The sequence below is a fragment of the Garra rufa genome, chromosome 4, assembly GCF_049309525.1.
Source record: "Garra rufa chromosome 4, GarRuf1.0, whole genome shotgun sequence".
Classification (NCBI taxonomy): domain Eukaryota; kingdom Metazoa; phylum Chordata; class Actinopteri; order Cypriniformes; family Cyprinidae; genus Garra; species Garra rufa.
Window position 1 is genome coordinate 29706458 of NC_133364.1, and position 54412 is coordinate 29760869.

Genomic DNA, 54412 nt, shown 5'->3' on the forward strand with positions numbered 1-54412 from the left:
TGAATACTTCACTGCCATGTGTGTATAATATGTAATCATGTAATCAATAAAAAAGTAACTGTAATCCGATTATGAACATTTTAAAAAGTTATATACTCTAATTACAAGTATTTAATTTTTGGAATCTGATTACATAATCCAGATTACATGTAATCAGTTACTAAGGGGTGCAAAATTTCCAGGGTAAATTTCCTGAAACTTTCCAAATATCCATGGAAGATCCCCAAAAAATTGGGATTTTATTTTTAAGTAAACACATAGCAATGCTGTCACACATCTCTTACGCCACCACCAAAGCTTTGCCAAAAAATTTTCACCAAGCACTGGTTATATTTATATGTTATGTGTTTGAAAGCAAGAATTATGGTAGCATGTCCTATTCTGGTAACCATTCATCAATAGAAAGCTTCAGCTTTCAGATGATGTATAAATCTCAATTTAAAAAAAAAATATCCTCATGAGTGGTTTGTGGTCCAGGGTCACATATGTCAATATAGTTTTAGTTATAATATTAAATTAGATACATTTAAATAATCCAAAGTAATGTTTTGAGTATAGGACTTATATTTTACATTATACATGAAGTGGCAACTAAACACAGTACCAAAATTGTTTATTATACAAAAGTAAGAAAACATGTCTCCTCAACCAATTGAATTTGTAGACATTTTATGGACTGATTTTATTTAAAAATAATCCAACAAATGAAACCATAATCCCCCTTCTAAATAAATTAAGGAAATTCACAATTGGCATTATCACCTATTTAGTTAAACACTGCATTTTTTAACTTAAATCTATTGCGTATATATCTAAGTTCTTGAAGAAAAAAAACTGAAACAACAGCGAAGACAAAAGAGCAACAGGAAATGTCTGTGATGTCAGCACAACTACTCTGCGATGACTGGTAATGCAGTGTTAAATGGGTCAGAGCTGTAAGACAGGAGCACACGGGATAAACACACACGCACTTAAAATAGACTCTCAGTCATATGTAGGAATTGATGTCAGCAGAGGGTCAAACTCAGCGTCTGTTCCACACACACTTTCATCAATAATATCTGTAGCCTAAATGATAGATCATGGTGCTGGCAACAGCAAGATCATGGGTTCAACTTTCAGGAAATGTAAGTCAATTTGAATAGTCAAAAGCATCAATGTCAAATATAAATGTACTTAGTTTAACAGATGAACAGAAGAGGGATAAGAGGAAAGGAAACTTATGATTGTTTTGTCCATGAAATATATATATATATTTTTTTTTGTAAATTTCCCCCAAAAAAGGATTATGATCATTTGCAATGCGAAAGTCTAAAAAGGACAGAAAAGCACAATAAAAGCATTGTTAATATTTCAAGAGGCGATAGCTTTATCTGATGGACAGTTCAATATTTAATTACGCACTAAAAATCATGTCCTTTGCAGCGCTCAAACACAATCATGTTCAATACGATTTACACTTGGGTTCAATAAAACAAAACAAAAAATGATGGCTTAAGATATTTCATGCTAAGTCTTACTTCAGAAAACCTATTGTTATTATCTAATCTATTAGTTATCTTATTACATTCGCTAGCTCAAGCAGTAGAGAATGACAATGCCAAAATCATGGGTTCAATTCTGGATGAACTGTATAAAAAAGGAATGTTCTTTTCAGCTCGTAGATGTTCCAGTCCAGCAAATACAGCTCTTATGTAGTTAAATGGGAAAGGAACAACATCTCTAAACTGATCAAGATATAGTACAAGACACATCACAATAATATGTATCAAATCTGTAATAAAATCTGGTTATAATTAGAGGTTGACCAATAGTGGATTTAACCAGTATCAATAAGTAGGTTGGATACAACCTGGAAACACTCGGCAATCGGTTATCAGTGCTGATTAATCTGTAAAACCAATCAATCGGTTGACCTCTAGTAATAATGGTATCATAAAAATCTTTGATCACAAAAACTGTGATCTAGTCCAGCTAATGTCCTGCATGTTCAAAAGAAAAACTCTGAATTTTATGACAGGACTTCCATTCATAACACTGCCTCTATCTAAAGAGCGTTTGGATCTTTTAACTAGGATAAGACTACAGCGTTATAATTTCTAGCATTAAAATTTCTTCTATTCACATATATGTGCTACATCTCAAATGAAACACATCAGAGCTCACAGAAATGACTATAACTGCTTTGCCTGATGCTTCAGCAGCTTCATTCCGTAATCCCTTTCCTGCTTCATATTTTATATTCTCGCCCCATTCATTTTCCTCTAGCTTGTGTCTGCTGTCTTACTCGCTCTGCAGAGCTCATGTGGGTTCTCCTGTGTGTGGGAGTCTGCTGACAGTGGCACGCTTAGGGTTATATAACAGTTGATTGTGAATGTGTCGTTCACTAATGACCTTCAGTTGCTGTTCACATGTCATTTCAATGTTTACTGTAGCTGTGATGGACACAATAATCAGATCCCCCCACACACTCATGTTTTAATTGTTTTTCCTGTCAGGGAAGAGACTCTCTTATTGACTTCTATTGTTTTTATACTGAGCTAATTATGTTGTCTATACACCTAACCCTTACTGAAACATTTGCATTTAACATTTTATCCATTTGACAGATGTATTTTTTTTAAATCCAGAACAATATAGGATATCCAGGGTAAATTTTCTCAGTTTGTGCCTTCCACTTATGCCTTCAAGCTTCAAAAAAAAAAAAAAGACCACAACGAATGAAACAGCCATGGACTACAATCTTCTAAAGCCACACAAAAGTCATTATTCACTGAAAATGACAGTCTAAGCTCTCTTCAGGCATTCATCAGAGAAGTGATCTCCTGTTTGTGAATGAATCATTCAGTCAGATATTTTTGCTGAATCAGTTGATCCAGTTCAGAAAACATATATTTTCAGAATCAATTTCAGATTTTTTTTCAAAAACTGATTGACTGACTTAGTTTGTAGAGGTTCACTAGAGGATTATCAGTGAATAACAGTTTTAATTTGGCTTGTTTCTCACAACAAAGACTCCAGAAGACTCGAAATTTAGAGTCATATGGATGACTTTTATGATATTTTTATTCTGCTTTGACTTAGCAATATGGTAAGCTTCGTTTTTGGCTGAACCATTATTTTATTAAAGACATTATTTAGTTCCATTATGAAGCGTTTTTTTCTCATAAGTACTGCAGCGAGAACATTTTGTCCCTACAATGTAGGTGTTTTAAGTTTATTCTGTCGCATAAAAAGATTGCAAACACTTGCTTATAACAACAACCATACACAAGTACCTAAAAGATCCACACACTCAGGGTGATGAAATAAATAAATAAATAAATGAAACTCTACATGGCACAGTCCGATAGGTCTAACTCAATCTGACATAATGACACTATTATCACATGGTGCAGCTGATTGGTTCTTTTTTGTATCAGCAACCAATGAGCTTGCTGCTCAACATTCAAATACTTGGCTTCAGAAACCCTCCAACTTCCCCAGCTCCACCTGTATAGATCGGCTACGGAATGATTTGTCTATGCTATACATGTGTGTTATATGTGCAGCAGCAGTATTTCTTACATGCTCATAGCAGCATGTTGTGGATGTATTGGCAATAGTAAGTCTCGGTACTTGCTCTGCCGCAGCAGTTTAGCAAAAATAAAACTGAATATAATAATTTTCATATACAGTTGAGGTCAAACGTTTATACACCTTGCAGAATCTGCAAAATCTTAATTATTTTACCAAAATAACAGGGATCATATAGTTTTTTTTTTTTTTCATTTATAAAAATGACGCTGTTCAAAAGTGTACATACACTTGATTCTTAATACTGTGTACTTAGAATGACTGCATGATTTTGAGATCCATCTTTTCACACTGAGGACAACTGAGGGACTCATATGCAACTAGAGGTCGACCGATATTGGTTTTTACCGATATCGATAGCTAGGTTGGACCACATTGGCCGATACCGATTAATTAGCCGATAGTTTTTTAAATTAATTATTAATTATATATTGATCAATAAAGTTCATTAATGTTAACAAAATAACACTCTAAGAAGGAACAACACTTCTATTCTACAGCTTTCATCAGTCTTAGTTGATGTTACAAATGGGCTCATTGTAAAGGGGTGGGAATCTTTACATTTTAACAATATGTAAAATTGCAGTTTCTATGCTTTTTGTTTATATTTGGAATCTCTGTATGTTAGTACTGCCTTCTTAAAATTAAGATTCAATTTAATTACGATTTTCAATATCAGCTAAATATAACCATGCATCACATTCTCAGTTTTCAATATTACTTCACATGGCTACATTTTTATATACATTTTATATAATTTATTTTGTGCAAAATGTATTTATGTTTATTATATAAGCAGGCTACTTTTAAAACAATTACTTATTTAAAATAAGTGTTTTTAAGTATTGGAAAGTTAACAGACAATAGTTATTGTTTTTTCTTTTTTCTTTGATTATTACTGATGAGATTATAGACAGTGGCTGCTTTAACAGGCTGCATTCAAACGAATGCACAGATCTATTTCGATATACCAGATGGTTTGTCCTGCTCTGAAAACATAACTGACTGTGTGTAAATCAGTTTTGTATAAAAGTATTCGAAAATGCAAGTGCATTTAACCGGATCCAATCGAGCTTTTTAGGACGAACAAACACAAAGAGCAAGTGAAAGTCTGTCAGTGCACGAGTTTAGTGCATCTAATAGTACTGCATTACAAACGGCAGAAATGAAGGCATATGTAAAGTAAACAACTGTGGGTGGAAGCACACACTGTCAAGCAATGCGCACGTGTCTCAAATTCTGTGCAATGAAGCCCGCCGCGTCTCTGGCGCGTACATGTGCCATATGCGGGGAAAAACACAAGCTCATTGAAGAGAGGATTGCGATGCATCGGAGAATCGATTTTTCACCCGCCCTTGAAACCGGGCAAAAGTGCAGCGCTGCGTTGCGCGGACAACTTGCAGGTATCACTATCAAACACACAGGATGCGTCGTGTAGTTCAAGCAGAAACGGGCAAATGTTTACTTCAAGAATGATCAAAAAAGCGGCAAAGATTCGTTTAAACAACAGATCAAACGTAAAGAGAAAGTGCGATCTATATTGTTGTAGCTATTTAAGAAAATGTGTTATCTGTTTTACATTTATGTTTAAATATTATTTGTTTGTGTTTTGTTTCAGTTTAATCTGTTAATTAAGAAAGAAGTTTGTGTAATTTGTAAATGTCATAAAGGACTTTGTATGAATTGGACGGCAATACGCCAGGAGAATTGGAGAGGGTCAGACACAATTTTTGACCACTTCCGGAAAAACAATCGGCATGGATTTTTGCCGATGACCGATAGTTCCGCCAATAAACTATCGGTGCCGATTAATCGGCAAAACCAATACATTGGTCGACCTCTATATGCAACTATTACAGAAGGTTTAAAGGTGCCATAGAATGCATTGATACACTATTTTAAACTGTTCTCTGCTATCTACATAGAAGGTATATGGCATAGGAAAGGGTAAAAAATTCTGTTATTACCATATTTGGAAGGTTCATGAATAATAATGATGAGCTCTGCTCTGATTGGCTGTTTCACAGAGCTCACACATGGAGGAAAATATATATTTAATCACAGAGCCCGAGCCGCTATTAATATGCGGGTCATTGAAACTGCCGTTTTGAATGCACGATCATTTTACTTTCACTTTTGATTTGCGATTGCCGAGCTCTGTGTAATGTTATACTACAGCGGCAGTACTTACCACATATTTTACAAGTTAAGATGCTTGTTATTACTTCTCAGGATCTGTAAAGAATCGTCTGCGCAGTCTTCCTCTGTTTATGTGGTAAGTGAAATATTATGTACTGCAATGTAACAGACTACCACTAGCAAGAAGCTAACCGCGTCCCTTTAGTGTCTCGCCTTATTTTATTAAAATGCTTTATTTGTTTTCCTTGCCTTTCTGAGTACAGACACCAACCCATCCCTGCACTTAACATTTCCTGCACAACCACCCCCCCCCCCAACCCCTCCACTACCAAAAAAAACAACACAATAATATTCTTATATATTTAAGTAGTATTAATATCTTTTATACAGATAATGTATAAGTATAGAGGGTATCCAGGGCTCGCAAAATCGCTAGCCCGACGTCCCGGGGCTGTTGTGTTTTCCAGTCGGGCTACCAAAATGTTTCACCGGCCGCCCAATGGGCTATCTTAAAATAAAGAGCTTTTTCAGGTCCTTAATAACTCCTCAATTTAGTTGTATCAAATTTAAGGGTATAAGAAAGTTATCAATATGTTAAATAGGATAAGAAAAGTCTTAATTATACTTTTAAGAGGTCTTACAGTTACAGACGAGAATCGGGATAGGGCTGGATTAAACTTCAAAAAGTCACAACGCGGCACGGATTGTCTTTATATGAATGTATCTGAAGGGAACCGACTGTCCTCAGAAACGTGTAGGTGGTATTTTCATTTCATGCCTGATAAACTTCGTTAATGCTGCTTTGTGTACAGCTGTTTCTAGGGAAACCCTTATATTTCAGCGCTCCTAAAGCGCCCCCTCGTGCCAGAGGATGTATTTGCATTTCTAATCAGTTATTTTAATGGATTTTTCAACTGTTTATGGTCAAATTATTGCAAATATTGACCCATGTTTTTAAGCAGCAACCACATAGAGTTGTAAATGAAAAAGAAGTTCATGTGCCTTCTAAAAATCTAAACAATTAAGACTTTATGTTTTAAATAAATATAATAAATCACATACTTGATTTATCCCTTTTAATGGTATAAAGGCTGAAATACCATACGATTTTTTTTAAATCTGCATCTGAACTGTAAATCATGTCATTTTATGGCTTAATATCCTACATTGTCCAACCCCACTCATACTGTGTTCATTTCACTTGTGCATCTCTTAAAAGGGTCATAAATTGCCTTAGATTGATATATAAAAAATCTGCAGATACTCTGTAAATAGTGAAATAAAATTCCTTTCTTGATATTTGTGCATTGAAAATATTTTTGATTGACATTTAGACTTCTATCTGATTTCCTGTTTTTATTTTTTTTATTTTTTTATTTTTTTACATTAATTTTTGGTCTACCAAAATCTGAAGAGTAGGCTACCTGCCCGAAGGGCTACCAGATTTTTTGAAATTTTGCGAGCCCTGGTATCTTTAAAACTAATTACAACAACACTCTTGATAAAATCAAAATAGAAATTTCTTATAATATATTTTACCTAGCTGACAAGGATTACTCGGTTGCTTTGTGTCAAACTCAAATGCAGTTACAACGCGGGTTTTTGACCAGCGAATGTGTGCAATTTGTCCATCATTAAAACGACGACATCACATTATGTCAACATCACACCGGTGTGGTGATGCATTATATGAACCTTTATAGACATATAAGTGTTTATTTCATAAACACAACGTTTCACGTATTCAAACAACAAGATATTTTACCGTTACAAGACGAAGACGTTCATCTGCTTCTGCTCTATGACTCTGACTGATGTGCTGTAAGTTGTAACCTAAATTCGCGGCGCTCAGGGGGCGGAGTAGTGAAGTTTGACTGACAGTTTGAGCGGTTCTAAGAGATGTGCTTTTTAATGCCTTTAATTGGATAATATTTGTTAAAAAGACAAACAGACATAAAGGTTTACCAATAGCATTGATTCATAAAAAAAAAAAATCCCCACAAAAAAGGGCACTTCCGAGTGTGATTACAAAAAGGGCATGTGCTCTGCACAGGTTGAGCCCTACTCCTAACACACATTTCAGTTCAAACAGCTTGTAAAAGTGCATGTGGCACCGGATGACCCCTTTAAGAACCAGGAGTTTAAACATTTAAATAGAATGAAAATGTGTACATTTTTCTTATTTTACCCAAATATAATTTTTTTTTTTTCATTTACTGATCTTTAGTAGCTACAGAAGATACTTTTATGTTTCCCAGAAGAAAAAATAAGTTAAATTTACCCTGATCGTAAAATTCTAAAAGAACAAACCAGAATGTTTAAGCATAACTAAGCCATGGATATAAATTGAAAAGAATAGCACACAGTCTTCGTCAAAACTCTTTAACCATGGCTTTAAACATGTCTAATTCAATACGAATGCAGAGTCAATTGATAAAAGGATGTTTCTATAAAATATTTTACCTCTGGAACTGATTTTCAGGGACAGGTATTTTTCTTTGCATGAAAATCTTATCAACTCATGGCAAAAGCTAATTAATTAATTGAATTAAATTCTGAACAATTCTTTGTTACAAAGAGACAGCCCTAGAATAAAATGTTTTGAAATAGATCAAAACTAGCCTTAAGGAATTCAGTCTGGTGGAATTGCGAAATTGTGTCAAAATGTTATTTTGTTGTGAAATTTTGCCACAAGCCCTTGTGTATTTTTTTTAGAACAATGGTCATTATAGTAAAGGCTCCATAGATCATACAAATTAAATAAAACTGTGGAATTATGCTGCTATTAAATTTCTGACTCACATTATTGCTGCACACTGTCATTTGGGTCAGGTACTAAAAAGGATGATGACATACCGCAGTAAATTGTTGACATGGTATACAACATGCTGAACCCAGTCTTACTACTGTATAAATGAAACTCTGTGCATATACATAAACGGCATCCCAACTTTTGTTCAGCTTTACTCCATGTATCATACATAGAAAACAAGCACAGGCATCCTTCCAGTACTCACGTAGGAAGTGTTTCTCCAGTAAGGCAATTTCCAAATGACCCTTGACCTCATTGAGACGTTCTGATTCGCTCCTCAGGTCTTGCATGACAGACAAAGTCCCCAAACCAGCCTAGAAAAAAACACAGAGGGTTACTGACAGATATAAACCTGAAACAAACCACACATAAACTAGTCTCTCCAAGCTGTGACTTACAGAATACCAGTCTTCTCTATGGTGTCTTCCTCCTGTTTTAGATGGATAAGCCTCAAACTGAAGGCCAGTCTCAATGACAAACGTACACTGTAATATTCTGACTCACTGATAACACGACATGAACCTGCTCTGACTCCATCCCACCCTCACACACACAGGCTGAAAGAACGCAAGATCTGCAGAAAGACGAGCCGCAGTGAGAGAGAGAGACAGAGAAAGTAGGTGAGTGAGAGATTAGGAGAGAGGGCGGCACTGCAGAGAGAGACAGCCGAAAAGCAGAGGTGTCTCTTTAAGAGGCCAATGCGACTGACAGTGCAGGCATGCTCTCCTCTCACACACACGTTTGGTGTCACTGCATTAAACCTCTAATGGTAAAATGCTTGCGTCTTGCAATTTGCAACAGGATTATATCCAAGCTGATGGGACATATACATGAACACGTAAGCAACAGTGGGGGAAATAGAAAATAATCAAATGTGATTGAAAATTAGAGATGCACAGGTAAGAGAAAAATAGAGTGAAATTCAGGGAATGGAAAGGAAACATTCTAGCAACATCATGGGTCATTATTTTACCAAAATAAGAGGGATTATACAAAAAGATCGTTTTTTTTTTTAGTTCTTAGATTATTATTTAGTACTGACCTGAATAACACATTTCACATTAAATACGCTTACATATTGTAACAATGGGAGTCTGAGGACTGAGGTGTGGATCCAAATGCAAGCTTTATTGTACAGATCATTGTCAGAACAGGCAGGGCCAAACACCAGCAAACAGGAACAAACAATGCAATGCAAAAGCGTAATCCAATAAGGCAGGCGAGGGTCAAAAACCAAGAGGGCAGTCCAAAGTAGCAAAAGAAACAAAACAATGAAACTATCAAGAACTATGGCTATGACTGAGAAACTAAACAGAACTATGGCTAAGGCAAGGGAAAACAACAAGGCAAGGAAACAAGGAAAACGCTTGGTAGAGTCCGCGAGAGCAAAACAATACTTCGCAACCTCCTGTTTGGCATGGCCCTGTTTATATGGCTGCCAAACAGAAAGTAACCAGCAAAGCAGCATAGGGTGCAGTAACAGTCGTAGAGAGGCAAGGGCTCCCTCTGCTGGCCTGGCTTAACACATATAGTCCATAATATAAAATAATAGTTGATTACAAAATATAAAGATCAGGGTAAATTTAACCTATTTTGTCTTCTGGGAAACATATAAGTGTCTTCTGTAGCTTCTGGAGGGCAGTACTAAATAATAAAAAAAGATAATTTAGCAAAATAAGAAAAATGTATACATCTTTATTCTGTTCAAAAGTTTACACCCCTGGCTCTAATGCGTCATTTTTCCTTCTGAAGCATCAATGAGCATTTGAACCTTCTGTAATAGTTGCATATCAGTCCCTCGGTTATCCTCAATGTAAAAAGATGGATCTCAAAGTCATACAGTCATTGTTGAAAAAGATTCAAATAGACAAAATGCTGAAAAACTAAATAATTTGTGGGACCTGAAGGATTTTTATGAAGAACATCAGGCAGTTTAACTGTTCGGGACAAACAAGAGACTATATAAATGTAAACTTTTGACTTCAACTGTATATGTATTTTATTGATCTTCTGTGGAAAGCGTAGGGCCATAAAAAGTTTGTCCAATCATATCCCTCGATTCGAGGGCTAAGATAGTCTGCCCTACCTGCCTGTCAATGTATGTATTTGCATACATCCTCGCACCCTGTCCACGCAGACATGATACATCATCAACTTCTTTACGCGGTTGCTATTATAGTAATATTACACACTTTATATTGTAATTTTTTTCTCAATGGTGAAAGAGGCATGAGGTAATCTGAAAGTGTTGATTCAAGCCTCCACCAATTCCATCTCTCATTGTGTCGCTAATTAGCAGTTATGATCCCAACCTGTTTTCCCTTGTCTTGTGTTTGCGGACTCTTATTTTGAATTGTTTTCTTCTTTCTCTCTTCCTGTGTTTAGTTCCTGTTCCCTTGCATTTGTCACCTTGTTTATTCCCATGATAACCCCTCATTTGTTGTCATGCTTGTTTATAACTCCTCCCCCTTGTTAACCTTGTTGGCCCACTTATATAAGCCTATTTACCCAGTCACTCTTTGTGAAGTCTTGTATTTCTGTTGCACGTTTCCTTGTTTCCCTGTTGTTGAATTTCTGCCCTTATCTTGGATTTCTTGTTCCTGTCTTGCCCCTTGCCCCTCACATCTGTATGTTTGTTCGGACTGATTGTGCTCTAACCTGATAATCCCACCCACTTTGAAGCGGTACTAAACTGCAGTGGAAAAGCAAACTAAGCCAGTAAATCGAGCCAAGCCGAGACGAGTCGTGCTGAACCTAGTCGTACCACACTGTGGAAAAGAACCGTAATGTTACCCATGATTCAATACTAAGCAGAATATTGCAGAATTCTGAATCATATTGGAATATTGATGTAGATGTTATTGTAGTCAATAACATCTCAAAGTGCCATACTCCAGTTTACCACTACATCATGTCTACTGATTCACATACAATTTAATAAGAACAATAGGTTCTTGATTTCCATCCCTACTAGCTACTGTAATCTGCATCTTGCACCTCTGCGACATGAAACAAAGTGTCCTAAAACACAAGATGTCAGAAGGGTCATCAGTAGAGCATGAAAGAGGCAGTTTCCAGCAGAGAGACTGTAGGCAACTAATTCTTATAAACGGGATATTCAGAGTCAATCAAACCCCTGCTTGTGTGAAAACTGATCTCATTACCCCCTGCCTTCAGGGACTCATTAGTGCATGAATCAAAAAGTAAAATGTGCTGTGATGACAGTCTAAACTACATGGATATACAAGTACTTCTCTGAAATACACTATCGGACAAGAGTTATGCTGACTCCATGTGTCTATGTTTGTGTGTGTGCAGCAAAGCTATTTGGATCAGCATGTGAGCGATGACTCACTCCTCACTGCTGTCTAAACGTCACGGCACCACTGGTGATTCTGTTAGCAGGCTGTTGCATTCAACACTTAAGCTGCCTGTGATGCAGGAAATTACCAATGCAAACACATGCAAACCGAGTGGCAAGACTGGTTAGCCTTTCAACGTGTGCAGAAAGTGAGTTTGCATGCTTTCTGAAAGCCATCACAGAGGTGTATAGATTTTTAGCTCGTCAAAATGTTTTATTGCCAAAAAAACAATTATGTTGGAAGGAGCTCAAGGTCTGTGGAAACCATTTTCAAAATACCACAAATCATATTGAATTAGACAGAGCTTTTTAAAATCTGAGCCTTATGGACAAGGCAAAGCTTTTTAGGTATCATACTGTAGGTGTACTTGCAACAAAGCAGCAGAAAAACAAGAAAACTAGATCGGAAACTATAGGTGTCTTTATATAGCCTAGTTAAAGAATTGCTCCACTTCCAAAATAAAAAAAAAATTCTGAGAATTTACTCACCCCCATGTCATGCCACGATATTCATGTTTTTCTTTCTTCAGACGCAAAGAAATTAAGGACTTCATTACAGGATTTTTCTCCATATAGTGGACTTCAGTGGTGCTCAACGGATCGAAGGTTAAAAATGCAGCTTCAAAGGACTCTACAAGATCCCAGCCGAGGAATAAGGGTCTTATCTAGGGAAACAATCATTTTTTTTGTACAATTCATATACTTTTTAACCTAAAATGCTCATCTTGTTTAGCTCAGCGATGCACACTCTGTTCACTCTGGGTTAATACAGTTAGGGTATGTCGAAAAACGCCTCGGGTTTCGTATGAAACCCTAGTTCCTCGGGGGAACGAGACGCTGCGTCAATACGCTTTGGGAACACCTCCAGCGTGACCACGCTCTGAACCATGTGTCTAATCAGTCCAATAGGAAAGTGCGTTGTGACGTCATGGACGGGGTGACATCATGAACCAGGAAACTATAAAGCATGTGCGGTGAATGCAGCCGGCAGCTTCTGCCACCAGGAGCGCTGCAGGGATGCCGAAATTGTGGAAGGCAATGCAGCATCTCGTTCCCTCGAGGAACTAGGGTTTCATACGAAACCCGAGGCGTTCCCCTTCGGGAACGTCGAGCTGCGTCAATGCGCTTTGGGAACGAAATACCCACGCCACCAGAATTTCAAAGACCTGCTATATGTGAAGCAGGAAAGGGGCATGTATGCCCAAGAAATGGCTGCCGAGAGGCAGAAAAAGAGGGGTGAAAGTAGCCCAAAAGGTGCTGCTAGTTAGGCAGAGTAGAGAAGGGCCTTAGCCCAAGGGCGAAAGTAGCCCAGAGTAATTACTGGTGATAAAGCAGGATAGAAAAGAGCCTGAGCTCACTGATAAATAAGGGCGAAAGTAGCCCAGAGTAGTTACTGCTGATAAAGCAGAATAGGAAGGGGCCTCAGCCCACTGGAAATAAAGGCGAAAGTAGCCCAGAGTAGTTGCTGCTGATAAAGCGGGATAGAAAAGAGCCTCAGCTCACTAAAAAATAAGGGCAAAGTAGCCCAGAGAGATAAACTCTTACACAGAGAAGAGAGGGGCAAGCGCCCCACGTTAGAGAGTCCTACTGGTAGTAAGAGCATCAGAATGTAAGGCCTGGGAGCCTGGAGTATAAGGGAGGTCTAATTCATAAAACCTCACAAATGTAAGTGGCGTGGACCATCCCGCAGCGTTACATAAATCCTGCAGAGAGACACCTGCCAGGAAAGCCTTCGTCGTCACAACCTTGCGGGTAGAGTGAGCCTTGGCTTCCAAGGGAGAGGGAAGACCAGAGGACTTGTAAGAAAGAGAACTGGCATCTGAAATCCACCAACTTAGGGTTTGTTTAGAAGCTGGAAGACTTCTATTGCCCAATGGCTCGGACGGTCTCTTTGGTGACACGCAGAGCGAGGTCAGCTGTTCGACGAAGCTCACTAACACTGACTGCTGCCCCGTCCTCGCCCTCATCCAGCTCCTTCAGCAGGTCGGCCTGATATGCTTGGAGCACCACCATAGTATGTAGACAGGCTCCGGCCTGACCTGCTGCCGAGTACCCTTTCCCCAGCAAAGATGATGCAGTTCTAAGTGCTTTGCTGGGGAGTGCCGGGGCCTTTAGGGACGATGCCGAGCTAGGGGACAGATAGCTGGAAAGCGCCTGTTCCACATGTGGCATCGCCCCATAACCGTGTTCACGTGCCCCTGCCACGTTGCAATATGTGGCAGCAGTGGAGGAATGAACACGGGCCGAGAATGGTTTAGCCCACGATCTCGATACCTCGGTATGGAGATCGGGGAAAAACGGTAGGCCCCGGCATGGAGGTAAAGACTTGGAGAGCAGAAATCTTTCATCTAATTTTGATCTTTTAGAACTCTGCTCTGCGGTCACAACGTCCGGCCAGTCGATGTTCAGTTTGGCAACGGCACGTGTGACCACCTCCAATAACTCCTCGTACTCGACAGGCTGGGAGGGCGTGGGACCAGCCTCCTCGACCATTTCCGTGTCCTCCTCCTCAGAGGAAGATAAACGGAGGGTCGAGCGCTCCTCCTGGGGGGAAGAAGCCGCGGTGCGGGCTTCCACACCAGAGAGGGGCAGGGATCTGGCAGAGGAGGATGGAGAAAGGGGCTCGCCCGTCTCCAAACTCGATACCAGATCCATCTGCGATCCCCACGAATGCCTCAGCAGAAGCAGGACCTGATCAGCGGGGAACGCTGGCGAGGGCTCCTTCCTAAAAAAGAGCCCTCCGGGAGCGAAGCGTGCAAACAATGCACACACTCAGCCTCCTCAAAGGCTGACTGGGCGTGCCTCGCCCCCAAGCAAGAAACGCAAAGCAAGTGTGTGTCCTCAGCCTTGATGTATCTTTGGCATGGAGGTACACATCGTTTGAATTGCTTGCGGTCGCCCATTTTTGCTTTTCCTATCTACTCAGTACTCAAATAAAATTAGAGCAAACTGAAAAACAGCACTGAGGGACAAACACATTCACATAGAGCGCGACTGAAAGACAGAAGAGTTCACATGCGCATTGCAGACCTAGACAAGACAAGCATTTGTGGTTAGAAAGTGTATAAAAAATATTTTTGTCTATAATCGTTTCACTAGATAAGACCATTGGCTGGGATCGTTTAGAGCCCTTTGAAGCAACATTGAAACTGCATTTTAAACCTTCAATCTGTTGAGCACCACTGAAGTCCACTATTTGGAGAAAAATCCTGGAATGTTTTCCTTAAAAAAAAAATTTCTTTGCAAGTGAAAAATGAAAGCCGTGAATATCTTGGATGACACGGGGGTTATTGACATTTTTATTCTGAAAGTGGAGTAATCCTTTAAGGCTGCTCTGTGCCTCCTCAAAATTCAATGTAAAGGCACAATGCTGCATAAACCCACCCACCTCAGCCCTTTATCAAAGTATACAGTTCTTGCAGTGTAAATGCATTTTTGCCACCTCTGAGCAGCATTAAACAGCCTGTAGAAAGACATCTAAATGCTACTTCAGATGCACTTCTGACATATATTTAGGCAACGTTTACACTAGTGCATTTTTGTTTTAAAAACTCATAACTTTTGCTATGGTTATGCCTCTCGGTTACACTACTCCGGCGTTTTCAACCTTTATAAACAAGGAATTAAAAAAATTATAATAATTTTTTAGTGTAAACGGACCAAAACGAATACTTTTGAAAATGGTGGTGTGGCCAACATTTGCTCTGTGTATCCTTGATGACCATTGTAAACAATAGCCTACATGCCCAGTGTGTATGAATGGTGATGTGACGTGTTTTTGGCTGGGTAGTGTGGATGGAATATTTTTCTGAAACGCAGTGAAAATGCCAGTGCAGACGTCGATCATTTTTGTTTTAAAACAAAAATGCTCTAGTGTAAACAGGGCCTTAGATGAGGAATAAAGAATAAAGTTAACCACATATTTTATTAAAATTTTGGAATATTGCATTCCAATTCTGAATGGAAACACCAGAACGTGAATACATTTTCCAAAAAGTGTATAAAAAAACTGAAAAAAATTTAGTATGAGAACGTACAAAAACTACAATGGAAAAAAAAACCCAGAATTGTGTCTTATTCACAAGTAGTTTTTGTCATATTCTCATTCTTCATATCAATTAAATTCACGTAAAGGAATATGGAAACATAGGGTGTGTTCACACTTGTGATGTTTGGTTCGATTAAAAGAAACTCTGGTGCGATTGCGCTGTTAGTGTGATTCACTTGAGTAAGTGTGAACACTGCCACCCGAACCCTGGTGCGCACCAAACAAGTGGACCGAGACCGCTAAAAAGATGGGTCTTGGTTCGCTTCCAAATTAACTCTGGTGCAGTTCGAATGAAATATGAACGCGGACCAAATACTAGAAGTATTAGAATATACTTCTTATAGAAGTATTAGAATAAACCAAAACTATGCGGCATGATTTCACGAAGGCAACATGCGGTGTATCGAAAACAAAATAAACCGAGGGCAAACATGGAGCAGCAAGGAGGTAAAGTGCCTCTTTATGAGTTTGTAGGTGGTGAAAATAAAATCATATACACGCAACAATGAGCGCACTTAGTCCAGCAGACGGCATTAGGTGTATTTGACTTAAACTGACGCTGAGAAAGTGAACGGGTACTTTAAGTCGAACACACCTTTTTCTTTTGTTTGGACTGTTCGGTGAGTTCCATCATGGAATATACATCACTTAACCTGACCAATCAGGTGAACGTGAACGTATCACAATGCCTTTAGGTTCAATATCTTTAGGTTCTCTGTCAAAAATGCCAGTGTGAACACTAAGCAGACCAGGACCAAATGTATTATTTTCCTTTTAGGTCCGGACCAAATGAACCAAACAAACCGAACTACAAGTGTGAACACACCCATAGTTTAGAGTGTTAAGAGTGTAGTGTAGTAGAGTTGTAGAGAGTTGTAGTAGAGTAGTAGTGAGCTGTAATAGTTGCCTATATGGTTGCTAAGACAATCTGGGTTATCCGTAGTTATTGTGTTGCTAGGGTTTTCTGGATAGTACCTAGGTGGTGTTCTAGGTGGATCCCAAGTCAAAAGAAGCCATCCTAAAACCTCTATGATATTCTGGTGCCTAGATATGGCTAGTTCCTCCTTCAGTGAAAGTGATTTTTTTACATGACTATCAAATGAAAATTGTTCAGTCAATTATAAATGGAAAAAGCAAACAATAACAAACAGTACTAACAACAAAAAGTGTCTTTCAAATGCAGAAAATGTTCTTTATAGTCGAAAAAGTAGGGCTGCACGATAGATCGTTTCAGCATCGTCATCGCGATGTACACGTGCGCGATAGTCACATCGTGGCAGTCACGATGCAGGGCAAAACAAAATTATGTGTGTCTGATTTAAAAATGTACTTTCTATATTTCTAAACTTTCTATTCACGGATCTATATTTGTCTAAAATAAAGTAATTAACTCATGTTTAAAGGTTCTTTAAAAACTACAATGCACACGTTGCTTCACCTACTTCATGCATGCAGTTTCTGTGTGCGCATGGCGAAATGAGCGCGGGACGGGAGAAAAGCGCCGAAATGGAAGATCTGGTCGCAAAAAGAAACGCAACGTTGGTCATATGGAAGTATTTTGGATACAAAAAGGATGCTGCTGACCAAAAACAGGTGCTTTGTCAGGAGTGCCTGGCAGTTGTTGCCACAACTCGCGGAAACACTACGAATTTAAGGGACCGTTCACTGTACTTTTACATTTTTTATTCTTTGAAAATGCTTACAAAATTACCCCAATTATTCTTGAATTATTATTTGATTTTTAAGCAGTTCAAAACAACCTGATGAACATAAATGAATTTGTACACATCGCAATATATATCGCAAGAAAAAAAAATTAGGGTTGTTCCGATTCCGATACTAGTATCGGAAATGCCGCCGATACCACAAAAAAATCTAGCATCGGAATCGGCGAGTACTTGAACCCACATACCGATCCGATACCATTTTCTTAAGATTCACGCTAGCAAATCGGAAGCCAGTTCTTCTTCGCGGCTCAGTATGCAAACACAGGGAATAGTGCTGTGTTGCCACAAGCAACCACTGTTTAGAGCAGCGAAGAAGAAATACAAACGTGCTAGCAGTTTGTCCGCTGTTTGGCATTTTCTCAGACTGGACCAACCAGCCAGTAAAACGGCGGCATGTCTCATATTTAGGGCTTTATGATTTCCGCGATGCGGAAAACACGGACGGAATCGTGGAATCCAGTCAAAATGGAATTTACAGTTTAACGCGGAACGTCACGGAATTTGTCAAAGTTTGATGCATTAATCAAAGGTAGTTCATTACACTTAAATCAAATCGTGATTATGGACTAATATTAAGCCGAAAACCGACTGTTTAAATATAAATTATGCGTGGCTCTGTGTTAATGAATGGTACAGGCGCATGGATTTGTTTACTCCTTGTGCTGAAGCGCGCGGGGCACTTGCGGTAATATTAAAGGGCTCCAGTCCAGACTGTGACCATTCTTTCTGCCAGTGTTACTAATTTTAGTGAGCGGTCACACTGGCGTGATCACCGTGTTGTTCAACTCATAAGCACTGCCATTTCTGTCTCAGATAAGAAACATAAAACGGCACGCGAAACGAAAGTGAAACTAACACGATACGTTTGAGCTGCTCAGCGCTGACCGTTTATCAGCTTGGACTGCAACGCAAACAAACTTGCACGAACCCCAAACAGCTTTATTCGGGAGCCAATGTTGATTTTGCAACACTTACTGCTGCGAGATCCAGTGAGGAGCATTTGAAAATGCCGCACAATGAATAAGGTTGCTGCAAGATCTAGTGAGAATCTTTCAAATTCTGGCCAAAATTCTCTGTTATAAACAGGATGTACGTCAGAAAACCAGATTAGTAATACTAACTATAATAAAAAACTATTACTGTCAAATGTATGTCATATATTAAAAATACTCACTGTATAGTTCACTGTATATATCACTGTATGTTTGTTTTATTAAAGGATAAGTCTGAAGCACACCATAAAATAATTTATTAGTATTATCTACAGCTGTATATACAATTACACACCCAGGTATCGGATTAGTACTCGGTATCGGCCGATACCCCGAGCCAAGGTATTGGAATCGGTATCGGGAAGGAAAAAAGGGTATCGGAACATCTCTAAAAAAAATATATTGCAATGTAATTTTTTCCCAATATCGTGCAGCCCTACGAAAAAGGTTCTTTGGATTTTTAAAATGTTTTTCAAAATGATTCTTTTTGGAACTGTTCACTAAAAGGTTCTTCGGGGAACCAAAACTGATTATTCTATGGCATCACTGCAAAAACACCCTTTTGGAAACTATATTTTTAAGAGTGTACTTTTATAAGAGTGTTAATGCTAACCTATAATCTGATTGAATTGTCTATAACAAAGCTTTTAAAATGTAAATAAATCCTTTTTTTTAAGTAATGTTACATTACAACGTAAAAGAAAACAAGAGCCAGTCAACATTTAGAAGTAGTTTCTAAACTAGCAGATCAGGAACATCATTTAATAGAAAGCAAAGATATAATAAATATAAAATTTACAGTTCACCGTGAGTGGCTGGGTGACTCCCACAATTCCATGCCACTCCCTTAACCCAGACCTTAAATCAGTGAGTGCACTTGGGATTTTTAGGATTAAAACTCATGACCATATGTGCTGGTTTCATAGGATTTCAGCTTGAGAGGATAACAAGACGTGACTCTTGCCTCATAACATCCATGGCTGCTTAAGTCTGATGTCCACACTGTTTTTCCACTGCCAACAGTAAATAAAGCTGATACGCTACTGTTGTTACTAGCAGCACAATTTATAGTAGCTTGATGCTGTTGATTCACTAGGTACAGCAATAGACAACATTAACAACAGTAAAATAATAAGACTTGTCAAGTTGCTATTACTAATTTGTTGTGTGACATGTGGTGTCTATAAATGGGAAAAATAAATAAATAAATAAATAAATAAATATATATAATATATACGTTCAAAGGTTTGAGGTCTTTGGTGTTCTCCTAATACTACTCATTTCATATTGCTCATGGCTAATATCCATGCTGAGAGAAGAATGAGAAAAGAAAGTGATTATTTCATTCCAGACTATAGGGAGACATCTGTGTATAATGTATACATAAGCATCTGCATCCTAAGGCAGTATCTTATACTGAAAGTATTGTAACTGACTGTTTAAAAAAACTCTTTATGGGCAGAAATGATCTTGTTTGAGTTCTTTTTAAAGATTTACTTTAGGCATTTTTGCCTTTTTAAAAAATTAGAATAGGACAGACTCGGGATGCTCAAAGTGCAACGCTGGTTTATATAAAACATAATAGGTAAAGTTGTTTATTTGCAAATAAGGTGAACTATATTCTGCATATATTACTTTGAATTCTTCATTTTGTTTTGTTTTTTTCTACTGTGCTCACAGCGGAGATTAGCATCATGATTAACATTGATTATACTTGCATGATTTTTAAATTTTAGCTGATTTTTAAAACCATGGCAGACCACAGACATGGACAGTTTTTGACATTCTAATCCTCCACTAGATGTTTCGGCCAGACCACAAGATCACAAACTTGCTGCCGACCGTAGCAACCACTTCACTGTGGCAAATCCACAGACATGAGATCTCACAGAAACTTGGATGATCAAATGTGACTTCAGAAGAAAAACAAATGTGGAATTTGATTGACGTCGTCAGCTGGCTCTCCTGGTGCGCGTTCTGTTTTGCAAAAACTTTTGTGACGTTTCAGCTGCCAGGTTTCAGCTAAAAAAGAACACAACATCCTGAGATGAAGCATTGCTCGCTCTCATTGGTAATTGCGTTTATCTCATCAGAGACAGCCTGATTACGAATCAGTATATCAAACAAAATATCAAACTTCTTTTTTTTTTTTTTCGGATATACAGTTGAGTTCAAAAGTGCATGTTATTGTTTATTTAGTTCTGACTTGAATAAGATATTTCACATAAAAGATGTTTACATATAGTCCACAAGAGAAAATAATATTATGTGTGTTATAATTTATAAAAATGACCCCATTCAAAAGTTTACATCCACTTCATTCTTAATACCGTTTTCCTACCTGAATGAGCCACAGCTGTGTGTGTTTTTTTTGGTTTAGTGATAGTTGTTCATGAGTCCCTTGTTTGTCAGTTAAACGGTTAAACCGCTATTTGTCAGAAAAAATCCTTCAGGTCTCTCAAATTCTTCGCTTTTCCCAGCGTTTTTGTGTATTTGAACCCTTTCCAACAATGACTATGATTTTGAGATGCATCTTTTCACACTAAGGACAACTGAGGGACTCATATGCAACTATTACAGAAGGTTCAAACGCTCACTGATGCTTTAGAAGAAAAATTAACTTATTTCCAGCAGGTAAATTTAACTTATGTCTTCTGTAGCCTCTGAAGTGCAGTGCTAAATGTATATTTAGGCAAAATACGAAAAATGTACACATCTCCATTCTGTTCAAAAGTTTTCACCCTCCAGCTCTTAATGTATAGTTTTTCCTTCTAGAGCATCAGTGGGTATTTGAACCTTCTGTAATAGTTGCATATGAGTCCCTTAATTGTCCTCAGTGTGAAAAGATGGATCTCAAAATCATTCAGTCATTGTTGGAAAGGGTTCAAACACACAAAAATGCTGGGAAAATCAAAGAATTCGTGGGACCTGAATGATTTTTCTGAAGAACAGCAGGCAGTTTAACTGTCCAAGACAAACAAGAGACTAATGAACAACTAGTCTATCACTAAACCAAAAACACAGCTGTGGAACATTCAGGAAAGAACACAGTATTATGAATCAAGGGGATGTAAACTTTTGATAAATTCATCCATTTTTATAAATTCAACTATTATTTTCTCTTGTGGACTTTATGTAAACATCTTTTATGTGAAATATCGTATTCAGGTCAGTACTACACAAACAATAACATGCATTTTGTATGATCCCTCTTATTTAGGTAAAAGTTTGGATTCTCATTTTGCAGATTCTGAAAGGGGGATGTAAACTTTTGATCTCAACTGTAGGATAGGCTCTGACTAAGTCAGCAGTAGTAAAATAATCGTAATGAAAAAACTTTTTGGACAAAAATTTGGTTAACACAATTGGGCCATGGATTGGACCACCTTACCAAAGACATAGCGACACCCTGCCGACCTCCCATAATACCTACAACAGTGCATGAGATATACAGTGCATGATTTTTGCATGGATCAGCACCACTTTTCTTATATGCAAATATCTAGTTTTGCTGCTCCTAGTTAAGCCAGTAGGCCTTTCTGTGTGAAGTTTGCATGTTCTCCTCATGTTGGTGTGGGTTTTCTCTGGGTGCTCTGGTTTCTCCCACAATCTAAAGACATTGCAAATTGCTGGTGTGAATGTGCGTGTTAGCCCTGCGATGGACCAGCCATCCATCCAGGGTGTTTCCCTGGCAATTGCCCAAGATTCTGGGATAGGCTCCAGCATACCCGAGACCCTACTTAGGATAAGCAGTTTGGAGATTAGATGGATAGACAAAGGTTTTCCTATCTACAATTTGGAACAGCCAGCAATGCCTCAAACTACTGCTTGAGTGGGCAGCTCATTAGGTTTTGGAACAGAGCCATGGTTTAGGGATGAGCATTAGACACGCTACCGTACAGCATGACGCCCTACAGCATCCAAGAGAAACCCACAGACCTGTCACTCGACATCTCAGTTTACATTTCCAAAAAAACACACACTCATGTTGCAGATGGAAGCAGAGGAAGTTGGCTTTTCTGTGAGACACTTATGCAACACCATGACTAATCTGAGGCTCCATCTTTGAGGGGAAAGCCTCAAAATAAACAGAACACCGAATTACAGAGATAGGACTACAAACCTCTCAAAAAAACATTTCTAACATGATTATAGCAAATAATTCTTCCATAAACCATCTGTGAAATGAAAAGGTACCAGACTAAAGCTATAGCGTCTGGTGTTAACAGGATGGTAAAGTGCATTAAAGCATCATTTGGCTGCAAGGGCTGAGGCCTTCCTGTATTTCTCAGGAACATCAGCACAGTTTAACAAGGCGAATGAGATAATGTCGAGACAGAACATTAAACAAGCTCTTTCTGCTTTGCTACATTATGGAAGATAAGGAGGTAGTTGACAAAAAGGTCAGACTCTAAAAGAGACTGATTTATAGGAACTGGATCTACGTTCTAAGGGGCCGTTTGCACAGAATACATTTTTGCATTCCAATGTGCCATTATTCCATTCGTTTTTCTACGCAAACATGTGCTTTAATGTGTGCTCATGTCTGTCTTATGTTTTTTTTTACACTGAGTGAAAAGTTTTTGAACAATAAGTTTTTAATGTTTTTTAAGGAATTCTCTAAGAATTATAGAAATAAATACTTTTATTTAGCAAGGATGTTTTAAATTGACCAAAGTGATGATAAAGTTACATGCTGTCTTCCTGTACTTCCTATTCATCAAAGATACCTAAAAAAGTCTACTCAGCTGTATTTAACATAATAAATGTTTTTGAGCAGCACATCAGAACATTAGAATGATTTCTTTGAAATCACAGGAATAAATTACATTTCAAAATATATTCACAAAGAAAACAATTATTTTAAATGGTAAAACTGTTTTACTCTTTTTGATGTACTTTGGATCAAATAAATGCAGGCTGGGTGAGCAGAAGAGACTTCTTTAAAAAAACAATACAAATCTTACAGTTCAAAAACTTTTGACTGATTGTGTATGTCTTCCACATGACACAGCATTAAAAAAGGGCATCTCAAACCTTCCATTATATTTCTCCATTTCACTGCTCCTGTTTTGCATTATTCATCACAAAAATGCATTCTGTGCGAATGGTCCCTAAAGCTGTTCGCACACTGGAATAGAAGCGCTATCATGCCGTGCCACACTGTAACTAAGACAAATGGTCTTGCACACCAGTCGCCAGTCCAAAATAGTGAATCTAATCACCTGAACAGGAAAAAGTTCACTTAAAAAAGTGGCACTGATGCATTGAAATTTTAATGTTTGAAAATAGAAATGAAAGGGCAAACTATTATAATTATAACTATTTATATGCAGTATATAGACTTTGTTCCACACAAAGTAAAACCTTTTTTGTGAAAAATGCTTTCTCAAGTCATTAGGCCCTATCATTTTTGGGGCAGGCATGGCCTAATGGTTAGATGGTTACATCCCCGGACTTTCATGTTGGTTTCTCCCATTCTCCCCCGCAGTTCAGTGTGTGTTTGGTTCCTCCTTCATTGTCTCCACCTGGATGTGTAATCAGTCTGTGTATTTAAGGTGTGTGTCTTCCCCTGTACTCTGGTCGGTCTTTGATGTTATATGGATGTCTTACCCTGCTGTTCCTGTGTCTGCTTGTATTCTGTTGGATTTATTAAATATTCGTCTTTTACTACGTCGTTGTTCGTGTGTTCCTGCCTACATCGTGACAGAAAGACCGACCAAAACAGATATTTTGTTGACGTGTTTACCTCCGTTTTGTTTGCCGTTCGTTTTTCCCAGTCTTTTTGTTTCCGTTGTGTGTCTTTTATGGATCCCCTACTACGTCCAGAATTCATCCTCCTTCGGCTGAAGCAGGGGGAATTGCCGCTCGAGGGCTACACGTTAATGTTCCAGCTAGTAGCTAACACCACCAGCTACTCGGACGACGCGCTCTGCGCGTTCTATGACGCGAGTCTAAACGTGTCATGCAGAGCGCCGTCGTCCGAGGACGGCCCTCGAGCCGATTTTGCCTCGTTTGTGGAGTGGACACTGGCGAGAAACCGATCCTCGTTTCCCGCCTGTTCCAAGGAGAATCTCGCCAGTGTCACTCCAGACCCAGAGCCCAGCCAGCCACCCCGACCGACGGATTATGAGCCCATCGTAGACGGAAAGCCCGAGCCCGGAGCGACAGCAGTGTGGAGCGCCGATGGGGTCATATCATCCGACCAGGTGCGAGAGCCGGCCACTACATCTGCGACGGTGGAGTGCTGCGTCGAGCAAGAAGGGGCGGTAGAGAGCCCCGCCCACTGCACCATCACTGAGGGTGAGCTGGAACAAGATTTTGGGGATGTAATTGACTGTGTCATGGAAATACCTATCTGCCTGGACTTCCCACCCACCCTCCCTCTTCTGCCTAGTCCTGAATCTCCGCTGGTTCCGCCCAGCCTTCCTGAATCCCCGTTGTCGACTGTCCCCTTGCTCACCCTCAGTCCACCATCTGTGCGGTGGGTTCGCCGCGGGTCTGCCAGTCTCCATCGGTGTCATGGCTGGAGGATCCCTCACCATCGCCTCCAGCCTCAGAGTCCTGGACTCCGCCTCGGCCCTCCGACCCTGCGGCTCCACCCCGGCTCTCTGCTCCCTCGTCTCCGCCGTCGCCCGTCGATCCACCAGCTCCACCGGGCACCATCGTCCCTCCGGCTCCGCCCTGGTCAGTCGTCGCCCCACCTTCGCCTCTGGACTCTACTCCTCCGGCTGTGCCTCGTCGCGCCGTCCCACCGGCTCTGTGGACCTCCTCCCTCCCGCGGGCACAGCCTCGGTCCTCTGTCGCTCCGGCTCCGCCGCGGATCTCCGGATCTCCATCTCCGCCTTGGTCGCCAGAGCCTTGGGTTCCACCTTGGCCCTCCGGATCCGCGGTGTCACCCAAGATCATCGGCTTTCCGTCTCCGCCTCGGGCTCTCCCACCACCTGCTCCGCCTCCGTCGGTCGGCCCCTTGGAGTCGTCAGCCCTTCCTCTACCATGGCTCCTCCCTCCATCGGCTCCACCGTGGGAATACATCTTGGCTGCGTTCTGGGTCCCACCTGGCTCCTCCTGCTCCAGCCCATTCCTGTCACATCCTTGGCTCCTCCCTCCGTCACCACCCTGGACTCCATCTTGTGCCCTCCTCCCGGGAGTCCGTCCTCCGCCGAAACCCCCTCCTAAGACTGTTTGTTGTTTCCTGTTTGTCGGCGTGAGGACACGCCTTCCGGGAGGGGGAGGTAATGTCACATCCCCGGACTTTCATGTTGGTTTCTCCCATTCTCCCCCGCAGTTCAGTGTGTGTTTGGTTCCTCCTTCATTGTCTCCACCTGGATGTGTAATCAGTCTGTGTAATTAAGGTGTGTGTTTTCCCCTGTACTCTGGTCGGTCTTTGATGTTATATGGATGTCTTACCCTGCTGTTCCTGTGTCTGCTTGTATTCTGTTGGATTTATTAAATATTCGTCTTTTACTACGTCGTTGTTCGTGTGTTCCTGCCTACATCGTGACAGTAACCTGAAAGGTGTGGGTTCGAGTTTTAGGTCCGACAGGAATTGTGAGTGGGGGGAGTGAATAACCAGCGCTCTCTTCCACCCTCAATACCATGACTGAGGTGAGACCCTTGAGCGAGGCACCAAACCCCCAAGCAATATGGCTGCCCACTGCTCCGGGTCTGTGTTCATGGTGTGTGTGTTTACTACTGTGTGTGTGTAGTTTGATGGGTTAAATGCAGAGCACAAATTCCGAGTATGGGTCATCATACTTGGCCACACATCACATCCTTTCATTTTCCTTTCCTTAAATACATGGCGCAATGCAATGCCAGGTGTGACGCAAGTGTTTTTTCCTAGTTTCAACCTGACGCAGTTATCACTTTCACGTCCAGCACCACGTTGTTTACATAGCAAATTCACTTGTGCCCACGAGGTGTGTTCAGCCGCATTGTTGGCCCGTTGCTTTTTTGAGACAACTGAAAATGACTGTGCCTTTTAATATGCGCCTATAGGCAGGTGCACAATGCGCATACAATCTGCTTATTACACAGACAGGGACACGCAGCAACACACAAACATGCCAAATTTTAAAAGTAAAAGGATTGCAATCTAAAGGATTATTACTGTTTACATCAAGAAGCATTAAGTATTTGCAAATTACGCCATGTAAATGGCGAATCCACCATGGTGCAAGCACAACTCACTTTTAAAGGGAATAGGAGATGAGACTCTAATTAGTTTATTGCATGTTACACCCAAAACACACCCATGACTCATTAGGAGAATAGGTACAACCCTTTTGGACCATGTGACTGGTACAGCAAACGTTTTTTTTTTTTTTCATTGTTAAACTAGCAAACGTGGATTCGAACACCCTATGTGTACCTGTGCCATGCGCTTCAGACCATGTGCTCAAAATAGGGCTCATTATCAATCACATTTTATTTATACAGCGAATTTAACAATACGAGTTGTGTCAAAGTAACTTTACAGTATTAAACAGGACAATAGTGTCAAATTATGTCATTATGTGCATTAATAATGATTTGGGACAAATATAATTTTATTTTAATGGGAAACTATGTGAGTAGCATTGTTTTTGAACAGCGTCCTGAGATGTACTGTAATTGGGTGCCTTGGACAGGCGCTAAGTGGCAAATTTTAAAGATGTGGCACACCATTACACCTCTTGTCCGGTGTGTAACAGCTTTAACACAACATTCTAACTGCCATGGAAATTATTTTAAACACTCTACATAGGCCACAACACCATGCACTACACAAACAGCACTGTGGAGAGACTTAACTCACAAACAATTTCAAAAGAGTTTAAAGGAACACTCCACTTTTTTTGGAAATAGGCTCATTCTCCAACTCCCCCCGAGTTAAAAAGTTGAGTTTTACCGTTTTGAAATCCATTCACCCGTTCTCCTGTTCTGGAGATATCACTTTTAGCATAGCTTAGCACAGATCATTGAATCCTATGAGACCAATAGCATCACGTTCAAAAATGACCAACGAGTAAAGCTGTGATTTTCTTGGCCAATAAGATTAGGTACTACACTCCCATTCCGGCGTAATAGTCGAGGAAGTTTGCTGCCATAATATGGTGGAAGCAGGCGAAGTAATATCACGCAGTGCCTGAAATTAGTTCCCAGCTAGGTTAGCATTTGGTTAACATGTGCTGCGTGATATTACTGAACCTGCTTCAGCCATATTACAGCAGCAAACTTCCTTGACTCTTACGCCGGAATGGAAGTGTAGTTCCTAATCTTATCAGCCTAGAAATTGCAACTTTACATTTTCCACTGCTATTAGTACATAATATAACTACAGAAGAGTCAAGTTTTAAATAGGACAAATATTGAAACTTGTTGGTCATTTTTGAAAGCGATGCTATTGGTCTAATAGGATTCAATGATCTATGCTAAGCTATGCTAAAAGTGATATTGCCAGAACAGGAGAATGGCTGAATGGATTTCAAAATGCAAAACTCAACTTATTAACTCGGGGGGAGTTGGAGAATGAGCCTATTTCCAAAAAAAAGTTGAGTGTTCCTTTAATGTCAGCATGTTTCTATGCTAACATTTCAATCAAATTTTAAACACATATTGTGTAAAATATTGATTTTTTTAAATATATCAAACTGTTTTGTTGGACCTTCTCAGTGCTAAATAAAACATATCCACAATCTATATTTCCTTGACTCATCCATATAGATTTGTTTTTCTTCACTAAGCTTGACGTGATGCATTCAGAGACTGCCTTATCTCAAAATGATACAGTTTGCAACATCAGCCCTCAAGGTTTTCCTTTGAACATTTGTTGTATAGAATGTTAGGTAACAGTGTACTGTGACGTTTGACCAGTGCTGGCGTAGCAAAGGGCCACACTGGGCCTAAAATAAGACACCAAGCCTGAATCCAAGTCACTGTTACTTTATGCTGCAGTATAATGTTGCTGGAAGCCAATTTATGATACCAAAATGTTGTCTAGGTTTGGAAACTGACTTTTTATAACAAATGTATTACATAAATAACTGTACTACACTAACATATAAAAGCTCTAAAATGAGTTATACACTACCAGTCAAAATCTTTTGAGCAGTAAGATTTTTAATGTTTTTTAGTCTCTTCTGCTCACCAAGCCTGCATTTATTTAATCCAAAGTACAGCAAAATTACAGTAAAATTTGGAAATGTTTTTATTATTTAAAATAACTGTTTTCTATTTGAATATCTTTTAAAATGTAATTTATTCCTGATTTCAAAGCTGAATTTTTACCCTCATTACTCCAGTCACATGATTCTTCAGAAATCATTCTAATATTCTATTTTGCTGCTGAAAAACATTTATTATTATGTTGAAAACAGCCGAGTAACTTTGGTTCAGGTTTCTTTGATGAATAGAAAGTTCTGAAGAACTGCATTTATCTGAAATACAAATCTTTTGTAACATTATGAATGTCTTTATCAACACTTTATCAATTTAAAGCATCCTTACTAAATAATATTTCTTTAAATAATATTCAAAAACCACCAATCTTTTAAATGATATAGTGTACAATGTTACAAAAGCTTTTTATTTCAGATAAATTCTGATCTTTGGATCTTTCTATTCATCAAAGACTCCTGAAACTCAACTGTTTTAAATAGTGATGATGATGATGATAATAATAATAATATATGTTTCTTGAACAGCAAATCAGCATATTAGAATGATTTCTGAAGGATTATTTGATACTGAAGACTGTAATAATGATGTTGAAAATTTTGCTTTGATTGGATTAAATAAGTTACATTTTAAAATATATTCATATAGAAAACTGTTATTTTAAATAGTAAAAATACTTCAAAATTTTACATAATAAATGCAGGCTTGGTGAGCAGAAGAGACGTCTTTAAAAAAACATAAAAAATCTTACTGTTCAAAAACTTTTGACTGGTAGTGTACTTCATTCTTACTCAACAGAGAGTTGTCAAATGAAATGAGAGCGTCTAATTACTTACAGGGTCTCTTTGCTCGTCATTGTCTCGTACTGAAGGTCGAGGTCTCAGCAGCATGTCATCATTACATTCAGTGTCTGATCCTGTGGGAGACTCAGGTAAATCCAGGAAGTCATCTCGCTTTGGACCGCGGAATCTTATTTTGTCCAGCCGCTTTAGCATGTTCAACACAGCTGCTTTAGGCTTTACCTTAACATTGCGTATGGCAGCCCTGCAGGATAAACAAAGTATAAAAAAGTGTTAAGGATAAAAGAAACAACTTGTTACATTTTCAAGATGACACAGGTGTTACAATGCAAACCTAATGGAGAAATCTCACTTACACATAATGAAGAAGCAAAATGGCTTCATTACAGTAAGCCAATAGTACTGACAGACCGATATATATCATCCTGTCTATTTAATTAGCCAATTTTTGGCTCATTTGAGATTATTGGCATTGGCTGATGCTGATGTTGACTTGGTCGGCTGACAAAAGTGTTAGTAAATACTGTATACGTGCTTCAGCAGTTTTGTTTTCAGTAAATCATTAAATATATCAATCAATTAAATAATGCATGGAAGTAATGGGAGAACATAAAATATGAAACAGAACCAGGATTAAGAACCACTGATGTATAATAATAATAATACAAAATAATGCACTTTAAAAAACATGCTTGCTCTATATTGTTTCCTAGTAATCAATTAAATTAAATACATCAATAAAATAAATGTATATGTGATGTGTGCATTATAATTATAAACATTATAATGTCATGCAAACATATAGAGATGTCTATTTAAATCCACTACTAAATACATACTTATTATTATTATTCATCAGCAATGTTTATTTACTTAATACTAATAAGCTGATTTACATAATTACCAATCTGGAGCTGGTCCAATAAATATGTGCACACTAATGGATGACAGAAAGCCACTAAATGTATTTTAATTTCATTAAATAACACAACTCTTGATTAAATGTGAACCCCTTCTCTGGAATATGTTATTACGTTATGGTTTACCCAGAAGTCAGCTATCTGACGCACGGTCATATCCTCAGGACTTTCGCAAAAACATGTGAACGAATATTCTCAGTAGTCTCTAGGGTTGACCTTTTAAAACCAAAAGGAATTCATTCGCTCGTCTGTCCTGAAGATCATATCGCCAAAAGAACATTTTAGATTGTAACAGGTTGTAAAAGGATTTCAGGTGCTTTTTCTGCCTCGAGCAAGAATCACTGACCAGAGTTGGAGATCCCAATGGAAACAGAGTGCCATGTGTGGATTTCCTACAGAACTTGGGCATGTTGCTACCTATTTGAAAGCGCTTCAATAACCATCATGATGTAATCGTTTCAGCTATTGCACATGCTGAAGATTTTACAAAACAAAAGTTGAAATATGTGAAACCAAATGTTAACAGCCCAGCAAATCCATGTGAATCCAGATGAATTGCTTGTTATTTTACTCATTTATAAGTCACTTTGGGAAAAAAAACTGTTTGCTAAATGAATATATCTATGGCACTATCATCTTCTGTAGAGCTGCTCTTTATTAAACTGAATTGAATCAGCACTGAACTAGTTCAAACTGAATAACGACATTTGCTGCCTGCTTTCAAACTGTTGAACCGGTTTACAGCAGAATCTGAAATGTCTCCATAGCTGAGTTTCCATTTGTCTGTGAAGCTGCTTTGACACAATCTGTATTGTATAAGGTGCTATAGAAATAAACATGACTTGACTAAATGTATATAAATTCACATTTTCAATGAAAGCACTGAAACAAGAACATGAGGCTCAGAATTTTAACACTTAGTTTAATGCCAATGCGAACAGGTAAGTACAAAAAGGTATTATGTAGAGAAAATAATGGCATATTCTGTAAATGCAGAAAACAAAACAACAGGTTCACGAGGTTCAATTGTAACCGTCTCTCACTGAGATTACATTATAGAACAGGGACTGCCTTGAGAGCTCTCAGTGCTTATTATTATGAAATTATATTTGGCTATTATTGTGATTCTGCATGCTGTGAGAGCAGCAGAAGTCTCTAGTCAAGTACACAAGGCGGAACTAAATGTGTCCACCCACGTAACCCACCGATATCTATACTGCCCACATCTCTACATGAAAATCCACCGCCAAGGCCCTCTGATTCACTTCTAACTGAACACCATTGAGAGCTCTGGAGGAACGCCATGACTTACAACAGCAAACAACGACGAGGACTCTGTGTGAGAGAAATGAAATTCAGTTCATTGAAGATCAAATCTGTGCCACATAACACAAAAACACAAAATGCACATTTTTTTAATCTGTGCGTGAGTCATACTGAGAGTTCAACACTACAGGTGCTGCCTACATACACTCTCTCAGTGCAGGAAAATACTGGGTTTATACTGATAAAAAAAAAAGGGTTGCTTGAGAAAACAGCCTAATCTGAAACTAATGGATATGAAAATGACTGAATCAATCAGTGAACAAATGGATAAATGAATCAAGGACCAATTACTTAAATAAAAATGTGAATAAAGGCTCAATACATCAATGAAACACCAGATCAATGAATCGTTGGGTCAGTGATTCTACTGATTTGAATGATTTAGTTGATTTCCTAAGACAGATGAATCAGTGACTAATACGTCAATGAATGAATGGATGAATTTATCACAAGATTAAATCAATGACTCAGTTGATTCCAATGGTTCCGTTGATTTCACAATGAATAGGGCAATGAATTAATAATTTCACGGATTAATTAATCAAACAACAGATCAATGGATCACTTTAACAATTCTTACTATAGCCTACCATTAATGCTTATTAGCATGCCTATTAATAACATATTGGCTGTTTATAAGTACTTATAAAGCATTTATTTTACACGACCATATTCTACATCCCTAATTCTACCCAATACCTAAACCTAACAACTACCTTACTATTATTTAGCAACAAATTAAGAGTTTATTGATGCAAAAGACATAGTTAATGGTTTATTAATAGCGAGCATTGAACATTAAAGGAACACTCCACTTTTTTTGGAAATAGTCTCATTCTCCAACTACCACCGAGTTAATAAGTTGATTTTTACCGTTTTGAAATCCATTCAGCCGTTCTCCTGTTCTGGCGATATCACTTTTAGCATAGCTTAGCATAGATCATTGAATCCTATTAGACCAATAGCATCGCGTTCAAAAATGACCAACGAGTTTCCATATTTGTTGTATTTAAAACTTGACTCTTCTGTAGTTATATCGTGTACTAAGACCGGTGGAAATGCAAAGCTGCGAGTTTCTAGGCTGATAAGATTAGGAACTACACTTCCATTCCGGCGTAATAATCAAGGAAGTTTGCTGCCGTAATATGGCCGAAGCAGGCGGAGTATTATCAGAAATGAGTTCCCAGCTAGTTTAGCATTTGCACATGTGCTGCGTGGTATTACTGCTCCTGCTTCGGCCATATTACGGCAGCAAACTTCCTGGGAGTGTAGTTCCTAATCTTATCAGCCTAGAAAATTAGAGCTTTGCATTTCCACCGGTCTTAGTACATGATATAACTACAGAAGAGTCAAGTTTTAAATAGGACAAATATTGAAACTCGTTGGTCATTTTTGAACGTGATGCTTTTGGTCTAATAGGATTCAATGATCTATGCTAAGCTATGCTAAAAGTGATATCGCCAGAACAGGAGAACGGCTGAATGGATTTCGAAACGGTAAAACTCAACTTATTAACTCAGGGGGAGTTGGAGAATGAGCCTATTTCCAAAAAAAGTGGAGTGTTCCTTTAAAATAAAGTGTGACCAATGATGACCTTATTTTAATATTTGATTTTGAGGTCAATGAATTTGTCGATCAATTAATCAAAAGAATAACTATTCAGTCAACAGATTCAATTTATTTCAATGATTTAGATCATTTCAGAATGAATAAATGAATCAGTGACTCAATAGGTAAATTAATCATTGAATACATACAGTGCCTTGCAAAATTATTCATACATTTTGTTATGTTGCTGCCTTATGTTAAACTACTTTAAATTACTTTTTTTCCCCACATCAATCTACACTCCCTACTCCATAATGGCAAAGCAAAAAATAGGTTTTTAACATTTGTGCAAATTTATTAAAAATAAAAAAACTGAAAAGATCCCGTTGCATAAGTATTCACACCCTTTTCTAGGACACTCGAAATGTAGCTCAGGAGCATTCATATTGCTTCTAGATGTTACTACACTTCGAGTGGAGTTAAACTGTGGCAAATTCATTTGAATGAGTATGATTTAGAAAGGCACACACCTCTTAGAAAAGGTCTAACAGCTGAAAATTAAGGCAATGATCTATGGAAGAGTTCAGAAAAAAAATCGTCTGCATTGAAGGTTCACAGAAGCATTATCCATAATGGAAGACGATTGGAACAACTAGGACTCTAGAAAATGTCTGCCAGCCCCCATCCAAGCTGACAGAGCTTGAGAGGAGAAAAGGTGAGGCAAAGAATGGCAGATAATTGCCAAATGCAGATGTGCAAAGCTTGTCACATCATACCCAAAAAGATTTGAGGCAGTAAAGGTGCTTCGATATAAGGGTATGAATACTTATGCAATGTACTTATTTCAGTGTTTTATTTTTAATAAATTTGTAAAATTTGCAAATCTGTTTTTTTGCTTTGTCATTATTATGGTGTATGGAGTGTAAATTGATGTGGGGAAAAACAAATTTAAAACAGTTTAACATAATGCTGCAACAAAACAAACTGTGAAAAAAATGAAGAGGTATGAATACTTTTGCAAGGCACTGTAGATCCAATAACCAGCAGATCAATGAAACATATCAATCAATCGATGGATTAATTATTCAACTGTTATTAATAACTACATTTTACAATGATAAATCAATCACTGACTCAGTAGATCAATGAGTCAATAGGTCCACAATAAATGAGTCCATTGATCACAGTGATTCAATCGATAATGACTTGACGGAGCAATGAATAGATGGATCAGTTCAGATCGAGTGAACGAGTCAATGAATCTTTAGATAAAAAACCAATGAATAACTTCGTTTCACAATCACACGACGATGCGCAAAATCAGTAACACATATGCATGTGTTCTCTAGGCCGTCTGCGTATTGTGTGGATACAATGTATTCAGTCCTGTGTTCTACAGAATGATACATTTTGTTCCAATGATCAATGTGTCTGAATGACAGAATAACGGTCACCTTCCAGGAACGCATTTAAATGTCACATTAAACAAAGCGATGACACATTCGATTATGACGTACAGATACTTAGCTATTTAAAACAGCGAGTCTTAGTGCGACACTCTCAGCTTAATTTTAAAGATCGTTGCTCCGAATAGAAACGCTTTCGTCTATGAATTATGACAGTTCTCCTGTAGACACATACTGTAAATCGCCTGTTGCCCTCTTGAATGTTATTAAAGGACACATGGTAAAGATCCGCTTACCCAGCTCGCAAATCGTAGCAAAGTTTCATGAACCCTGCTGATAGTCTGTGATAGATCCTTCAGTAACACCTGCTGGAAAACTGCTGTAAATATACACCAGATCCCTGAGCAGCGGCACGCTCTCCCCTTCTGCTGTTTAAAAGAGCTGTGCGATGTCCCCAGAGTCTTGATTATGTCTGAGTTAATGTCAATCCCCCAAGAGAACACGGATCTGCGTGTCTTGTTGATGTCACCGAACTCATACACACAGCAGCAGACTGGCAGATCTCCTGAACGCGTCCGCTGATCTCTTAAAGGGGCCGCAGCACTGTCTACTAAAAAGTTTGGATGCAAAACATACGATGTTTCTCGGGTGTATGATAAATAACACTATTTGTTTGTTCGTTTGTTTGATAACTATAGTCATTTTGCTTATTATTATTATTTAGCTTATTTTATTTAATGTTTTTGTAAAGAAGCCTCTTCTGCTCACCAAGCGTCTTAAGTACAGCTAAACAGTACAATTTTGAAATATTTTTACTAATTAAAATAACTATATTCTATTTGAATATATTTTAAAATGTATTTTATCCCTGTAATTTACTCCAGTCTTCAGTGTCACACGGTGCTTCAGAAATCTTTCTAATATTCTGATTTGCTGTCTAAAAAAAACATTTATTTTTAATATTATTATTGTATAATCAGTTGAGTGGATTTTTTTTTTTCAGGATTATTTGATGAATGGAAAATTCAGAAGAACAGCATTTATCTGAAATAGAAATCTTCTGTAACATTAGAACTGTCTTTATAATCACTTTTGATCAATTTAAAGAATCCTTGCTAAATATAAGTATTAATAATATTTAATTAATTATATACACCCTCCCCCCCAAACAAAAAGAAATTAATAAATAAATACCGACTCTAAGCTTTTAATAAGTATAGTGTATAATGTTACAAAAGCTTTTTATTTCAGATAAATGCTGATCTTTGTATCTTTCTATTGATCAAAGTATCCTAAAAATGATTTAATTTAATTGAATTAAATTATTAATGTAATTATTTTAATATAAATTTCTTGAACAGCAAATCAGCATATTAGAATGACTTGTAAAGGATTATGCTGAAAATTTAGATTTGATCACAGGAATAAATTACATTTTAAAATATATCCAAATAAACAGCAGTTATTTTAAATAGTAAAAATATTGCACAATATTACGGTTTCTTCTGTATTTTGGATTTTAAAAAAATGCAGGCTTGGAAAGCAGAAGAGAATTCTTTAAAAAAAAAAACATTAAAATCTACCTGTTCAAAAACTCTTGACTGGTAGTGAGTGAATATGTATAAAATATGTTGTGTTATTGGTGAATAATTCAAAGGTTCACTATTTTTTTTTTTTTTTTTTTGCCTAATAACATAATTTTACACCAATAAATACATTTTACTGTACAAAATATATTTATATTTGAAATGAAGACTCAAGTCATATCAGTTGATTGATAAAAGCTGTCATTTTAGTTTTTATGTTATGTAACACCTCTTTTTTGGACACTTTCACTGAATCGTGGCTTATTGCAAAACAACAACAAGCAGCAACAATGACAACAATAATTAATTCTCCTAATTAAAATGTTCTTAGAAATCACATTTAATATTTAGTATGTCTAATTAAATAGATCAAATCATGGAAGTTATATTAGATATATTTTTAACCATTTCAAATAAAACATTATGTGCTAAACTAAAGGTATATTTATTCTGCCTTTAAAAATAATGGGAGTTTAGGCAAAGCACCATTGGTACTGCTGTAAAATCACAATAAATTAAATCAGTGGAAAAGGTTTATGTCACTTTTAGATTCTTTCTGTCATTTTATTCATTGTTCTACTAATATTTGTTGCATCAATAGCTGTAGAAAGCAATTTCTAAATAAAAAAAAATACATAAGTATAAACAGAAAAAAACGTGTATATGTCAAAGCCTCTTATGTTGTACTTACATTTTTCAAATAAGACTCTGTGACCATAAGCAGAACTTTCAAACGCTTTTCCCAGATCAGGTTTGTGACCTTTGACTGCTACACTTAGTAAATAATCACCTTTTAAAGAATATTCACATATTCTGATAAGATTACATTGTATGCAAAGCAAACGAAATCACTCAATTTTGGTTAGTTAGTATGTTAAAGAAAAGCGATGTTTTATAAAAAGTTACCAACTCAACAACAAGAACTCATTAAAAGTCTTTATTTATTAAACACACTTGCCGCAAGGTGGCGCCAGATATTAACAGAGATGTTTATTGGGGAGCGTTCTTGTCATGTTAATCACATAATTTGTTTGATGCGTTGCTTCATGACTGTCTTTTAATTTGTATCTCATATTTCATTCTTTTGAAACCCTGAATTACGCAAGATCCAACAAGCCTTGTTAAAATATTTTTAATTGAGCTACTTGGTTTCTTTACGCAATAAATCATTCATATGCCATTCATTTTCTTACCACACTTCGCTAAACCTTTAAACTTTAACTCTTTAAACAGAATTTTTCAGCTGTTACAAGAGACAGTGAAAAAGTTAACATTTAGAGTTCATTCAAAAGAGTAAATTGGAGTTCACTTAAATATAAAGTGTCTGAATACCTGACTAGTAGTACTTAACATTTGAAGACCAGATTCAGACCATTCCCCTATTATACAGGGTGAAAAAGATACCACACTAAGTAGTGGTTGTGGTAATTATGACCTTTAGTACATTGTAAGTAGTCTGTGGTCTTGCAAGAGACCATAAGACCAAGATCCAGAGCAAGACTGCAGTTGTTGAGACCATGTTTATATGGTTCAGAGATGCCTCAAAACCAAGCCCACAAGATTAAGCATTTGGAAAGGGAGAAAGAAATACTCCTGAGAAAAAATAAGACACCAACTAAAAGACCTATAAATCTACAGGACATCTATTGAACTTAAACATAATGTTTTGCCAAGGTGTGAATGCTCACAATAGCAAATTTATCATAAATTATCATTCTTAAATCTTAACATATCTGCTAGCCCTGCTGAAAAAAACAGCATATGCTGGTTAGGTAGGTTTTGGTGCTGGGATGTTGGTTTTAGCTGGTTAATGCTGCTCCTTTGCTGGTTAATGCTGGTCCTTAGCTGGTTAATGCTGGTCCTTAGCTGGTTAATGCTGGTCCTTTGCTGGTTAATGCTGCTCCTTTGCTGGTTAATGCTGGTCCTTTGCTGGTTAATGCTGGTCCTTTGCTGGTTAATGCTGCTCTTTTGCTGGTTAATGCTGCTCCTTTGCTGGTTAATGCTGGTCCTTTGCTGGTTAATGCTGGTCCTTAGCTGGTTACTGCTGGTCCTTTGCTGGTTAATGCTGCTCCTTTGCTGGTTAATGCTGCTCCTTTGCTGGTTAATGCTGGTCCTTTGCTGGTTAATGCTGCTCATTTGCTGGTTAATGCTGCTCTTTTGCTGGTTAATGCTGGTCCTTAGCTGGTTAATGCTGCTCCTTTGCTGGTTAATGCTGCTCCTTTGCTGGTTAATGCTGCTCCTTTGCTGGTTAATGCTGCTCCTTTGCTGGTTAATGCTGGTCCTTAGCTGGTTAATGCTGGTCCTTAGCTGGTTAATGCTGGTCCTTTGCTGGTTAATGCTGCTCCTTTGCTGGTTAATGCTGCTCCTTTGCTGGTTAATGCTGCTCCTTTGCTGGTTAATGCTGGTACTTAGCTGGTTAATGCTGGTCCTTTGCTGGTTAATGCTGCTCTTTTGCTGGTTAATGCTGCTCCTTTGCTGGTTAATGCTGGTCCTTTGCTGGTTAATGCTGGTCCTTAGCTGGTTAATGCTGGTCCTTTGCTGGTTAATGCTGCTCCTTTGCTGGTTAATGCTGCTCATTTGCTGGTTAATGCTGCTCATTTGCTGGTTAATGCTGCTCCTTTGCTGGTTAATGCTGCTCCTTTGCTGGTTAATGCTGGTCCTTAGCTGGTTAATGCTGGTCCTTTGCTGGTTAATGCTGCTCCTTTGCTGGTTAATGCTGGTCCTTAGCTGGTTAATGCTGCTCCTTTGCTGGTTAATGCTGCTCCTTTGCTGGTTAATGCTGCTCCTTTGCTGGTTAATGCTGGTCCTTAGCTGGTTAATGCTGGTCCTTTGCTGGTTAATGCTGGTCCTTTGCTGGTTAATGCTGCTCTTTTGCTGGTTAATGCTGGTCCTTTGCTGGTTAATGCTGGTCCTTAGCTGGTTAATGCTGGTCCTTTGCTGGTTAATGCTGCTCCTTTGCTGGTTAATGCTGCTCCTTTGCTGGTTAATGCTGCTCTTTTGCTGGTTACTGCTGCTCCTTTGCTGGTTAATGCTGCTCCTTTGCTGGTTAATGCTGGTCCTTTGCTGGTTAATGCTGCTCCTTTGCTGGTTAATGCTGGTCCTTAGCTGGTTAATGCTGGTCATGTTGCTGGTCAAGGACCAGTATAATCCAGCAAAAAACAGCATAAACCAGCAAAGGGCCAGCATAAATCAGCAAAGGACCATCTTAAACCAGCAAAGGACCAGCGTAAACCAGGTAAAACCAGCATCCCAGCACCAAAACATACCTAACCAGCATATGTTGTTTTTTTCAGCAGGGAGGTAACCAATGTGCCAGTAGATGGCGCTAAAAGTTCTGACAAAACACGTATCCCAGCAGAAGTCATACATTTTTTACCCTATCCTTCAACTATTGAACTGTTTAGACTGATTGTTTTTTAAAACTATTTTCTGTGAGAGCTATTCAGGAATTAACAGCTGCTGGAGCACAAATCACCCCGAGTTTCCCACGTGTTGAAATACATTAACATCACTGGGGGAGTGTGAGATAAGTGGTTGTCTTCCTTAGGCAAGAATAGATTAAATAAAACATGAGGTAAAACTAATATGCATAATAATATTTCAGAATGTCTGCTATCAACTGAATACAAGCTACAGTATAATACAATCAGTTAAGCATAGCTTACCCTGAAGAACAACATAGTGCCTCACCATTATCATTGCAGAGAAACATGCTTTGTTTAATAATTCCCAGCTAATCTTATAAACCTATCCCATTTTTTATTATTTTTTTATTTACAAAATAATATTTAAGAAATAGATGTTTTACATAATAAAAAAGTTTGCTTTAACAAAAATCTTTGGACTTTCTAACAGAAAATGTACACTTTAGTATTTTTTTCATGCAAAAAGTGTAACAAAAAATGCAAATGTTAAATTTCTCATATGTTATCTCATAAGTTGCACATGTAACAAATATGAAATAACCCCCACATATAATATACATGAAATCACCCCGTAGTAAATATATACAGGTGGAGCTGGGGAAGGTGGAGGGTTTCTAAAGCGTGCTGCAACTGCTACAACAAACACTAGCTGAGTATATGAGTGTTTTTGCAGCAAGCTCACTGGCTGCTGATATGAAGAGAAACCAATCAGCTGCACCATGCATGAATAATGATGCCATTGTGTAAAACTGAATTAGAACCTTAGTTAGAGTCGGACTGCGCCATCTAGAGTTTTATGACATGACCATTGGATTTAAACAGACATATAAATCATATATTTACAACAGTTTACTTTTTGCATGACAGCAGACACATATTTTTGAACTTTTCATGAACTTTTGAACAATTCATGACACTTTTCCCAGATTGCCAGTCTATGCATTAGGAGGGGATATTTTTTTCAGAGACTATTTCTGCAGGTTACATGACTTTATGAGTGAGTCATTGGCTCATTCATTTGAAGGATTAGTTCAAATTTAGAACAAAACTTTACAGATAATATACTCACCCCCTTGTCATCCAAGATGTTCATGTCTTTCTTTCTTCAGTCGTAAAGAAATAGTTTTTTGGGTAAAACCATATAATCTCTCCATATAATGGATATGTATGGTGCCCCCAAGTTAGAACTTCCAAGATGTTTAAACTTGGGGGCAATGCAGCTTTAAAGGGCTCTAAACGATCCCAGCTGAGGAAGAAGGGTCTTATCTAGCAAAACGATTGGTTATTTTCCAAACTAATTGACAATTTATGCCATTTAACTTCAAATGATTGTCTTGTCTCGTTTCTGCGATGCGCATGCGTGGTCTGTGTGATCTGGGTCAACAGAGTTAGGGTATATCAAAAAACTACCATCTTGTTTTCTTCTACAACTTCAAAATGGTCCTATATCACTGCAGAAGTATTTGCAAAGTGAACATACAAAGAAGATCAATGCCCTTTTAAAAAAAGGTAAAACTGTGTTGTAGGACAATTTTGTTGAAGATGTTTTTGGAAAGTTGAAGATGCATTTTGGAACTATATAGAGAGAAATCCTCAAATGTTTTTTTCTCAAAAAACATAATTCCTTTACAACTGAAGAAAGAAAGACATGAACATCCTGGATGACAAGGGGGTGAATACATTATCTGTTCATTTTTGTTCTGAAAGTGAACTAATCCTTTAACCAACTCATTCAAAACTGATTCATTCATGAATTAAACTCAAATGAACTTTCTAGCTTTTGTTAATAAAAAGACATACCGTGCTAAAAAAGATAAAGTTATTTTTTGTCTTTAAAGTATTTTCTTTACAGTCTCAGTGTGTCAGATTAAGAGGAAGAAAAAACATTTAACAACATTTAACTGGACTTTTGACTTAAAAATGTCCTGATAATTTACTCAACCCCATGTCATCCCAGATGTTACAAAGAAATTAAGTTTTTTGAGGAAAACTTTTGAGGAGTTTTTCTCCATATAATGGACTTCAATGGTGCTCAATGAATTGAAGGATAAAAATGCAGTTTCAGTGCAGCTTCAAATGGCTCCACACGATCCCAGCCGAGGAATAAGAGTCTTATCTAGTGAAACGATTGGTTATGTTCTAAAAATAAATGTACAAATTTATATACTTTTTAACCTCAAATGCTCGTCCTACAATGCTGCAGAAGTACCGACCCAGTGTTTACAAAGTGAAAGTGCAAAGAAGGTCAAAAACACCCCTTACAGAAAAAGGTAAAACAGCAATGTATGATTTTGAAGTTGGAGGAAAAAATGAGATGGGAGTTTTTCAACATACCCTAACTGTATTGAACCAGAGCATGCATGCACATGCGCCTCGCAGAGCTATTCAAAATGAACATTTGTGGTTAAAAAGTGTATAAATATTTAGTTCCCTTCCGGGAACTCGAGCCGCGTCAGGAACGCTATGGGGAACGCCATTGGCGGGCCGCACTCTGAACTATGTCTAACAACCAATGAATGACGGGGGTGACGTCACAGGCGCGGTGACGTCACCAACCAGGAAGTATAAAGCACGTGCGTTTGAAGCCGGAGGCAGCTTTTGTCATTCAGCGAGAGCGCTCTGTGTCTGTGTCTGTCTGTATCATACTGCTGTTTTTCGTGTCCAGTTTGACACAATTTTATTTGAGTAGTATGGCTACACAACAACCTAGCAAAAAAGAGAGTTTGATGGCGGTTAAGCGCCCGCATAGGCAGTGTGTCCCTCCTTGCCAACGCTTCATTGTTGGTGGGGATACACACAGCCTATGTGTGGTTTGCTTGGGAGCGGAGCACGCACAGTCAGCCCTCGAAAAGGCTGGCTGTACGCACTGTGATCGCTTGCCGGTGCGTGTGCTTCGTTCCCGGAAAGCCCTCTTTGAGGAGGGGGCTTTCACTAGCGTGCCCCGTGGGTCTGGCCCCGCTGCCGCCGAGGCGGAGCGGCGGCTGCACTCGTGGGGCTCGCAGCTCGATCTGCTGGAGGGTATGGAGACGGGTGACCCCCTATCTCCGCCCTCACTCAGCGGATCGAGCGATCTCCTCCTGGATGTGGAAGCCCGCGCTGCGGTTTCTTCCCCCCGGGAGGAGGTCCCCGAGTTCCTCTTGTCTTCCTCCGAGGAGGTTGACATTGAAAGTATAACAGAGGAACCACAACCGCCATCACGCTCGCCTCACTATGAGGAGCTCGTCGAGGTGCTGACTAATGCGGTAGCCAAACTGCACATTACATGGCCCGCAGAACAAAATCCCCCTCATGAGCCGCAGCGAAGCCGGTTAGATGACCGCTTCCTGCGGACGAAGTCAGCACCTCCAAAACGGAGCCTTCCCTTTTTCCCCGATCTCCACCAAGAGCTAGCGAGATCGTGGGAAAAGCCATACTCTTCCCGTCTCTTCTCCCCTGCCGAAAATTATGGAAATGTGGGGGGGGCAGAGGAGTATGGCTATAGGGCGATACCACGGGTCGAACAGACGCTCGCGGGCTATCTGTCCCCCGGTTCGGCATCGTCCTTGAAGGCTCCGTCCTTGCCCACCAGGCCCCTTAAAGTTACATCTGGCCTGATGGGCAAGGCATACACGGCAGCAGGTCAAGCAGGGTCTTGCCTCCATACTATGAGCATCCTGCAAGCCTACCAGGCTGACCTGCTGAAGGAGTTCAGCAGCGGCGAGGAAGTTAGTATCACAGAGATGCAAAAAACAGCAGATCTCGCTCTCCGCGCCACCAAGGAGGCCGCCCGTGCCGTTGGGCGGTCTATGGCAGCCCTGGTGGCCGCGGAGAGGCATCTCTGGCTGACCCTGTCCGATGTAAAAGAAAAGGACAGGGTCACGCTTCTGGACGCCCCCCTGCAACCATCTGGCCTCTTCGGTGCCGCGGTTGATACCGTCGTAACCAGGCACCAGGAGGCCCGCAAGCAGGCGGCGGCGTTCAGAACGTTTCTTCCTCGCCGCGTGTTCTCCTCTGAGGCTGCTGCACCATCAAAGAAGCGGCCTCAGCCGTGTACGAGCTCCCATCGTGAGGCACAGAAACAGAGCGTTGCTGCCCGTGCTCCCCCGGCCCAGCCTAGGGGACCCGGAAAGCAACGCTCTAAGCCGGGGGCTTCTAAGACTAAGAGGCCTGACCTGAGGGTCGTCCTCCAGTCAAGGAAGTCCTCGGCTAAGCGGCCCTGACGGTTGTGGTTCAGGGCCATTGAGGGCAGCCCCTCTCGAGGGGGTCTGCACCGTACCTCCAGGTGCGGGTTTCAGACCCCTTCGTGGCCCTCAGGAGATGAGTCAGCTAACCCTGCCAGTGTTACAGGGCGCGGCTATCTCCCGCGAGCATCCTCTAGCTGTTCCGCCCGGAAACGTAGCGGCCCTGGAGAGTTCGCAGCCCCCGCGGGGGTCTCTCGAAGAGCTAGTTCAGGAGCTTCCTGCCAGTTCGCTGTTACAGGTCTCCGAGTTAGCTCCTCGAGCAAATCCAGACACCAGTCTCGAGAGGCTGGTACCCTTAGTGAACTTTCTGGCAGCGTGGAAACTACTGCCAAGAGTCTCAGATTGGGTCCTGCGTACTGTAGAGAAAGGTTATGCTATCCAGTTCGGCGCCACGCCGCCACCTTTCAGTGGGGTTTTTCCAACTTTAGTAAGCCCCGAGCAGGGTCTGGTGATGGAACAAGAGGTAGAAACTCTTCTGAGGAAGGAGGCCATCGAGGTGGTCCCTCCTCAAGACAGGGAATCCGGGTTCTACAGCCGGTACTTCATTGTTCCGAAGAAGGATGGGGGGCTTCGGCCCATCTTAGATCTCAGGCTGCTAAATCGTTCAGTCAGGAAGCTGAAATTCAAGATGCTTACTGTCAGGCAGGTCGTGTCTCAAATCAGGTCCGAGGACTGGTTTGTCACGATAGATCTAAAAGACGCTTATTTTCACGTCTCCATCCTTCCTCAGCACAGGAAGTATCTCAGGTTCGCTTTCAGGGGCAAAGCTTACCAATACAGGGTGCTTCCTTTCGGCCTAGCTCTCTCACCCCGCACTTTCACGAAGTGTGTGGATGCTGCTCTGGCTCCGCTGCGACTCCAGGGCATCCGCATACTCAACTACATAGACGACTGGCTCATCCTAGCCAGCTCGGAGCAGTTAGCGGTTCAGCATCGAGGTGCTGTTCTCGCTCACATGAAAGAATTGGGGTTGAGACTCAACGCCAAGAAGAGTGTGCTCTCTCCACTACAGAAGACCACTTACTTAGGCGTAGTGTGGGACTCGGTCTCCATGCAGGCACGCATGTCTCCTGCACGAGTCGATTCCATACTGACTGCAGTGAATGCAGTAAAGCTAGGCCAGTCACTCACTGTCAAACAGTTTCAAGTACTGTTAGGTCTTATGGCAGCCGCTTCCAACGTGATACCTTTTGGACTGCTGCACATGAGACCACTACAGTGGTGGCTCAGGACCAGGGGGTTCTCCCCGAGGGGAAACCCATTCCGCAAGATCAAGGTCACGCGGCGCTGCCTACGTGCCTTGGCCATGTGGAGGAAACCCTGGTTCCTCTCTCAGGGACCGGTTCTGGGAGCGCCCGGTCGCCGCATCACGCTAGCGACCGACGCTTCCCTTACCGGTTGGGGAGCGGTCATGCGTGGCCGCTCAGCCCAAGGCCTATGGAGTGCCCACCATCTCTCGTGGCACATAAACCGCTTAGAGATGCTGGCAGTATTCCTGGCCCTAAAGAGGTTTCTCCCAGACCTAAGAAACAAACATGTGCTGGTCCGTACAGACAGCACTGCGGTGGTTTACTACATAAACCACCAAGGAGGACTCCGCTCACGCCCCTTGTACAAGCTGGCGTACCGGATACTCCTTTGGTCTCAAGAGAAATTCCTCTCCCTGAGAGCAGTCCATATTCCTGGACATCTGAATGTGGGAGCAGACGTCCTGTCAAGGCAGGGGCCGAGGCCCGGGGAATGGATGCTTCACCCAGAGGTGGTGAAGCAGATCTGGAGAGTGTTTGGCCAGGCTCAGGTGGACCTGTTTGCGACTCAGGAGACATCGCACTGTCCCCTCTGGTACTCTCTAGTTCGTCCAGCTCCACTGGGGCTGGATGCCATGGCACAGACGTGGCCGAGGCTGCGTCTGTACGCCTTTCCCCCGATCGCTCTGCTCCCGGGAGTTCTGGAACGGGTCCGTCGGTTTCAAGTGCGGCTGCTACTAGTAGCCCCGTACTGGCCGGCACGAGTATGGTTCTCGGACCTGGTATCTCTCCTAGACGGCTCTCCGTGGGAGATTCCCGTCAGGAGGGACCTCCTGTCTCAGGCTGGGGGCGCAATATGCCACCCCCACCCAGAGAGGTGGAGGTTATGGGTGTGGCCCCTGAGGGGGCACAACTCATAGGAGCGGGTCTCTCAACCGAGGTTGTTGAGACCCTTCTCCAATCCAGAGCTCCCTCTACGAGGAAACTGTATGGCCTTAAGTGGAACTTATTCGCGAGATGGTGCCGCGAGCGCCACCTGGACCCAGTCAACTGCCCGGTCGGTACAGTTCTGGAGTTCCTACAGTCTCGCCTATCCGCAGGGCTAGCTCACTCCACTCTAAAGGTATACGTGGCGGCCATAAGTGCCTACCACGCCCCTTTAGGTGGCCTCTCAGTAGGTAGAGAGCCCTTGGTCATACGGTTCCTCCGCGGTGCGCTCAGGCTGAGGCCTCGAGTGACACCCAGGGTCCCCACATGGGACCTCGCTGTGGTGCTAGAAGCTCTCTGCAAGCCTCCATTCGAGCCCTTAGAGGAGTCTACGGATCGCGCCCTCACAGTTAAGACGGCGCTCCTGTTAGCACTCACCTCCCTCAAGAGAGTAGGCGATCTGCAGGCCCTTTCAGTGGCCCCATCTCATTTAGAGTTTGCCCCAGGGATGGCCAAGGCCTTTCTATATCCCAGGGTCGGGTACGTCCCGAAGGTCCCCTCCCTAGCACCGCAGCCAGTAACGCTGCAGGCGTTCTATCCTCCTCCATACGTGGAGCCAGGTCACAGGAAGTTAAACTGCATGTGCCCAGTCAGAGCTTTAGACGCATACGTCCACAGAGCTGCCACGTGGCGTAAAACAGAGCAACTGTTTGTCTGTTACGGCCCCCCTAAGAGGGGGAGCCCAGCTTCAAAGCCCACTATTAGTAGATGGATCATCGATGCCATAACTACTGCTTACGAGTCCTCTGATCTCCCCTCACCGTTGGGACTCAAGGCTCACTCTACTCGGGGCATGAGTGCCTCGAGAGCTCTGACGGCAGGTGTCCCAATACAAGACATCTGCAATGCTGCGGGTTGGTCCACGCCCCTAACATTCGTTAGGTATTACGAGCTCGACCTCAGAGCCGCTCCAGGCTCGGCTGTACTCTCAGCCTAGTGCGCTAGGCCTAGAGGGGCAGCCACCTCCCTAGCCAGGAGGAGACTTCTCAAGGCGCATTCTTTCTGCGGAAAGAAGAGAAGTCGTTTCGCCACTCATAAGAGATCTGCAAAACTTTACCCCTTTTGTCCGTGAAAGCTAGACAAAAGCCCTTTCAGTCCCTCTTGTCCTGGCAGAACCCCCAGACAAAGGACTAAGACCCCTCGTGAGCCCGAGGGCCGAGGGGTGCCTCTCGCACTGGCTGGCGAACCAGGCAGAGGTCACGGTTCTCGTGTGCCCGAGGGCCGAGAACTGTACAGCCCTCTTGTCCGCGGAATGCTAGACAATGGCTTAATTCTCCTCGTGTTCTGACGCAGGATGCTATCAGACCGAGTGTACTCCGGTCCCTCTGGTTTCTGGCTTTCCCCAGACCAAGGACTAAGACTCCTCGTCTGCCTTCACAGAAGGCCGAGGAGTGCCTCATGCACTGGCTGGCTACCAGGCAGAGGCACCTACTGTCTTCCCCGTGAGCCCGAGGGCCGGGGATTGCAGTGCCCTCTTGTCCGCGTAATGCTAGACAATGGCTTATTCCCTCGCGTCCTGGCGGAGCTCCAGGCCGAGCCTTGGATCCCTCTTGTTCTGGCTGAACCCCCAGACAAAGGATCACCCTCTCCTCGTGTGCCCGAGGGCCGAGGAGCCTTGAGGTCGAGCTCACCGTCCTCGTGGGTCTGCGGACCGAGGACTTCCCACACCATCTGTCCGCCGAGTGCTAGACAGTGGTCATTCGGTCCCTCTTGTTCTGGCTAACTCCCAGACAAAGGACTAAGACTCTGCGTGTGCCTGAGGGCCGTGGAGTACCTCTCGTTCTGGCTGGCGACCAGACAGAGGAAGACTACCATTCCTCGTGTGCCCGAGGGCCGAGGACTACAGGGCCTTCTTGTCCGCGGAATGCTAGACAAGGGCTCTCTCTTTTTCCACCCTGGTTGAGCAGACACTCGCAGGGCTCGGAAATTATGGGGGCGTTGGTAGTCTCGTTCCCCATAGCGTTCCTGACGCGGCTCGAGTTCCCGGAAGGGAACGTCTCGGGTTACTATTGTAACCTTAGTTCCCTGAGGGAACGAGACGCCGCGTCTCGGACCATAATTCCCGCACCCTGCGGCGCTCGCTTCATTCCTAAAAGAGCTGCCTCCGGCTTCAAACGCACGTGCTTTATACTTCCTGGTTGGTGACGTCACCGCGCCTGTGACGTCACCCCCGTCATTCATTGGTTGTTAGACATAGTTCAGAGTGCGGCCCGCCAATGGCGTTCCCCATAGCGTTCCTGACGCGGCGTCTCGTTCCCTCAGGGAACTAAGGTTACAATAGTAACCCGAGACGTTTTTCAACAAAATGATTCATCGTTTCACTAGTTAAGACCCGTATTCCTCATCTGAGATCATTTAGAGCCCTTTGAAGCTGGATTGAAACTGCATTTTTAACTTTCAATCCATTGAAAAATCCAGGAACGTTTACCTCAAAAAAACTTATTTTCTTTGCAAGTGGAGAAAGAAAGACATGAATATCTTGGATGGCATGGGGGTGAGTAAATAATCAGGAAATTGTTATATAGATGATGAGGGTAATAAAACTGCCATGCAATAGAGTGCATTGTCTTAGCAAAGATAATGAAACGATAACAAATGGACCTGGAAGAATAATGCACTCTGACCGATTTAAATGATGCACAATGAAGGTATTGTAGATAGACTTAACTCTTTCTGCTGTGAAAATACTTGATCAATCCCCCAGTGAGGAGAGAAGCAACTTCCCAAAAGCCATTTCCAACCTATTTTCCCCTTTATTTTCCCATCCACTCTGTCTCTGATGGCACTGTGTATGTGAGACCTCAGGAAGGGGCAAAGTTTATCAGCACCAAGCTGAATGACAGCTCAAAGTAAGCTGTAACTCTATCCACCAAATTAGATTTCTTCCCAAACCCTGTCAGACCTGACAACAGAGGAATGCTCTTTCATACACATTACTTAGGATTTGTAGCCCATTGCATACTTACACCCAGCTTATTTATCTAATATTTCATATTACTAAGTGAAATTCATTGTTAAAGAAGAAGAAGAAGAAGAAAAAGTAGGACAGTATGTGATTGTGATTGGATGGTAAAAAACGAGCATTACATACCAGTGGATTGTGAAAGACTACTCCCCTCCTGAAAAGCCATCGGCAACGTTTTCCAGGGTGGAGTTTTTGACAGTGATGTGGAGGCTGACTGTCAAGATCACCCTTCAGTGTAATGGTAACGCTTCTTTTGAAAATTGCAATTTGTTAGTTTACAAAAGTTTTTTTTCTGGTCATGATTTTGATTGGCAGAGCAGTTTGTATCACTATTCAAGAGAATTTCAATTGGAAGTTATGTTTCTGCTCACTCAATTTGGGAAGGCTTTTTAATTTACCTCACATGATGACAGCAGGCAAAAAAAAAAAAAAAACTGCTGAAATACATTCTTTTTTTTTCTTACTGAAGTCAGTGTAAACAAGCTAAATGTTACACTCTTAAAAATTAAGGTGCTTTAAAAGGTTCTTCACAGCGATGCCATTTTTGGTTCCACAAAGAACCATTCAGTCAAAGGTTCTTTTGAAGAACCATCTCTTTCTTACCTTGTTATAATCTGAAGAACCTTCTTTCGCCACAAAGAACCTTTTGTGAAACAGAAAGGTTCTTTGGATGTTTAAGGTTCTTTAAGGAACCATTTAGACAAAAAAAGGTTCTTCTATGGCATCGTAAAGCACCTTTATTTTTAAGAGTGTACTTTCAGTTTTAATTGATTCGCCAGTGGAAAATGAGAAAACACAGCTAGATATTGGATCTAAAAGTGTCCTGATAACATTACCAGGCAGTGTTCTAGTAATGGTTTCAGCTGGTATTTTTATTTATTTTCATTCTCAGAATGTTTTCCTAAAAGGCAAGATAAGATGTCTTTTAAAAAATCTAAAAATGTGTAGCGATAACATTGTTAGAATATTATTCCCTAATTTTCTTTTTTAAGTTTTCAGCGGGTGGTTTTGTTTTTTTTCTCAGAATGTTCTCTTTAAAGATATAATACCATTTTCTAACAGCATTTTAAAAATGTTTAATGAAAACGTTGTTAGAACATTATTCCTTAATATTCTACTAAAGTTTTTTACAGGATGTTTTTGGTTCTTACAATGATCTTCTGATTGTTAAGATTACATTTTCTAAAAACATAAAAAAATGTTTTTGATGATATTATATAACAGTTTAAGTAATATTGTTGTATCACATTGAATTTTGATTATGATTTTTGGGGAACCAAGTTTTTAGAGCCCCCCAGAATGCATGCTTCTGGGCTCAATGATGTCCTTACAACATTTTCCTACACTCTTAATAATAAAGGTGCTTCATGATACCATAGAAGAACCTTTTTTTAATGGTTCCACACAAGCCTTTAACATCTGATGAACCTTTCTGTTTCACAAATTCTTTATGGTGAAAGAAGGGGACCAAAACTGGTTCTACTATTTTTTTTTAATAGTTCCATAAAGAGCCGTGAACATCTGAAGAACCTTGAAGAACCTACTGTAATGTAAACATGCAAAGGAAAATGGTAAAAATAATCTTTTTTTTGTTTTTGTTGTTGTTGTACTTTTTACAGTTTAACTGTGTCCGATTAAAATGTTCTCCCGCTCCACCCCAACCCCTACCCTTTAGTTTCTCATTCTGAGCATGAGTTCAGCTCAGTTGTTAATATTTCATGCGCCCTTTGAAGCAAGGCAGTTAAGAGCACTCAGGATAATCAAGCTCAGCTGAAGATGAATTCTTGCTCTGTGCCACCTGCGACAGTAAAAGCTTCACACTGGAATTTAGGGTAAAGGGCAGAAAGCAGGCCTGAGTCACAAACATGGCACTCCAACTAACTTACTGATTAAGTTTGCATAGTATCCATCCTAACTATAATAGTCAACATTTGAAGTAAATGAAAGTATAGCCGTTCTTGTCTTAGGACAACTTTGATGAACTTTTTTGATCTACTTCAAATGTTGACCACTGTAGTATACAAAATTAGAGTAAGTGAGGTGAAGAGAATGTGCTACAGATGCCTAGAAGCTAGTAGATATTGCAGTGTGCATACTGTATGTGCACGTGTACTTTTTAGTATACTAAACTGGTATATTTAAAGTCTGCTAAATTGGAACAACTACTTTTGTACACAATGCACTTTAATTGTACGGAAGTAGTGCTAAAGTCCAACTATAGACTTAATTATTTGCCTGTGCTAATGTGGAACTATTGCAAGTATACTTTAGGTACACTTTAAATATTTAGCATTAAAAAACGATATTATTTCAAGATTATACAGTCTTTATCAATACATTAAAACATATTTTAGGCTTAATATTAGAAAATGTGCATTATGCAAGTAGCACTCCAAATAAAGTTTAATTACAATTTTTTTTACATCCCTACGCCTCAATTAATATGTCAGTAATTATGTTAATAGACTTGATTGACCTATACTTAGTATAAAATAATTTAAATAATAATAAATAATACATTTTTAATCTATTAGGGTATCAAGACATTTCTATGATGTGATATACTGGCATCTTATTAGATATTATTATAAAATTAAGCAGTAATACATTGGCTATCAACTACACAGGGATCATATTAAAATGATATAATAATTAAAATTTTTTAAATAAAATAAAATTTTGAAATATGACAATACTACACTGCAAAAATGCATTTTTTAAATATTTTTTTTGTCTTGTTTACAGCCAAAATATCTAAAAATGATTAAATCAAGGATTTTCTAGACAAGTCAAAATTATTGTCTTGTTGTCAGGAAAAAAAAAAAAAGCTCAAAATTAAGTGAGTTTTTGCTTAGAACAAGCAAAGATTTCAAGCAGAAAATGATTATTTGCTTGTTTCAAGCAAAAACACACTATTTTGGCTGGAAACGAGACAACAGATTTTTGCGGTGTAGTGTTACACTGCAAAAAATGCTTTTCTTACTTTGATTTTTTGTCTTGTTTCCATCCAAAATATCCAAAAAATTCTTATATCAAGAAAAATGTTCTAGACAAGCTAAAGTTATTGTCTTGTTTTCAGAAAAGAAGTCGAAATGAAGTGAGTTTTTGCTTGAAACAAGCAAAATAATCTGCCAACGGGGTAAGGAAAATAATCTTGTTTTCTGTTTAAAATAAGATTTGTTTTTCTTACCCCATTGGTAGATTATTTTGCTTGTTTCAAGCAAAAACTCACTTCATTTTGACTTCTCTTGACTTTTTTTTTTCTGAAAGCAAGACAATAACTTTAGCTTGTCTAGAAAATCTTTTTTGAAAAAAGCACTACACTGCAAAAAATTGTCTTGTTTCCAGCCAAAATATCAAAAACTTCTTAAATCAGGAAGGATTTTCTAAACGAGTAAAAATTATTGTCTTGTTTTCCGAAAAAAACTAAATTAAAATTAAGTGTTTTTGCTTGAAACAAGCTAAATAATCTGCCAACGGGGTAAGAAAAATAATCTTGTTTTCTGTTTAAAATAAGAATTTTTTTCTTACCACATTGGCAGATTAATTTGCTTGTTCTAAGCAAAAACTCAGTTAATTTTGACTTGTTTTTTTCTGAAAACAAGACAATAATTTTTGCTTGTCTTGGAAATCTTTCTTGATTTAAGAATTTGTTTTTTTGCAGTGTAACACCATGGCCTTAAATTATAAAGCACTAGTGTAGTACAAAACAATGCATACATTTAAAAAATTTATATATTTACGTTTTTATAATACTTATTTTTCTCCTTCATAGCTAAACTCACTTCACCACACATGTGCTTTGTGCTTGGAATGAGAAAAAAAAGATATCACACAACAAAATTACAAATTCAGAGAGCTTTTATTTGAACAGCTTCAATTTTTTGTCCAGTGTTTCGAAACATAAAAATAAATACAGCTATGTCATAAGAAATCCAGTGTCTTTTGTTATGAAAAAAGAGAAATGATTTAAAACACCTGCAAGTCTTTTGTGTTGCTGCTGCTTCTTTGGAATATGAACCGTGAACTGTCACTTAATTACAAAATAAAACTCATTCATTTTCATTTCCTTGAGTCTAAGGGCTATATCTTCACAGTTCAAACGTTATTTAACATCGCCACTGAATAAGTTGAACAGTGTTTTTAATAGACTTTTAGTCTTGTGTTTTTGGGAATACAGCACCATAGAAACCCAAATTATTACCTCTGCAAATCAAGTACAAAACATTTTCGATTGAACCACATTGGATAAAAATAATCTTGCATTAAATGTTATTAAAAATGCTTTTCAATATACAAATGGCATTAAAATATTACAATTTCAAAACGGCAACAAAAAAAATCTATATGTACACAGTAATTACAAGAGGAAGGTATTAGTTAAGAGACAGATCTCCTCTATGAGGACGGGCCGAGCCGGGCACTTGGTGAAAATTTCAGCATTCCGATTTACGTTTCGCATTCAGAAAATGTCTTTACACAGTTCCAGTTGTGCGATTGTGTGCGCACTTGCACCGCTTTAAGAAGCACTAGTGGTAAAACGTACAAAATGACACAAAGTCATATGTGTCTCTTCAAGTCCACCTGTCACTCGGTGAGAGCGTGTCGCTCGGCATGCTGGGAGGGTTGTAGTCCCACATCTAGTGGTTTGGCACATAGTGGTTTCCATATATCCTCGCAGACCCGCTCTTGCGTATGTACATACATTCCCTTTTTCTTTTTTTATCATTCATTTAACAGGCAGACATCTGCTGCAGTAATACTGTTCTCCGATGGAGCCTGGACCCCAAGGACATGCTGGAGAGCAAGGTGCGCCTATAGGGAGGGTTTTGTGTAATCCACCATCACTTTCCAGCTTCCTCCCACTGTCAAGGGCTGATATTCTCTCCTCACGAGGGCAGAAGTTCCTCAGGTTTCCTGCTGGGTCAGATTGATGTTTCATTACTGCCGCTGTGGTGAGCAGAAAGGGAGAGAAAGGGAAGGAGGATACATGCGGGTTAGGAGGGTGTTCGGGCAGGAATACAGGCCAAGTACAGCAGCCGCATGCCACATGAACAACAGGTGTAAAGAAGACGTTCTTTGTGTTCAGCACACATGCTTCGGGAAGACACAAAGAGCTGAACAGAATCGGAGAGCTCGGGTTTCAAAAACATGCAGTTCATTTTT

At 39.9% G+C, this 54412-nt stretch overlaps 1 protein-coding gene across 1 annotated transcript; it reads right to left on the reverse strand.

The window, feature by feature from the left end:
* Nucleotides 1-8518: 8518 nt before the first annotated feature.
* Nucleotides 8519-35328, reverse strand: LOC141332864 (GRAM domain-containing protein 4-like). Its single transcript, XM_073837825.1, has 4 exons — nucleotides 35113-35328; nucleotides 29653-29860; nucleotides 8733-8841; nucleotides 8519-8550 (listed from the first exon to the last, which is right to left on the reverse strand). The coding sequence occupies exons 1-4, from the start codon at nucleotides 35139-35141 to the stop codon at nucleotides 8519-8521; spliced, it is 378 nt and encodes a 125-aa protein (XP_073693926.1). The 5' UTR covers nucleotides 35142-35328.
* Between the last annotated feature and the right edge of the window lie 19084 nt (nucleotides 35329-54412).

What these genes read in the sequence shown, in the direction of transcription:
- LOC141332864 (XM_073837825.1), bottom strand. Translation starts at nt 35,141, where the DNA reads ATGAAACTTTGCTACGATTTGCGAGCTGG. An exon ending in TGCTACGATTTGCGAGCTGG is followed by an intron (nt 29,861 to 35,112) that starts GTAAGCGGATCT and finishes TTTATCCTGCAG; the next exon opens with GGCTGCCATACGCAATGTTA. An exon ending in ATGACGAGCAAAGAGACCCT is followed by an intron (nt 8,842 to 29,652) that starts GTAAGTAATTAG and finishes GTTTTTTTCTAG; the next exon opens with GCTGGTTTGGGGACTTTGTC.